The sequence below is a fragment of the Mustelus asterias genome, unplaced genomic scaffold (assembly GCF_964213995.1).
Source record: "Mustelus asterias unplaced genomic scaffold, sMusAst1.hap1.1 HAP1_SCAFFOLD_2612, whole genome shotgun sequence".
Taxonomy (NCBI): domain Eukaryota; kingdom Metazoa; phylum Chordata; class Chondrichthyes; order Carcharhiniformes; family Triakidae; genus Mustelus; species Mustelus asterias.
The window spans coordinates 1-51,000 of NW_027592557.1; the positions used below are offsets into that span (position 1 = coordinate 1).

The 51,000-nt window shown below is 46.0% G+C and overlaps 1 protein-coding gene across 1 annotated transcript; it reads left to right on the plus strand.

The window, feature by feature from the left end:
- Nucleotides 1–2,409: 2,409 nt before the first annotated feature.
- LOC144489859 (NACHT, LRR and PYD domains-containing protein 3-like) lies at nucleotides 2,410–29,502 on the plus strand (the record flags this gene model as incomplete). The annotated part of the gene is made up of 6 exons (XM_078207695.1): nucleotides 2,410–2,581; nucleotides 2,668–2,733; nucleotides 14,021–15,806; nucleotides 21,846–21,932; nucleotides 27,521–27,691; nucleotides 29,332–29,502. Coding segments are annotated over 6 exons (2,453 nt in total), but the record flags the coding sequence as incomplete, so codon positions are not given.
- Nucleotides 29,503–51,000: the final 21,498 nt, after the last annotated feature.

Sequence of the window (51,000 nt, forward strand, 5' to 3'; positions counted from 1 at the left end):
ACTCCTCAACCTCTGTCATTCCAATGAGAGCAAACCGGGGCGGCACGGTAGCACAGTGGTTAGCACTGCTGCTTCACAGCTCCAGGGTCCCGGGTTCGATTCCCGGCTCGGGTCACTGTCTGTGTGGAGTTTGCACATTCTCCTCGTGTCTGCGTGGGTTTCCTCCGGGTGCTCCGGTTTCCTCCCACAGGCCAAAGATGTGCGGGTTAGGTTGATTGGCCAGGTTAAAAATTGCCCCTTAGAGTCCTGGGATGCGTAGGTTAGAGGGATTAGCGGGTAAATATGTGGGGGTAGGGCCTGGGTGGGATTGTGGTCGGTGCAGACTCGATGGGCCGAATGGCCTCCTTCTGCACTGTAGGGTTTCTATGATTCTATGATAACTAATACCCTCCAGACCAGGCAACATCCTGGTAAACCTCTTCTCTACCCTCTCCAAAACATCCACATCCTTCTGGGACTGTGGTGATCAGAATTATACACAATATTCTAAATGAGGCCTAACTAAGGTTCTGTACAGCTGCAGCATGACCTGTCAATTTCTAAACTCAATGCTCTGACTGATGAAGACAAGCATGCCGTATGCCTTCTTGACTACGTTGCCACTTTCAGTGATTGATGGACATGAACGCCCAGATCTCTCTCCCTGTCAATACTCCTAAGGATTCTACCATTTGCTATATAATTCCTACCTGCTGGATCTTCCAAAATGAATTACCTCACATTTGTCTGGAATAAACTCCATCTGCCATTTCTCCACCCAAGTCTCCAAACGGTCTAGATTCATAGAATGAGTTACAGAATCCCTACAATACAGGAGGAGGCTATTCGGCCTATCAAGTCTGTACCGACCACAATGCCACCCAGGCACTATTCCTGTAACCCGATACGTTTACTTTGCTAATCCCCCTGACACTAGGGTCAATTTTAACATGGCCAATCAACCTAACCCGCACATCTTTGGACTGTGGGAGGAAACCGCAACACCTGAAGGAAACCCAGGCAGATATAAGGAGGAAGTGAAAACTGCATCCAGACAGTGACCCAGGCCGTAATCATAGAATCATAGAAACCCTACAGTGCAGAAAGAGGCCATCTGGCCCATCGAGTCTGCACCAACCACAATCCCACCCAGGCCCTACCCCCATATCCCTGCATATTATCCCGCTAATCCCTCTAACCTACACATCTCAGGACACGAAGGGGCAATTTTAGCATGGCCAATCAACCTAACTCGCACATATTTGGACTGTGGGAGGAAACCGGAGCACCCGGAGGGACCCCACACAGAAAGGAGGAGAATGTGCAAACTCCACACAGACAGTGACCCAAGCCAGGAATCGAACCCAGGTCCCTGGCGCTGTGAGGCAGCAGCAATATTCTATATTAAATGAGTTAATGAATTTGAAACTTTCCTTTGTAAACTCCAGTCTGAAATTCTCCATTGCTCTGACTCTGCACAGCCACTTCTTCAACGTGTTTATCTCTCAACTATCTAACTCATCAATCCTCCCTACTGAGCTTTTATGACAGAAATAATTTGACAAATAACATTCTGTTTCTGACACTTGAGTTAATTAATAGAAATGATTAAATGATTAGATTTTTCAGCATTATTATTGCTTCATTCTCCTGACATAAATCAGCAGTCGGTGTTTGGATTAGTCAAATGTTAATTCATCAGCCAATTTTCATCTTAGGTTTTCCATTCTTCTATTTAACTAACGTAACAATCAGAATCATCCTGCCCTTGCCACCTGAGTTCTGACTCGCCACTGTTTTATTTACATACCGAGAGCAGGAGTCGGCTGTTCCGCTCCGCTGTTTAACAACATTGTGGCCGATTTGATAGTGAGCTCAAATCTGCATCTTGCTGATCCCTTATAAACTATCACCCCGCCTTGCTTACCAAGAGTCCATCTACCTCCGTCTTAGAATTGGTCCATGGCCTTTTCAGAAAGAGAGTTCCAAAGACTTATGACCTTTTCCTGGGGGAAAGAATGCCTCATCACCTCAGGATTTCGGAGTAAATCACAGTGACGCAGCAGGAATTGAGAGAATAAAATGGATCATTTTGTCAATCAATAACCAACCAGATGTCATGTTGGACTTGAAGGACAGACAACTAATTATATTAAAATACTGCAGATTCTCAGTGATTCCTCACTCTCCTGGAAATATGTTTTTGATTCTACTTTAGTTTATTCTAATTTCTTTATCGTTAATGGCTGGAATGAGATGTGAAGTGAATTTTCAGTCCATGTTTATTATGGATCAGGACCCGGCCCAGTGACTGATTTCTGAGCTGAAAGCAACTGGGAAATCCCATCACTGAGCAGATCCTTTCCTTCTCATTCTCAGTGTTTATCTTTCACTCTGCGTCTCATTATTCTTCATCACTATTCTTCATAGAAAGTCACTGAGCTCGTGGATAATGGAAACCGGGCGGACAGTTCCAAACTTCTGCTCAATCTGGTGATGGAAAAAGGATCTCGGGCTCGAAGGGTGATGTGGGAATCCTTTGTGAGAATGCGTCATGGAGTCCCAAAGCTGGATAAAATACTGAAAGAAATACAGGAGCTTGGTACGGTAAAATCACACAGCGATTTTAATTTCCCATTTAAATACTGCCGGTGTTACTGATTTGATTTCATGAATTTATTTAAACAGGTTCTGATGCATTCGATGACATGAACATTGCACAAGGTTTATCTGAATTGCCCAGTCACCTGGAAGGTAAGGGATGAAATTGAGAATGTAAACCATTTCACTTCTGAGAATCAGAATGATTAATTACAGCCTTTGTTTAAGAGGTTGTCAAAAACCTGAGAATCAGAAAGTCAAAGGCTGGGGTAACAGGGTTGAACATGATTGGGGTTTTGTCATTGATCCTCAACTATGCAGAGATTCAAATTGCAATTCATAGAATTTTTCTTGCATTCTGTTAATACATTGCCATGGCATCTTTTCACTTAATCAGCTGCTGATTTCTATTATTTCTGATGTCTTATACACTTTACAGAATCTTGCTACACTATGAATCTTATACAAACCTTATGTGTGTGCATGAATGGTCTGGATGGCAAAGAGTAGAGCCTTGAGCCAGAAGTTAAGGCTTATCTGCACTGGGGCGGCACGGTGGCAAAGTGGTTGGCACTGCTGCCTCAGAGTGCCAGTGACCTGGGTTCAATCCCGGCCTCGGGTGAATGTCTGTGTGGAGTTTACACGTTCTCCCCGTGTCTATGTGGAACACCTCTGGGTGCTCCGGTTTTCTCTCTCAATCTGAAGATGCGCAGGTTAGGTGGATTGGCCATAGTAAATGTGTGGGGTTACGGGGATAGGGAGGGAGGGATATGGAGGCCTTGGTAAGATGCTGAATTGAAGAGTTGGTGCAGACTTGAATGGCTGAATGGGCTCCGTCTGCACTGATGGGATTCTATGGATCTATGGAAATCATTCTAAACAAACACAAACCAAAATACTGAGCAGGAAAATCCCAGAAGGTCCATCAAACAAAGATAACAAGGGTTCAAGCATCATGGCGAAAGACATCTTCCACTGGTGCCTCCCAGTCCAAATCCTGCCACTAACAATGACCACACAGTCTTCTTGGAGCAGCAAAAATAGAAATGCCCAGAGTTGATATGGAAAAATGCTGTGTTTAATATTCCCCTCTAATCCCTCAGCTGATTGTTTCCAATCGTGCAGATCACGTTGAACCATTGTTCCTCATATGCACTTCTCTTCCACATGATGCAGTCTCTGTGCCAGACAGGATTCGTCTGGCTCCCTCTTTAGAGTCAACACAGCTACTCGAAACATCTTACAGAGGCTCATAGTTCTCTGGAGATAACGAAACGCTGAACATCCACTCTATTCCTGCATTTACGTAGTTCAAACATGTGTTATCAGGTCTCACACAATTTGATGACTGGAATCATCGATCAGAAGGGATTCTATATCATTCAGATATTGATTAGACCTCTTTCAATTAGAGTTTGTATCTGTACTTCAAAGTAAATAAACCATGTAGCTGAGCTTCGCAAAGTTGTTAACCATTTTTGTAGCTTTCTTCTGTGACTTGTCCACTCTATGTTGAGTGTGAGGTGATTCACTTTGGAAGGAGTAACAGGATTACAGAGTACTGGGCTAATGGTAAGATACTTGGTAGTGTGGATGAGCAGAGAGATATCGGTGTCCATGTGCATAGATCCCTGAAAGTTGGCACCCAGGTTGATAGGGTTGTTAAGAAGGCATACGGTCTGTTAGCTTTTATTGGTAGAGGCATTGAGTTTCGGAGCCATGAGGTCATGTTGTAGCTGCACAAAACACTGGTGCGGTAGCATTTGGAGTATTGTGTACAGTTCTGGTCGCTGCATTGTAGAAAGGATGTGGAAGCATTGGAAAGGATGCAGAGGAGATTTACTAGGATGTTGCCTGGTATGGTGGGAAGGTCTTATGAGGAAAGGCTGAGGGACTTGAGGTTGCTTTCGTTAGAGAGAAGAAGGTTAAGAGGTGACTTAATAGAGGAATACAATATCAGAGGATTAGATACGGTGGATAGCGAGATCCTTTTTCCTTGGATGGTGATAGCTAGCACGAGGGGACATAGCTTTAAATTGAGGGGTGAGAGATATAGGACAGAGGTCAGAGATAGGTTCTTTACTCAGAGTAGTAAGGGCGTGGAATGCCTTGCCTGCAGCAGTAGAAGACTTGCCAACATTAAAGTCATTTAAATGGTCATTGGATAAACATATGGATGATATTGGAATAGTGTCGGTTAGGTGGGCTTTAGATTCATAGGTCGGTGCAACATCGAGGGCCGAAGGACCTGTACAGCGCTGTAATGTTCTACGTTCTATGTTGGGGGGTAACATCAACTGTGCACACTATCCAGGTGTGATGTGAGCAGGAAAGTGTGCAGGCAAAATCATGTCAGAGAAACATAGAAAGTAGGAGCAGGGGTAGACCATTCGGCCCTTCGAACCTGCTTTACCGTTCATTATGATCATGGTTGAACATTCAACTCATTAGCCTGATCCCATCTTCCCTGCAAATTGTTTGATCCCTTTAGCTCCTGGAGGTATAGATAAGTCTTTCTTGAAAACATACAATGTTTCAGCTTCAAGGTTTTTTGTAGTAGTCAACTTCATAGACTCATGACTCTCTGCATTTCAGTCCGAAATAGTCGACCCTGTATCCTCAGACTGTGATCCCTCGTTCTGGAAATCCCCGCCATCGGGTACATACTACCTACCTCTATCCTGTCTAGTCCTATTAGAATTTAGGTTGCTACGAAATCCCTCCCTTATTCTTCCGAACTCCAGTGAATATAATCCTAACTGACTCAATCTTTCCTCATACGTCCTCATACCAGGAATCAACCTGGTATACCTTCTCTGCACCCCGGCGGGGGCGGTGCCAGGTTGGCAGGGGGCAGGGCCGGGTCATTGGGGGTGGGGAACTCCCAGGAATCAGCCTGGTATACCTTCTCTGCACCCCGGCGGGGGTGGTGTCAGGTGGGCGCCAGGTCGGCGGGGGCAGGGCCGGGTCAGCGGGGGTGGAGAACTCCCAGGAGTCAGCCTGGTATACCTTCTCTGCACTCCCTTTACAGCAAGAAAAACCTTCCTCAGATAAGGAGTCCAAAACTGCATGTAATATCCAGGTGTAATCTCACCGAGTCCCTGTAGTTGCAACAAGACATCGCTGCTCCTGTACTCGAATCCTCTTGGTATGAAGCCCAACACACCACTTGCCTTTTTTACTGCCTTCTGCACCAGCATGTTTACCTTCAGTGACTGGTGTGCGATGACAGCCGGGTCTCGTTGCACATCTCCCTTAATCTATAGCCATTCAGATAGTAATCAGCCTTCCAGTTTTTGCTACCAAAGTGGCTAAGTTCACATTTGTCCACATGATACCACATCTACCATGCATTTCCCCACTTAATCAGCTTCTCCATATGACATGGAAGCATCTCTGCATCCTTCACACAGCTCACCCACCCGCCCAGTTTTGTGTAGTCTGCACATTTGGAGATATTAGATTTAGTCCCCTCATCTAAATCATTAATATATATCATGAATAAGTGATGTTGTAGTAATTGGTATCAGCCTTTTAATTGATCACAACTTTATCTTTCAAGTAACTAGACCAAGTCACAGAGTTCTCTTTATCAGCTGTTTTAATCATCTACGTAGTGAAGACTCTGGAAAGTCATGGGTCACAGTCTGTCACTAGCCAGAATACAGAATTCCTAAATACAGAAGCAATTATAGCCTCAAATTCAATTCTAGGTAATTAGCATATTCCAATCACATTTTAGGAGTTACCTCAATCCACTCAGTTATTGATTAAGCTCACATCATTCAGAGATTAAAACCAATCACAGTCCCCTTAAACTACTGGTTTTGGTGCGTATCTGAAAACTTTTATAAGAACTTTTTTTTCATAGCAGCTTGGGTGACATTAACCCTTTCATTGGTCTCCCAGCACCGATCCGTGCAGTATCCCAATAGTCACAGTCTGCTATTTGGAAAAAGACCCAGTTATTGCTACTCTGTTTCCTCCCTGCGAGCTTATTTCCTGTCCATCTCAATACACTGCTCCCAAATCAATGTGTTGAATTTTACAGGCTCATCTCTTACCTGGGGCCGTGTCAAAAGCCTTCTGAAAGTCCAAATAAATCACAACCATTTACTCACCTTCGTCACCTCTGCTAGTTGCTTCCTGGAAAAAATTCAAGTAGATTTGTCGAGCAAGACTTCCACTTCATATATCCATGCTAACTGTCCAATCCTGCCACTGTTTTCAAGTGCTATTAATGAACTATAGCACTTTCCCCACTACCAATAGAATGTTCCAGAAAACTATTCCGTATACACTCCAGGAATTCCTACTCGACGTTATTGTGTTTGATTTCACTTGGCCAGTCTATATGCAGATTAAAATCACACACAATTACTGATGTTCCTTTATCACATGCATCACTAATTTCCTTTTAAATACCATCCCCAACCTCACCACTACAGTTTGTGGGTCTATCTACAATCCCCATTAAAGTATGCATAAGTTCACAAGATATAGGAGCAGAGTTAGGCCATTCTGCCCATCCAGTACGCTCATCCGTTCTATCATGGCTGATATGCTCTTTATCCCCATTTTTCTGCCTCCTTCCCATAATCCTTCACTCCCTTACCAATTAAAAATCTGTCTAACTCCTTAAATGTACTCACTGTCCCAGCATCCACCGCACTTTAAGGCAGCGAATTCCACAGATTCACAACCCTTTGGGAGAAGGAGTTTCTCCTCAACTTTGTTTTCAATTTGCTGCCCCTCATCCTAAGACTATGACCTCTCATCCTAGAATGCCCCACCAGCGGAAGCATCCACTCCATGTCTACTTTATCAATACCTTTTATCATCTTGAACAGCTCCAATTTGATCTCCCCTCATTCTTATAAATTCCAGAGAGTATAGGTCAATCTATTTTAAATCTCTCTTCATACAACAAACCCCTCATTACTGGAATCAATCTCGTGAACCTCCTCTGAACTGCCTCCAATGCCACGACATCTTTCCTCAAATACGGGGACCAAAACTGTGCACAATACTCCAGGTGCGGCCTCACCAATGCCTTGTATAATTGCAACAACTTCCTTACCTTTCTATTCTATTTCATTCACTTTCTTTATTATCTGCTGTACCTGCATGCTAGTTTTCTGTGATGATGTGGAGATGCCGGCGTTGGACTGGGGTAAACACAGTAAGAAGTTTAACAACACCAGGTTAAAGTCCAACAGGTTTATTTGGTAGCAAAAGCCACACAAGCTTTCGAAGCTCTAAGCCCCTTCTTCAGGTGAGTGGGAATTCTGTTCACAAACAGAACTTATAAAGACACAGACTCAATTTACATGAATAATGGTTGGAATGCGAATACTTACAACTAATCCAGTCTTTAAGAAACAAAACAATGGGAGTGGAGAGAGCATCAAGACAGGCTAAAAAGATGTGTATTGTCTCCAGACAAGACAGCCAGTGAAACTCTGCAGGTCCAGGCAACTGTGGGAGTTACAAATAGTGCGACATGAACCCAATATCCCGGTTGAGGCCGTCCTTGTGTGTGCGGAACTTGGCTATCAGTTTCTGCTCAGCGACTCTGCGCTGTCGTGTGTCGCGAAGGCCGCCTTGGAGAACGCTTACCCGAATATCAGAGGCCGAATGCCCGTGACCACTGAAGTGCTCCCCAACAGGAAGAGAACAGTCTTGCCTGGTGATTGTCGAGCGGTGTTCAATCACCAGGCAAGACTGTTCTCTTCCTGTTGGGGAGCACTTCAGCGGTCACGGACATTTGGCCTCTGATATTCGGGTAAGCGTTCTCCAAGGCGGCCTTCGCGACACACGACAGCGCAGAGTCGCTGAGCAGAAACTGATAGCCAAGTTCCGCACACACAAGGACGGCCTCAACCGGGATATTGGGTTCATGTCACACTATTTGTAACTCCCACAGTTGCGTGGACCTGCAGAGTTTCACTGGCTGTCTTGTCTAGAGACAATACACATCTTTTTAGCCTGTCTTGATGCTCTCTCCACTCCCATTGTTTTGTTTCTTAAAGACTGGATTAGTTGTAAGTATTCGCATTCCAACCATTATTCATGTAAATTGAGTCTGTGTCTTTATAAGTTCTGTTTGTGAACAGAATTCCCACTCACCTGAAGAAGGGGCTTAGAGCTTCGAAAGCTTGTGTGGCTTTTGCTACCAAATAAACCTGTTGGACTTTAACCTGGTGTTGTTAAACTTCTTACTGAGTTTTCTGTGACTCAGATCCCTCTGCACCGGAGCACCCCGAAGTGTCTCCCCATTTAAGTACTAAGGCGCCTTCCTATTTTTGAGACCAAAGTGCATGACCTCACACTTTTCCAAGTTAAACTTTTGCAACCTCTGAGCCTTTTCAGCACGACCCAAAAGGATTACACATCATAGCTAATATCCTACCTCATTATTAACCTAATTTCCTCTTTAACCAGCAAACCAGCTCTATCATCTTTTCCTTTTTGACTCTCCTTCCTAGATAGTGAACACCACTGGATGTCCCATCGCTTGTCACCCTGCAGTCATTCCTGACGACATCACACCTGTTTGCATCTAGTTGCACGATTAATTCATCCACTTTATTTCAAATTTTATGTGCGTTAAAGCACATAGTCTTTTTGTCAATTGTCCCGTTCCCACTGTGTGTTCATTGTGGCACTGTTTGATTTTGGCCCTTGATTTATCTGCCTATCACTTTTCTTATTCCCCTTACTGTCTTTTTTTAACTTGTCCATGAAAAATGTTTGACTCTAGAACGTGGGAGGCAACGTATCATCCAGGAATTTTGTCTGTGACCACAGAAGGGCCTATCTATTTCTCTTACAATTGAATCCCTGATAACGATTGCATTCCCATACTTTTTTCTCCTCTATGCAGCAGGGCCAACCCTGGTGCAACAGATTTGTCTGTTGCTGCTTTCCCCTGAGAGGTCATTTCCAAAGCGGTATACCTGATTTGCAGGGGAGTGGCTACAAGAGATTCCTGCACTGCCTGCCTTGTCCTCCTGATCTGCCTGGTCGTCACCCATTCCCTTCCTGCCTGTTGAGACTTACCTTGCGGTGTCACCACCTGTCCATAAGTGTAATCCTCAATACTTGTGGATGCTCCATAGTGTCCCAGCCGACCTCCAGCTCTAAAACATGGGCTTCCAGCAGCTGCAGCTGGAGACACTTGCTGCACATGTGGGCTTCCTACATGGAACACGAGGAGCACACCACAGCTTTGAGATCTCCTGTCATGACCTAGCCCTTTACCTTTTGAAAGATATCTAAAATTAAATAATATCAATTACTCTACATCGCTTCTTCCCGGTTCCTTGTTCCTGCATAATGGCAGGGACAAACGAGAAACCACAAAATAAAGACTTTAACAACCATAAGTGATAAAACCAATAAAAACATACCCGATCATACTTACCCAATCAGCTGCTTCCCCTGGCCCCGCACCATTTTTGAATCCTGATGTCAACACAGCATCTCCAAACTCCAAGCTGGTGTTCAAATTTCTCACTGATGCTGCTGACTGTCTGTCCCAGTGACCCAGTGTCTTCCTCTCGCACTCTCCTCGAGGTGCTGCTGACTCTGTCCCAGTGTCCTACTCTCTCTCTCTTCTTTAGCTGCTGCTGACTGTCCCAGTATTCCAGTGTTCTCCCCTCTCACTATCCTCTCGGTGCTGTTGAACGTCTGTGCCAGTGTCGTCCTCTAACTCTCTCCTCTAGGTTCTGTTGTCTGTCTCAGTATCCCAGTGTTCTCTTCTCACACTCTCTCCCCTAAGGGCTATTGAATGTCTGCCCCGGTGTCCTCTGCTCTCACTCTCCTTTAGCTACTGCTTCGTTATCTAATATCGATTGGTTCTGTGAATGTAACCCAATGTCGTGTTACCTTTAGCTACAGATTCTCAACATTGATCACAGACCTCCAGTGATATGTGTATGCTGGCACTGAGATCTTTTTCTGTCTCTGTGTCTCAATATCTTTCGCGCAAAGAATCCATCTGTTCAATATTGGCTCGACCACTATGTATGAGATACATCTATCTTAATATATTGTTTTGTGAATCTGTGGAATTGGCGACCCTGAGGTGCTGGGGCAGTGAGTAAATTTAAGGAGGAATGAGACATATTTTTAATTGGTAATGGGGAGAAGGCTGGAAAATTGAGATAAGGAGCACTTCAGCCATGATCGAATGGCGAAGCAGACTAGATGGGCCGAATGGCCAATTTCTGCTCCTATATGTTAACTTATGAACAATGTGTGCCCACTGCTATCACAGATCTAAACTTTTCTTTATCTCACTGCCTTCTACCATGTAAACCATTGTATTGTTGGCATCTGCAAACTTACTGTAGACATCACGTTAATGCTGCAAGCCCCTAGTTCATATGTTAAACCTTGTTCAGCTCTTGAATATCAGACTGTGAGGAGTAGAGAGTCCCGGGCTAACATTTTTAATAAAACTATGGATGTGGAAATCTGTAAAAACAATAAAAAAGTGAGATAGACTTGGTTTTGGCAGTACCTGGAGAAAGAACGATAGTTAACATTTTGAGTCCAATGTGACTGAGTTCTGAGGTACCGCCATATGGAATCAAAATGATAATTACTGTCTCCATGGATGCTGATCTTACCCAATATTTTCTGTTCAGATCATTTGTGACATGTCTTCAAGCCAAACTACATCTAGTCCACTAAGTTTTAGTTGCAACATTGAAGACGATTCCTGAAGCAGAGTTTCAAATTTCCACTAATCTCACAACATTCTTTGGTGAGGAAACCTATCAACGGCTTTCTAAAAGTCTAGGGAGACAATGTCCACCGTATTTCCATCATTTATGATTCTACTCACTTCCTCAAACTCCAGCAAGTTGGACCTTTTTCAGTTCTTCTGTGAATTCTAATGGTCTCTTCCCTTTCCCAGTGATCATAAGGAAAACTTTATATTATCCCTTGCAATGTCCACTTGGTAACGGACGTCTGGCTGGTCGACTTGCAGTTCCCTAGCTCTGATTTTCCCCACGTTAGGGCTAAACGTGGAAGTTTATTGTGAATTTCTAATGTTTCATAAAGAATAGCTCTTATTATCCCTTCCAGTATCTTCCCAATAACAGTGGTCAGGCTGAGAGGCCTGTACTTCCCGGGCTCTGATTTGTTCCATTTTGAACTGTAGGGAAAATGGTGAAGAAATGAGGAACATTGGGGGCGATTCTCCCAAAAGGGTTCTATGTGCTGAATTGGCGGGAAACTGGTATAAATGATGATTGTTTTTTCAGTGGGAGTTCACACTCTAATCTTCCACACTCTGTGCAATGCAGAGGTCACAATCGTGAATCTCATTAAAAGTTTGGGGGGTGGGGCCTATTCACACCAGAGGCTGACAGTTCCTGACCTCTGCGCATGCGCAGTGGCCCCGAACTGTCAGCCTGCAGTTTGCTGGTCAGCTCGACCGCTGGCCAGCCACGGGACCCACGTAGTGCTGCCCCTTGGGTCCCCCGCCCCTAACGCCCCCCCCCCCCACTTCCCAAGCCAGCCCCGAACCCCTCCCCCGCGATCTTCTCCGGATCTCTCTCTCTCTCTCTCTCTTCCCCCCCCCCCCCCCCCCCCCCCCAACCAATGGGAGGCAGACACCCTAGTCCCGCCCAGCAGACGCCCCCCCCCCCGCCAAAAGAAAGCAGAAACCCCGCCCACGGAGGCCGCTAGGCCCTCCCCCTTGGCACTGCCCCATGCCTGGTTCTTAGTGCCAAGGTGCCCTGTGGGCATGGGCACTTTACCCATTAGGCAGTGCTGGGAGCACAGTCTGGCCCTGCCACAGTCCCCATACCCAGGGGGTAACAACCTGAAGCCACCCAACCCCCTGAGGGGCCCCAATTGCACCCCTCCCTACACTCCAGCGGAGCCTCCTGTTAGTTCCCTGAAACTGGGGAGCGAATCTGAAGGGCGCCGGAGTGAAATTGCACTGACGGGCGTGGGAGATGCTTGCGGGTCCGGAGGCTTCAGTCCCAGGCCCGCTAATAACTTTAAAATAAGGTTAAAATAGATTAAAATCTCGTACCTGTTGTTCCCACTGGTTTTCAGCGTGGTCCCCACCTTGCTGGATATCCGGCACTCTGAGATGCGTGCGCGTCGGGAATGCATGCTTGAATCCCACAAATCAGCCCACAAGCGATTGTCCCGGCCCGCCGTGCTAAAAATTTAGAGCGTTGGGATGGGAGAATCGCCCCCAATAATCTTTACCATATCACAGAACAGATTGAGAGGTCAGACAGCCTTTGATAAAAATGATGATACTACAAGTGTTCACACAATTGAACATTAACCTGAAGAATGTCTCTGAGGAAAAGGGAATATTTAGGCTTAATACAAAATTACTGGTTAGTTTCCTAATGGTAGTTAAAGAGAGCACATTACTCTACTGAAAGGATAATCCCTTAATTCAGGGGTTTCCTTCAAACCCAATGTAAGAACGAAGATAAATACATTTTCCATTTCCCAAAATTAGGTGAGAGGAAACAAGAAACATAATTAACCATGAATTATAATTATTGTTAAACAGTTCAAATGAGCTGTGAATGTTTCCTATTACACTTAGTAAAGTAGCTCCTTGTTCTTTTTCTTGTTGCCATCATGGCAGAATGGTTATCAAAACACAGTTAATGTATCTACACGTACAACTGCTGAAACATAGTTATTGATTACTGAAATACACTACAACAAAGGGATGGGTATTCTTTGAATTCTCTGTCTGAAGGCAGGTTTGAACCACGGCTGAATGATCTCCGGCACGGGTAAGGCAAGGAGTGAGGTCCCGAATTTGCCCCAGATACAACGGGGATCGGACCCCATGCTGCTGACACAATATGGCCCACAATCTGACCAACTGAGCCAACCGGCTCCCCAGTAACATGGGTGCCAGGCAACAGCCTGATAGAATAGGAGAACTTTCCATGTTCAAAACTGTTGGTATTCCAATGCTCACACAGTATGAAAGGGAACCTGTTGAAGGAGGGATGTAGTCACAGTGAGACTCCTGAACAATTACAATCTCCATCTCCCATTCATATCCAATATCCCATTTACCATTTCTGCAGCACATTGGGAACACTGACTAGTTCGCAGACTAATGGACCCGAAAATCGTCTGTCATGTAACCATGATCCTTGCAGACTCCCAGTGAGGTGTCTGTATTAAGGGCAGGTTGGAAAGCATTAACCATCAGAGAGGAAACATCACCTTCATAAAATGGAAATTTATGGAAATATTAGAGTTAAGTCACGATCTGAAACTTTAATTGAAAATTGGTGCTTGTGAAGCGAGGTTTCCAATAACTTAATTTCAATTCCTGCACAAACCTTGACTGACACTGTAAAGTAAGTCTAACAATTCAGAAAAGATGGTATTTTAATGCAACTAACAATTCTCTCTGTTCTCATTGAAGATCTCCAACAGAAACACAAGGAGACACTCCGGGTACAAGCTGGAACACTGACAGTGAACACTATCCTCATAAAGGAGAAGGTTAAGATTTTCCAGCTGGTTGATCGATACGCTGAGCTAACGGTTATTTCTACTGTTCGAGATCGGGCACTTGTCGAACATGAACTGCTGGCAAGAGGCCAAGACCATGAAGAATGGAGAGAGAAAGATCTCCGGAGAGAACTGGAAAAAATCCGAACTGATCAATTGTTCCAGAGCAGCTTTTCCCAGACGGGCAGTTTGCTGCAAAAAATTAGGAGATTATTCCACCAATCCCATTCAAGATCCAAATCTGGGAGTTCAGCAGCAGTGAGTGGAGTGCCGGGAATTGGAAAAACAACAATGGTACAAAAGATTGTTTATGACTGGGCCACTGGGAAAATATACCCACACTTTCAATTTGTTTTCAGTTTTAAATTCCGGGATTTGAACACTATTAACTGTAGAATAAACCTGAGGAATCTGATATTGGATCAGTATCCTTACTTTGGGGATATTCTGGGAGAGCTCTGGAAGAACCCAGAGGGATTGCTGTTTATATTCGATGGTTTGGATGAATTCAAGGACAGGATTGATTTTGCCGACAATCGGAGAAATACAGAACCTCAGTCCATGTGCACAGATCCTGAAATCCGGTGTGAAGTGTCTGATATTGTGTACAGTTTAATACAGCACAAGCTGCTCCCAGGATGTTCAGTGCTAGTGACCAGCCGCCCCACTGCATTACATTTATTGGAAAAGGCTGACATCAGTGTTTGGGCTGAAATCCTGGGATTTGTTGGTGATGAACGGAAGGAATATTTCAACAAGTTTTTTGAAGATCAGACGGTGGCAGCAGCTGTTTTCAAACACGTGGAGGAGAACGAGATCCTGTACACCATGTGTTACAACCCTTCCTACTGCTGGATCCTCGGTCTGTCACTGGGTCCCTTCTTTACACAAAGAGACAGGAAACGGCAGCAAGTTCCCAAGACCATCACCCAACTATATTCCTACTATATTTACAACATTCTGAAAAACCATGGCCGAGAGATTGAAAACCCTCGTGATGTGTTACTGAAGCTTGGTGAGATGGCCTACACAGGAGTCTCCAAGAAGAAGATTGTGTTTCGAAATGAAGATTTGATTGAGTACAATCTACAACCTTCCCAGTTCCTGTCTGGGTTCCTGATGGAACTTTTGGAGAGAGATGTTTCTGCCCAGAGTGTGGTTTACACATTCCCACACCTCACCATCCAAGAGTTTGCAGCTGCACTCACACAATTCCTGACTCCAGATCCCGGGGAGATCGTGAAACTCCTCAATGAAGCCCACAGCAAGGAAGATGGGCGATTTGAGATATTTCTCCGTTTTGTTGCTGGTCTGTCCTCCCCACAGTCAGCTCGACCCCTGGTGGAGTTTCTGGGTCCATTTCTTCATCAAACAACCTGTCGAGTGATTGACTGGGTGAAGGAGAAGGTTGAAGGGCAGATTGGAGACACAGAGACTGAAACTGGGAAGAGGAAGCTCCTGAACACATTCCACTACCTGTTTGAGTCTCAGAATAAAGCACTGGCTCGGAACACAGTGGGATCTGTGGAAAAACTTTCATTTAGCAGATTGCGACTGACCCCGATTGACTGTGCGGTCCTGTCTCATGTCATTGGACTCTGTGACACAATAAAACACCTCGATCTGGAGCGATGCTACATTCAGTGTGAAGGGTTCCAGCGGCTGGGACTCGGTCTGCACAAATGTCAGGAGTTGAGGTAACTGTTTGGTCTCATAGCGGATATTTTCATTGTCGAGAAGCCATTTCCTTTGTTCTAATAAAACAGAGGCATGTTCATTCGAGGACGTAAAGAGAGAAACAATGTCCAATCGTCACAAAGTGTGGGAGAATGGCACAAAGTAATAATACTCGTTTGGGAGCAGATGCAGATATGATGGGCCGATTGGCCTCCTTCTGAACCTGTAATAAATCTCGATTCTCTGATAAAACTACATCGTTTCGAGAAGGCAGATTTTCGTGGGCAATAAATGTTGGCAAAACCAGCGATGCCCACATTCCTTGAATGAATAAAAACATTATTGGGATGAATTTTAAATAATTATTGCTGTAAAGGCCTCCCTCCAAAATCTGAAAAAGGATCATTCCCTCTCCCAACAGAAACCATCTGATTCTGTACGATGCTATACAGAAATTAGTTTCTCTTGTTCGGTACAGCTTAGTTTGTGTTTTAATTATGATCAGGATTATTTTACTGCGCTCTACCTCTGTTATGTATTACAGTCGGTGTGTGTTATATTGGGACAATGTCCCTTTATCAGTCACGTGATCACTGGTGACATCATCAGTTCGGGTTGCTTTCTGAATGTCTGCGTTGCGCTGCCTCTACTGGCAGCCTCTGTGAAGTCCGTCTTGCTTCCTGGATTAACTGGTTGTAACTGAAACTCAGTGCTTCTATCATTCATTGTGGGCCTCTGAATAGAAGCAACCATTCTTTTAAACCTCCATAACTCTTACAACGTCGTAAACCTTAAATTAAAATGTAGGGACAGTTTAAACTGAAACCAAAAACCCGCAGGCGGGTAGCTTTGTTTAACATGAAGTGAAATTAAAGTTTTGGCCCTTTCTGAGCTCACAAGCACAGAAACACAAATTAAACTTAAACTCATGAATTATTGTCCACTGCCCACAAACATAAATTATTATATAACAGTAAAGCCCAAGATGCTGTGTTCTTTATTAATTGCTACCTACACTTGCCCTGCTAACGGCAATGATCGATGCACATATACATCCAGTCCCTCTGATCCTGCAATCCGTTAACAATTCTACCGATTATTTTATATTGCTTATTCATATGACTCAGATTTCATCTGATGATTTTTGAATATCCATGTCCACCACATCAACAGCAGAACCACCATTGACCCTTTCGGTTGCATCTTCCAATTCACAAAAGTATAAATCCAATCGCAAGCGGCATTTATTTTTACCAACCAATTAATTTAGTTTCCTCCGTGTCGCTATTAGATTTACCATTTCCCTTTTGAACTAAACGTGTACTGGCTCAGAGTAGCTGAATGATCAACTCCCCTCCGACCCTCGGCTAAGTTTAACACTACTGCTCCAGCCTGGAGCCGCAGACTTGACTAAAATGAATTTAGGTTGTGGTTACTGGTTCCTGGCCCCCTCTTCATCCACTCCAACAAACTGAGATAGCTGGGAATTGAACCCGTATCAACTGCTTGGAAAGCAATGATGCTCACTATTATATCACCATCATTGCATTTAGGGACTCGTTGTGTTGGTGCGCACAGTGCTGTGCGAAAGAGTGTCCCAGGACATTTGACCCAGTCACTGTGAAGGGACGGCAATATATTTCCAAGTCAGGATGGTGTGTATTTTTGAAGGAAACTTCCAGATGGTGATGTTTCCATTTATCTGGTCTTTCAAGGGATAGAAATCACAAGTTTGGAAGGTGCTGTGTAACGGGTCATTGGGAGTTGTTGCACTGCATCTTGTCGATGGTACACACTGCTCGCTCTATCTCTGTGGTGGATGGAATGAGTGTTGAAGGTGATGGGTGGAGAACCAGTCAACAAGCAGAGTTATCCTGGATGGTGGTGACCTTCCTGAATCTTGAGCTGCACTCATGCAGACAAGTGGATGGTATTCAATCAAATTCCTGACATGTGTCTTGTAGAAGGTGGAAATGTATTTGGAAGTCAGGAGGTGAGTTACTCTGCGCAGAGTTCCTGGCCTTTAATCTTCTCTAAAAGCCACAGTAATGATATGTCTAGTCTGTTTCTGGCCAGTGGTAGCATCGAAGGTGCTGGTAGTCAGGATTCAGGTGATGATAATCCCATTGAATGTAAAGTGAGATGATTGTATTCATTCTTGGTGGAGATGGTCATCTCCTTTGAATATTGTTCAAGCCTTGCTAAATATGGACAGGTCCTGCATCACTGTCTTGCGGAGTTGAGAATGGTGCTGAACGTTGTGCAGACTTCAGCAAACATCTGCACTTCTGACCTGATGATGGAGGAAGTGTAATTGATGAAGCAGCTGAAGATGGTTGGGCCGAGGACACTGCCCTGAGAAATTCCTGCTGTGATTTCCTGGACATGAGATGACCCTCTCTTCACCCACTCCGACAAACTGAGATAGCTGGGAATTAAACCGTATCAACTACTTGGAAAGCAACTATGCTTACAATTATATCACTGGAATTGCATTTCGGGACTCCTGTGGTGTAGGTGCACCCACAGAGCTGTGAGAGAGAGAGTTCCAGGATTTTGACCCAGTCACTGTGAAGGAACGATGATATATTTCCAAGTCAGGATGGTGTGTATCTTGGAAGGGAACTTCCAGGTGGTGATGTTTCCATTCATCTGCTGCCCTTGTCCTTCCAGGGATAGAAATCACAAGACTGGACAGTGCTGTGTAACGAGCCATGCTGAGTTGTTGCACTGCATCTTGTAGATGGTCCAACAACCGTAACTATCTTCCTTTGTGCTGGTGTTGCTCCAGACTTTCACTGGCTGTCTTGCCTGGAGACAATACACATCTTTTTAGCCTGTCTTGATGCTCTCTCCACTCGCATTGTTTTGTTTCTTAAAGACTTGATTAGTTGTAAGTATTCGCATTCCAACCATTATTCATGTAAATTGAGTCTGTGTCTTTATAAGCTCTGTTTGTGAACAGAATTCCCACTCACCTGAAGAAGGGGCTTGGAAAGTTTGTGTGGCTTTTGCTACCAAATAAATCTGTTGGACTTTAACCTGGTGTTGTTAAACTTCTTACTGTGTTTACCCCAGTCCAACGCCGGCATCTCCACATCGTTGCTCCAACCGGCAGAGAGGTTTTTTTCACTAATTTCCATTGACTTCAGTTTTTCTCTGGCTCCCTTTTTGCTACATGTAGCCATATGCTGCCTTGATGTCAAGGGCAGACAGTCTCCCCTCTCATCCTGAGTTCAGCTCTGTTGTCCGTGTTGGCATCAAGGCTGTAATGAGGTCGGGGGCTGAGTGTCCCTGAGTAAAAACAAGCTTCAAGTCAGATAGCAGGTCATTGCTCATTAAGTGTCACTTGTTAGTCTTGTTAGCCTTCCATTACTGTGCTGATGATCGAGAGTAGACTGATGGGGTGGTAAATGGACAGATTGGATTTGTTCTCTCCTTTTTGTTTACGGTCATATCTGGACAATGTCCCACTATTTTGGGTAAACATCAGTGTTGTAGCTTCACTGGAACAACTTGGCGAGGAACAGAGCAACTTCTGGAGCAGTAATCTTCAGTACAGTTACTGGAATATTGTCAAGATCTGTGGTCTTTGCAGTATCCATTATCTTTAACTATTTCTTGACATCATGTGGAGTGAATGGAATGAGCTGATATCTGTGATGTTGGGGCCCTCTGGATGGTTCAGCCACTGAAGTTAGTTACTAATATTTGAGCCATATCTTGTACTGATGTGCGAGTCTCCTCCGTCATGAGGATGGGATATTTTTGGATCCTCCTCCTTCTGTTCTTTCATTATGCACTCCATTCACAGCTAAATGTGGCAGGACTGCAGAGCTTACATCTGAGCCAAGGAAACCAGAATTTCCTGAATGAGGAAACCTGCTGCTGGAAAATCTCCAGTCAAACTGTCAGTGATATGAAACAGGATTTTCGGATAATCCTTTTCCTATGTGAGGATCTACCAGGAAGAGGGAACTCCCGGTAATTCCCGGAGATAGAACACTAGCCACACACCAGGATGATAGAGAGTGGGATAGCTTGATCTTGGTTTCAGATAAAGCTCGGCACAACATCATGGGCCGAAGGGGTGTTCTGAGCTGTACTGTTCTATGTACCTGCAGAAAATGTAGAGCCTGTTTACTGTGGAATGTAGCGGGAGACACCCCTCCCCTATAAACTAATCAAACAGAAACATTTCAGCTTTCTAATGGGAGAATAATCTTTCCTTTTGTAAAATCTAGGGGATGGACCTTAATGCAACAGTTAGCACAGTTTCACACTTTAACTCACCCTGAGATATTATACAGATGATACAATGTCAATAGTTAAGAGTTTTAACGACACCAGGCTAAAGTGCAACAGGTTTATTTGGTAGCAAATACCATTAGCTTTCGGAGCGCTGCTCCTTCATCAGATGGAGTGGAAATGTGCTCTCAAACAGGGCACAGAGACACAAAATCAAGTTACAGAATACTGATTAGAATGCGAATCCCTACAGCCAACCAGATCTTAAAGATACAGACAGTGTGGGTGGAGGGAGCATTAAGCACAGGTTAAAGAGATGTGTATTGTCTCCAGACAGGACAGCCTGCAAGTCCAGGAGGCAAGCTGTGGGGGTTACTGATGATGTGACATAAATCCAACATCCCGGTTTAGGCCGTCCTCATGTGTGCGGAACTTGGCTATCAGTTTCTGCTCAGCGACTCTGCGCTGTCGTGTGTCGTGAAGGCCGCCTTGGAGAATGCTTACCTGGAGAACAGAGGCTGAATGCCCGTGACTGCTGAAGTGCTCCCCCACAGGAAGAGAACAGTCTTGCCTGGTGATGGTCGAGCAGTGTTCATTCATCCGTTGTCGTAGCGTCTGCATGGTTTCCCCAATGTACCATGCCTCGGGACATTCTTTCCTGCAGCGTATCAGATAGACAATGTTGGCCGAGTTGCAAGAGTAGGTACCGTGTACCTGGTAGATGGTGTTCTCACGTGAAATGATGGCATCCGTGTCGATGATCCGGCACGTCTTGCAGAGGTTGCTGTGGCAGGGTTGTGTGGTGTCGTGGTCACTGTTCTCCTGAAGGCTGGATAGTTTGCTGCGGACAATGGTCTGGTTGAGGTTGCGCGGTTGTTTGAAGGCAAGAAGTGGGGGTGTGGGGATGGCCTTGGCGAGATGTTCGTCTTCATCAATGACATGTTGAAGGCTCTGGAGGAGATGCCATATCTTCTCCGCTCCGGGGAAGTACTGGACGACGAAGGGTACTCTGTCCACCATGTCCCGTGTTTGTCTTCTGAATAAACCTGTTGGACTTTAACCTGGTGTTGTTAAAACTCTTAGTGTGTTCACCCCAGTCCAACGCCGGCATCTCCACATCATAATAGTTAAGAAGCACAGGGAATCCCGAGCGATCCACTCTCACAGCTTTATCATTTAACTCCCAGTAAAATGTACAATTCTCAGAAAATCCTGGATTTATGTAACAGCAGAAATGATTTGAATTTCCAGAAACTTAGCAGGGTCAGTGAGATTCAGGAGGGTAATTCTGATGATCAAGAAATGAGACCAGAATGTGGAACATGTTTAAAAATTACTTGCTTGTTCACAGGATGTGGGTATCACCTCATCTAGGGGCCATTAGCAGTGGGAAATAAATGCTGGTCTAGCCAGCGACAGCCATATCCCATGGACAATTAAACAAAATATACTTTTTGAGAGGTGTAAAAGTGGTTTCCCCCAGTAGGCAAACCAGTGGGAGTTAATTGTTCAATTGTTTCAATGCTGACTATTGCCTTTTCCATTCAACAGAAAGGATTTGATATTATCTGATTTAATATTGTCACATTTATTAGTGCCAAAGCGTAACGTACATAGGAAAGGAAAGAGTCCAGAATTCAGTGTTACAGTCACAGCTAGGGTGTAGAGAAAGATCAACTTGGGTGAGGTATAGTATCGTAACTTGAATCAGGTCACCACTGGTGCTAAGTTTCTGACACAAAAATAGATTGAGCTATTTTTCTGCTGAACATTAATCTAAATTTAATGTGTTTCTCACTTTTTCCATTTAGTCTGGGTCGCAATCAAGTGGGAGATTCAGGAGTGAAACTATTGTCTGCGGCTCTGAGGAATCCAGAATGTAAAATACAGATACTGGAGTAAGTATCAGACTATGTGAGATTGTGTTAATAATCAGTGGATGTCTGACACTGTAAATTATTATCAGTGTCAGTAATAGTGTCATTAATAACCATTCCACATCATTCCTGTTAGTATTCGTGTCAAACACCACGGATTCACTCTGATTCCTGAAATCTTTCTCTCTCTGATCTCCAGTTTGGAGAGTAACAGCCTCAGGTATTCTCACCTCTGCTCTCAGTACAAACCAGTCAGTGACGTGTCTGAACCTGAGTTCCAATAAACTGCGAGATTCAGGAGTGAAAGAATTAACTAATCATTTATAATTATTTTCAAAACCGTTCATGAGAATAAAAAAGATGGACAAATCAATTAAATGTTTATAGAATTATCAAATATGGCTGGTCACATGTTCAGTTTAGTTTAATTTGTCATTCAGATTATAGATGTTTATGTTTGTCGGCTTCTCAGTTTGATTAAATGTAGGAAACTGCTGTGTATTGGTAAGGCAGATTACAAATTACATGGAATTCTGATGAGTTTTATCCTGAGGGATCCACTCTCAAATTTATGTTAAACGGCGATTAAGGAGCATCTTAAAATAGAATGCATAGGTCTGTACCTTTCATTTATAGGAAGCTGACAGTGGCTTTCCCCAGCAACCAGTGCTGTGTTATAACAACTCATTTTCTTTGCATATACTACCAAATGAGACTTGGGTTTACCTAAAAATGAGATGTGAACCTGGTGAAGCTCCAGCACACGGCCACCAGAACACAGAGCGGACCATATGATAGACGGAGCTCAATCACACCAAAACCAATGGATCAATCAGAGATCTGCTCTCTTGCCATATACAGTCATAAAAAATGCTGGACATGCCACAAAATGTTGGACATGCCGGTTACATTAGGCGACACGGTGGCACAGTGGTTAGCACTGCTGCCTCACAACGCCTGGTACCAGGGTTCAATTCCGGCCTTGGGTGACTTTGTGTAGAGTTTGCACATTCTCCCAGTGTCTGTGTGGGTTTCCCCTGGGTACTCCAATTTTCTCCCACACTCCAAAGACCTGCAGGTTCGGTTGATTGGCTATGCTAATTTGTCCCGAGGTGTCTCGGTGTGTAGGTTACGGGGATTAGTGGGCCATATATGTGGAGTTCCAGAGATAGGGCCTGGTTATGATATTCTTTCAAAGAATTGGTGAAGACTCGATGGACCAAAGGGCCTCCTTCTGCACTGTGGGAATTCTATGATTCTATAAACATGCCACAAAAATTCCATCATTACTGATGAGGGAACCCAGAGCATCAGTGCCATCTTCAGCCAGAAGTGCTGAGTAGAATGATTAATCTCGGCCTCCTCTTAATGCAGACATATTTTCCATGAAGCTTAACTCACACAGCCATTCAGTGTAATAAATCTTCACCATCTCCAGCACTGTTGCTGTTTCTGTGAATGTTTTATAATTTCCCTGGAGCCGTCACTACATGAAACAAAGGCATTGGAATTGTATTGACCTCATTCAGTGCTGTATTTCCCATCTCACATTCCCAGTGAACTGTTAAAGACCCAGTAATATGGTGAAGGAGTTTTTTAGTGATGCTCCATCTCTGAATTTCTTGAAAATACATACAGAACAAAGTGACCAGTAACAACAAAGTATAACCCTGTGAAACCCAAGGAAGCAACCCCACCATGGCAACCACTCCCATCCCTGCACTTTCCACTGAGCTGCAGGCAGCATCTTACTCCTCTCCTCTCCTCTGAGAATTTCGATGACCGTGGCCTTTGTGCTCGGATTTCCTGGATCCTGGAAGGATCCGGCCAACTGCGGGTCCTCTGCACAGATGCTGGCGTTGTCTCTGTCATCATAGCTTCATGAGGTGCTTGTGTCACAGTCGGAGCAGAAGAGGACCCACTGCTCACACCAGGGGCATCCTGAGAGGAGCTCCCAAATGCTGCAGGCAGCCGCTCCTCTATCCATTCAGGGCAAACTGGACCCTCCCTGCTCAGCTGGGGAGGTCCTGACAGTGACTCCAGGCACATTTTCCCACCCCTCCCGCAGCCCGTGTTCCACAGAGCTCATGGAGGTGGTGAGAACATACAGGTTCATGTGTATTTCCTGTGGGTGAGAGGCTGGATGTGACTCTCCATGAAGGTCACCAATCTCTCTGTGGAGGATGCTATTTGTGCTCATACCTAAGACATGGTAACACTGCTGGCCTCCTCCATCCTTTGAGTATGGATACACAGAGCCTTTGGAAACTCCACCGGATGTTAAAATACCTTACGCTGCAGCTCCAGTATCTGCTGCATTGTTAAAGACTCCAGTCACATTTCATCTTCCTGAAGCTGACAATGACCTGTCCCCTCGCGAGTGTGAGTGAACTCAGCTATTCCTGCCTCCGTCAGCTGCTCGGATTTGTGTGTGCTGCTCTGTGCTGCCAGATTGTAACCCCTTTGCGAATCGTGTGAGGCAGTATCTGCTCTGGTGGAGGATATGGGGAATAATGTGACAGAGCACCCTCTGTGAACCCCTCCTCCTCTTCTGAGGTAGACACTTGTCTCCCTCTCGAAGCAGCTGTTGATTTGTGAGAGAGTGAAGAATGTTAGAGGGTAATGCACATTCCAACATGTCCTGGAGACTGTTCCTAATGTGGAGATGCCGGCGTTGGACTGGGGTAAACACAATAAGAAGTTTAACAACACCAGGTTAAAGTCCAACAGGTTTATTTGGTAGCAAAAGCCACACAAGCTTTCGAGGCTCTGAGCCCCTTCTTCAGGTGAGTGGGAATTCTGTTCACAAACAGAACTTATAAGACACAGACTCAATTTACATGAATAATGGTTGGAATGCGAATACTTACAACTAATCCAGTCTTTAAGAAACAAAACAATGGGAGTGGAGAGAGCATCAAGACAGGCTAAAAAGATGTGTATTGTCTCCAGACAAGACAGCCAGTGAAACTCTGCAGGTCCACGCAACTGTGGGAGTTACAAATAGTGTGACATAAATTCTGATTCTAGGATCGCATGATAAAGACTCAGGAGGAAAAAAGCAGAAATATTTATGTGAATCCTTCGCGACACACGACAGCGCAGAGTCGCGGAGCAGAAACTGATAGCCAGGTTCCGCACACACAAGGACGGCCTCAACCGGGATATTGGGTTTATGTCACACTATTTCACATAAATATTTCTGCTTTTTTCCTCCTGAGTCTTTATCATGCGATCCTAGAATCAGAATTTATGTCACACTATTTGTAACTCCCACAGTTGCGTGGACCTGCAGAGTTTCACTGGCTGTCTTGTCTGGAGACAATACACATCTTTTTAGCCTGTCTTGATGCTCTCTCCACTCCCATTGTTTTGTTTCTTAAAGACTGGATTAGTTGTAAGTATTCGCATTCCAACCATTATTCATGTAAATTGAGTCTGTGTCTTATAAGTTCTGTTTGTGAACAGAATTCCCACTCACCTGAAGAAGGGGCTCAGAGCCTCGAAAGCTTGTGTGGCTTTTGCTACCAAATAAACCTGTTGGACTTTAACCTGGTGTTGTTAAACTTCTGACTGTTCCTAATCCAGAGCTCCATGTGTCCAATGGAGGACACACAAGCACCCGGTTTTGGACTCAGCAGCAGAGTCTCTCCTGTGCCCATCCATTCACTCACTCACTCTCTCTGGATCCACAGCCCATCTCACCATCAGCGATTGCCCACCCAGCATCCAGGTCTCCCAGCTCCAGCACTGCATCTTCCATTGGCATAAGGATGACACAATCCAGACACTGTCACTCTTAGCTCCTTCTCTGACATTGTGTGCCATCTTCTACAAGCACATAAATTTCCATTGTTACTCACCTATCAAAGACACACACAAGCCTATGGTGCTGCCAGAGTGCCCATCATGGGACCACCGGGATGGTCACTCAGTGTCGGCAGTGCAGCAGTCATCTCTGACTGACCGGAACCCTTCACAGAGAGGCTGACATGTTTCTGAAGATTGATGCTGCTGTCTGGGCATTGCCAGTGTCTGGGTGGAGATGTTCTTTCCACAATTTCTCTTTCATCCTTATTCACATATCAGTCTGTAAGTTTAACGCTCACGTTGTCAGAACATATCAGGTTATTGATCCTTCTGCCTCACTGCAGCCACGTGCTGCCTGCTCTGGCCCTCGGCAGTTTCTATCCAGACTTGTTTCGGTTGATGTGACAGGACTCGTCCTCCAGTCCGGAGGGAACAAAACCTCCCTCCAAACCGATATAGCCTTGAGAATTTCCAGGGTAGTGTCAGGGAATTGAGTTTAATCTGCCATTTCAGCCCTTTGTTCATTAACCTTCAGAGCCTTTAAAAGTGCTGCTGGCTGCCTTTAAATCTGGTGCCAGCATTGCCTGAATGGGGTCTTCCCCTGCAGCGAGTGGTTAAGCTCTGGAATGCACAGGGTTTTGGGGGAATGCCACTTAGTGCTTTTCTCAATCGGAGAGTCAGTGCAGACACTGGGCCGAATGGCCTCCTTCAACAATTCAGTGATTCTGCCTGTGCTGCCTGAGTGCACGGATTTCCCGAACCTGTCAGATATTTATGTGCCCATTTTGGCAATAGTGTGGAGTTGGTTAGTTCAGTTGTCTCGGTGTCTCGAGTGTCATGTAGATGACGCTAATGTTGAGGGTTTGGTCCTCGTACTGGCTGTGGGGTTCATGGAGTCCCACCTCCTCCCATTGCCCCACATTTACTAAGTTGTGTCCCTGAAGCTACATGTAACTAATTGTCTCTCCATTGGAGAGAAATATTAATATTTCATTGAGCGCTATGGCTACTAACACTGTCCACACTGCAACATCACCAACTTCCAGTTGAAATATCGATACATTTCCAACCAATATCTTCACAGAATTCTTACGGAGCGCAATGAGGCCATTTGGCCCATCGTGTCTGCACCAGCTCACCAAATTAGCATTAGGAATTTGTGTCATTCCCCAGCGTTTTTCTCGTATCCTGGCCCATTGTTTATATTCAAATAATCATCTAATTCCTTTTTGACTGCTTCAATGCAGCCGACCTCCACCACACTTCCCGGCTGTGAATTCCAGTCCCGAACCACTGGCCGTGTGAAAAAGGTTTCTCTCTCATCATCTTCAACCCCACCACACACTCCATTCCTGAGCCACTGACCATCCCATGTCCCTCCCTGTGACTCAGGGTAAGGACATGGGAATCCTGTGCTCTTCCCTTTCACCATCATCCTTTTTGACATTTAATCACTCCGACACTTCCATTTTGTTCTTTCCTTGTCACCCGCCCATCCCCAGCTCCCTGTCACTTAAAACAATTGAATTCACCGCTATTTCCAATTTCTAATTTTAGCTAATTGAACTGAAACTAAATCTGTTCCTATCTTCACAAATATTGCCTGACCTGATGAGAATTTCCTACATATTTATTCATATTTCAGATTTACAGCATCAACAGAATTTTTCCTTCTGTATGAAGTGAAGTTGTGTTTCTTGATTGTCCCGCGCTTTACATTATTATTGTTAATGATCTTATTCTTAAAAACACTGTGGATTTACCCTGATTCCTGTTATTTTTCTCTCTCTGATCTCCAGTCTGAATGTTAATGATCTCTCAGATGCTTGTGCCGAGGACCTGGCCTCTGCTCTCAGTACAAACCGCTCACTGATAGATCTGAATCTGGGTGACAATAAACTGGGAGATTCAGGGGTGAAACTGCTGTCTGTGGCTCTGAGGAATCCGGACTGTAAAATACAGAAACTGCAGTAAGTAGCAGACTGTGTGAGATTGTGTTTATAATAACTGAATATTCAACAATATAATTTCACCACTGGTATTTGTATAAAAAACACTGCCCATTACTATTGGCGTCAGTTATGAATAAGGAAAACTGCTTTTCCTCTGACTCCTGTTGCTTCTCTCTTATGGGTGGCACGGTAGCACAGTGGTTAGCACTGCTGCTTCACAGCTCCAGGGTCCCGGGTTCGATTCCCGGCTCGGGTCACTGTCTGTGTGGAGTTTGCACATTCTCCTCGTGTCTGCGTGGGTTTCCTCCGGGTGCTCCGGTTTCCTCCCACAGTCCAAAGATGTGCGGGTTAGGTTGATTGGCCAGGTTAAAAATTGTCCCTTAGAGTCCTGGGATGCGTAGGTTAGAGGGATTAGCGGGTAAAATATGTGGGGGTAGGGCCTGGGTGGAATTGTGGTCGGTGCAGACTCGATGGGCCGAATGGCCTCCTTCTGCAGTGTAGGGTTTCTATGTTTCTCTCTGATCCCTGAGCAATGGGATGTCAGTCCCACAAATCCTTATGTTGAGGGTGTGGGGGAATAATGTTATGGTTCACCCTCTGAGGTTCTCTCCTCCTCCTCAGATGTGCACAGCTCTGCCCGGACACAACATCCATTGATTAGTGAAAGGGGGGAGAGTGAATAGATAACAGTAAATGGAGGACAGGACATGGTGGTGGAGTCTTGCTGTTAGTAACAGATGTCAGTACAGCAGCGAGAGGTGAACTTAGTTCCAATGATCAAGATGCAGAATCAGTTTGGGTAGAGATAAGAATTAACAAAGTTAAAAGATCACTTGTGGGAATCTTTTATAGGCCCCGAACAGTATTCAGAATCTTCGACACAGTACACAGGAATATTAATGGGGTCTTGTAAAAACATTCTGCAATAATCACGGGTGATTTTAACATTCATGTACAAAGAAGAACAAAGACCCATGCAGCACAGTAACAGGCCCTTCGGCCCACCAAGCCTGCAGCAACTCTTCATTCTTATTCAGACACAGTACTTATTGCTCATACGCGGTTTCTATTCCTCTGTTCATCTCCCGTTCATGTTTCTATCAAGATAAACCTTGAACATTGGGAACGTGCCTGCTTCCGTCAACTTCACTGGCTGTGCATTCGAGGCACCAACCACTCTCTATGTGAAAACTTTCCCCGCACGTATCCTCTAAACATTTCCCCTCTTGCCTTCAAACTGTCCCGTCTTGTAGTTGACCTTTCCACCCTGGGGAAAAGACTCCAACTATCAACCATATATCTGCCTCTATCAGTCCGGCACTTCCATTTTGTTCTTTCCTTGTCACCCATCCATCCCCAGCTCCCTGTCACTTAAAACAATTTAATTCACTGCTACTTCCAATTTCTAAGTTTCGCTAATTGAACTGCAACTAAATCTGTTTTTATCTTCACAGATATTGCCTGACCTGATGGGAGTCTCCAACATATTTTATTCATATTTCAGATTTACAATATCAATAGAATTTTGCCTTCTGTATCAACTGAAGTTGTGTTTCTTGAATGTCCCGCGCTGTACATTATTATTGTTAATGATCTTATTCTTAAAAACACTGTGGATTTACCCTGATTCCTGTTATTTTTCTCTCTCTGATCTCCAGTCTCTATCGTAACACGCTCACTGATTCTTGTGCCAAGGACCTGGCCTCTGCTCTCAGTACAAACCGCTCACTGATAGATCTGAATCTGGGTGACAATAAACTGGGAGATTCAGGAGTGAAACTGCTGTCTGTGGCTCTGAGGAATCCGGACTGTAAAATACAGGAACTGAAGTAAGTAGCAGACTGTGTGAGATTGTGTTTATAATAACTGAATATTCAATAATATAATTTCACCACTGGTATTTGTATAAAAAACACTGCCCATTACTATTGGCGTCAGTTATATATAAGGAAAACTGCTTTTCCTCTGACTCCTGTTGTTTCTCTCTCTGATCCCTGAGCAATGGGATATCAGTCCCACAAATCCTTATGTTGAGGGACTGGGGGAATCATGTTATGGTTCACCCTCTGAGGTCCTCTCCTCCTCCTCAGATGCGCACAGCTCTCCCCGGACACAACATCCATTGATTTGTGAAAAGGGGGAGAGTGAGTGGATGACAGTAAATGGAGGACAGGACATGGTGGTGGTCGGTGCAACATCGTGGGCCGAAGGGCCTGTTCTGCGCTGTAATGTTCTATGTTCTATGTTCTATGAGTCTCACTGTTAGTAACAGATGTCAGTACAGTAGCGAGAGGTGAACTTGATTCAAATGATCAAGATGCAGAATCAGTTTGGGTAGAGATAAGAATTAACAAAGTTAAAAGATCACTTGTGGGAATCATTTATAGGCCCCGAACAATATTCAGAATCTCCGACACAGTACACAGGAATATTAATGGGGTCTTGTAAAAACATACTGCAATAATCACGGGTGATTTTAACATTCATGTACAAAGAAGAACAAAGAGCCATGCAGCACAGTAACAGGCCCTTCGGCCCACCAAGCCTGCGGCGACGACTCATTCTTATTCAGACCCAGTACTTATTGCTCATACGCAGTTTCTATTCCTCTGTTCATCTCGCGTTCATGTTTCTATCAAAATAAACCTTGAATATTGGGAACGTGCCTGCTTCCGTCAACTTCACTGGCTGTGCATTCGAGGCACTCACCACTCTCTGTGTGAAAACTTTCCCCGCACGTATCCTCTAAACTTTTCCCCTCTTGCCTTGAAACTGTCCTGTCTTACACTTGATCTTTCCACCCTGGGGAAAAGACTCCAACTATCAACCATATATCTGCCTCTATCAGGTCACCCCTCAGCCTCCATCTTTCTAGTGAAAACAATCCGAGTTTATTCAACTTCTCTTCATACCTTAACCAGACCAGGCAACATCCTTGTAAACCTTCTTTGTACCTTCTCCAAAGCAGCCACATCCTTCTGGTTGTCTGATGATCAGCACGGCACGCAATATTCCATGTTGGGCCTAACTAAAGTTTAATACAGCTGTAACATAACTTGCCAACTTTTATACTTGATGCCCTGGCCAATGAAGCAAGCATGCTGCATGCCTTGTGGACCAAGTTATCCACCTGTGTTACCACTTTCAGGGATCAGTGGACAAGTACGCACAGATCCATCTGTATGTCAATGCTCCTGTTATTTTTTTCAGACAGGGAAGGCTGGGGGACGACCATGTGGACTTGTATCAAATTATAGAAATAAACCTTTCCTCTTGGTTTTAGGAGTCAATAACCAGGGGCATCGATTTAAGGCATTGGGGAGGAGTTTCAGAGGAGAATTGAAGATGGCACAGTGGTTAGCATTGCTGCCTCACAACGTCAGGGACCTTTGTTTAATTCTGGCCTCGGGTGACTGCCTGTGTGGAGCTTGCATGTTCCCCCCATGTGCGCGTGTTTCCGTCAGGTACTCTGGTTTCCTCCCACAGTCCAAAGATGTGTAGGTTAGGTGGATCGACCATGCTAAATGATCATTTCGTGTCTCAAGATATGTAGTTTGTGGATTTGCCATGGTAAATGTCCAGTGATAAGCAGTTGTGTGGGCCTGGCTTTTTCGGAGAGTCAGTGCAGAGTCGATGAGGCGATTGGGCACCTTCTGCACAGTGGGGATTCTATGGTTCTGTGGAGAAGTTTTTTCACCCAGAGGGTGGTGGGAATCTGGATCTCACTGTCTGAAAGGGTGGTGGAGTCAGGAACACTCGCAACATTTAAGAAGCATTCAGACAAGCACTTGAAATGCCGCAGCAGACAAGGCTATGGAGCAAGTGCTGGAAATGGATTAGAATAGATTGCTGCTTGATGGGTGACACAGACACGATGGGCCGAAGGGCCTCTTTCTGTGCTGAAAAACACTATAAAGGCCCAGGGGTTGGAAGTTATGAACCAGAACCTGAATTTTCACTGATTCCTGTGATTTCTCTCTCTCTGATCCCAATGCAGTGGAATGTCAATCACATTGATTTTTGTGCCCTGGGTGTAGGGGAATAATGTGATGGTGACTCTATGAGGACCCGTTCACATGCTGACAGGGGGACACACGTCACCCAGTCACACAACCCTTGATTTGTGAGGAAGAGTAAAGAGTGAATGGAGGCAATTGTTAAGATGCAGACCAGAAACTCCAAGGTGTTTTGTGAAGTTAGCCTGGGCCCTCGGTTTTACATTTGATTTTGGCATTGATGAGCATGAGGTGTTTCACTCCAGGTATGAATCAAGTGACACACTAGGATGCTTTTATCAAACACAGTTTATTTAAGAATGCAGTTAGAATATAACAACAAGAATTAGCATAACCTTTCCCAATTGCAAGACTTAAACATGACACAGTGTAACTCTTAACAGCTAGCTATCTCTGTTGTTCCAATATAATGCAATACCCACAGACATACAGCCTTTTCCAACATTAGTTAGCACAAAAAACAAGTATGCTCATGTGTTGCCGATTTCCAGCTTTTAAACACTTGCGGAGAGCCAACAGACAATTGTTTTCAGAGAAGAATGTCGCCTCCGAACAGCCCAACCGCAGAGAGGTAACCCCGTCCCTGACAGCTTCCAACACAGCAACACTTAAACAGAAAAAACTCCAACTTCAGAGAGGGAAACAGCACTGCTGTTTGTCTTAACTTCAAGCAGCTTCTGAAAGCAGAATTGAAACTAGAATGCTCTGTGAAAAATAGCTGTCCCTCAGTCACATGACATAACCTGTCAATCACCCGCAATCAAGCTCTACTCTGCCATCCCAGGGAAAACACTGAAACAACAGAACACTGCATTAGTTCAGAGTAAAATCAACATGATGTCAATTATACTGCTTCAGTAACAATAAAGGAAACCGGCTACAGATAGCACGGTGCCGACAACATAACCTGCAGAGAAACATGATTAAAATAGAAACTAGAAGCAGGAGTCGGCCATTCGGCCCTTCGAGCCTGATCCACCATTCATTTTGTTCATGGCTGATCATCAAATTCAATATCCTTCAATATTCAGTATATTTCTTCAAGACATAGTTTGTAACAAAATGTACATTCCAACATGTCCTTTAGCCGGTTCCATGTGACCGGTGATGGGTACACAAGCTCTATGTGTTGCAGGTGCCGGAGGGTCTCCTGTGCCCATCCATTCGACCGCTCGCTCTCCGCTCCACAACCAGTATCACAATCAGTGATTTCCCACCCTGCCTGTTGATCTCCCAGCTCCAGTGCTGCTGCTACTCGGTGTAAGGATGGCAAGATCTGGACGCTGCCACCATTTGTAGTTCATTTCCTGACGTTTCGTGCTCTCTTCTACAGGCACATGAAGTTCCATTGTTACTCTCCCATCAAAGACACAAGCCTATGCTGGTTAGGTGATAGAAAATAGGAAGACTTTTCTATCGCCTAGATGGGCAAGAATATCAGAAGAATGGAACACCAACAACCTTCAGATTCCCTCCCAAGCCAGACACCAACCTGACTTGGAATATATTGCTTTTCCATCACTGATGTGGGATCATAATCCTGAATGTCCCTTCCTAAAGGCATTGTACCAGAGGGTCTTCAGAATTTAACAAGATGGTTCACCATCCCCTTCTGAAGGACAGTTGTGGATGGGAACAAGTGTTGGCATTGCCAGTGACACCATCATCCCATGAATTAAGAAAGACCAGTGCTCCCCACTGAAGGGATGGGTAATTGTGCCCAAACATAGTTACAGATGAGAGACACACAGCTGCTACAGGGCAATTGGAGTGACCATTGAGCAGGCCATAAGGTTTCTAAAGATAGATCTGATGGAGCCCTTCAATATACCCAGCAAGGGTCTCAAATGTCCAGGTGTTGTGCTGTGTTCCATACAACCTGGATCTAGAATGGAGAAGCTTTGAGGAAAGTGTGATGCAATACAATGTTGACCAGATGCTTCATGATGAGGAACCCCATGGACCACAGGCCAGGGACATGGGATATGTGTCAGGGAGGATAGAGATTCAGTGATACAGACATGTTTTGCATGAGTCTCCCACACAGCCATTCAGTGTAATAAATCTTCACCATCTCCAGCACTGTTGCTGTTTCTGTGAATGTTTTATAATTTCCCTGGAGCCGTCACTACATGAAACAAAGGCATTGGAATTGTATTGACCTCATTCAGTGCTGCATTTCCCATCTCACATTCCCAGTGAACTGTTAAAGACCCAGTAATATGGTGAAGGATTTTTTTAGTGATGCTCCATCTCTGAATTTATTGAAAATACATACATAACAAAGTGACCAGTAACAACAAAGTATAACCCTGTGAAGCCCAAGGAAGCAACCCCACCATGACAACCACCCCCATCCCCGCATTTTCCGCCGAGCTGCAGGCAGGATCTTTACCTCTCCTGTGAGAATTTTGATGACCATGGCTTTTGTCCTCGGATTTCCTGAGTCCTGGAAGGATCCGGCCAACTGCGGGTCGTCTGCACAGATGCTGGAGTTGTCTCTGTCATCATAGCTTCGTGAGGTGCTTGTGCCACAGTCGGAGCAGAAGAGGACCCACTGCTCACACCAGGGGCATCCTGAGATGAGCTCCCAAATGTTGCAGGCAGCCGCTCCTCTATCCATTCAGGGCAAACTGGACCCTCCCTGCTCAGCTGGGACGTCTTGACAGTTACTCCAGGCACATTTTCCCACCCCTCCTGCAGCCCGTGTTCCACAGAGCTCATGGAGTTGGTGAGAACATGCAGGTTCATGTGTATTTCCTGTGGGTGATAGGCTGGATGTGACTCTCCATGAAGGTCACCAATCTCTCTGTGGATGATGCTATTTGTGCTCATACCTGAGACATGGTAACACTGCTGGCCTGGACTGACTCCTCCATCCTTTGTGTATGGATACACACAGCCTTTGGAAACTCCACCAGATGTTAAAATACCTTGCGCTGCAGCTCCAGTATCTGCTGTACAGTCACATTTCATCTTCCTGAAGCTGCCAATGACCTGTTCTCTCGAGTGTGAGTGAACTCAGCTATTCCTTCCTCCATCAGCTGTTCGGGTTTGTGTGTGCTCTCCTGTGCTGCCAGATTGTGACCCCTTTGCTACTCGTGTGAGACAGTATCTGCTCTGGTGGAGGTCATGGGGAATAATATGACAGTCCATCCTCTGACGTACCCTCCTCATCTTCAGAGCTGCACGCCTGTCTCCCGCTCACCGCAGCTGTTGCTTTGTATGAGAGAGTGAAGAATGTTAGAGGGTAATGCACATTTCAGCATGTCCTACAGACTGTTCCTAATAAAGAACAATACAGCACAGGAACAGGCCCTTCGGCCCTCCAAGCCCGTGCCGCTCCCTGGTCCAAACTAGACCATTCTTTTGTATCCCTCCATTCCCACTCCATTCATGTGGCTATCTAGATAAGTCTTAAATGTTCCCAGTGTGCCCGCCTCCACCACCTTGCCCGGCAGCGCATTCCAGGCCCCCACCACCCTCTGTGTAAAATACATCCTTCTGATATCCGTGTTAAACCTCCCGGCCCCCACCCCTCCCCCGAACCTATGACCCCTCGTGAACGTCACCACCGACCTGGGAAAAAGCTTCCCCCGTTCACCCTATCTATGCCTTTCATAATTTTATACACCTCTATTAGGTCACCCCTCATCCTCCGTCTTTCCAGTGAGAACAGCCCCAGTTTACCCAATCTCTCCTCATAACTAAGCCCTTCCATACCAGGCAACATCCTGGTAAACCTCCTCTGCACTCTCTCTAAAGCCTCCACGTCCTTCTGGTAGGGTGGCGACCAGAACTGGACGCAATATTCCAAATGCGGCCGAACCAACGTTCTATACATCTGCAACATCAGACCCCAACTTTTATACTCAATGCCCCGTTCTATAAAGGCAAGCATGCCATATGCCTTCTTCACTACCTTCTCCACCTGAGACGTCACCTTCAAGGATCTGTGGACTTGCACACCCAAGTCCCTGTGCGTATCTACACCCTTTATGGTTCTGCCATTTATCGTATAGCTCCCCCCTACGTTCGTTCTACCAAAATGCATCACTTCGCATTTATCTGGATTGAACTCCATCTTCCATTTCTTTGCCCAAATTTCCAGCCTATCTATATCCTTCTGTAGCCTCTGACAATGTTCCTCACAATCTGCAAGTCCAGCCATTTTTGTGTCGTCTGCAAACTTACTGATCATCCCAGTTACACCTTCTTCCAGATCGTTTATATAAATCACAAACAGCAGAGGTCCCAATACAGAGCCCTGCGGAACAGCACTAGTAAGAAGTTTAACAACACCAGGTTAAAGTCCAACAGGTTTATTTGGGAGCAAAAGCCACACAAGCTTTCGAAGCTCTAAGCCCCTTCTTCAGGTGAGTGGGAATTCTGTTCACAAACAGAGCTTATAAAGACACAGACTCAATTTACATGAATAATGGTTGGAATGCGAATACCTACAACTAATCAAGTCTTTAAGAAACAAAACAATGGGAGTGGAGAGAGCATCAAGACAGGCTAAAAAGATGTGTATTGTCTCCAGACAAGACAGCCAGTGAAACTCTGCAGGTCCACGCTACCAGTCCAACGCCGGCATCTCCACATCAACACCACTAGTCACAGGCATCCAGCCAGAAAAAGACCCTTCCACTACCACCCTCTGTCTTCTGTGACCAAAGTAAGAAGTTTAACAACACCAGGTTAACGTCCAACAGGTTTATTTGGTAGCAAAAGCCACACAAGCTTTCGAGGCTCTGAGCCCCTTCTTCAGGTGAGTGGGAATTCTGTTCACAAACAGAACTTATAAGACACAGACTCAATTTACATGAATAATGGTTGGAATGCGAATACTTACAACTAATCCAGTCTTTAAGAAACAAAACAATGGGAGTACATTGGGGAAACTATGCAGACGCTGCGACAACGGATGAATGAACACCGCTCGACAATCACCAGGCAAGACTGTTCTCTTCCTGTTGGGGAGCACTTCAGCGGTCACGGGCATTCGGCCTCTGATATTCGGGTAAGCGTTCTCCTAGGCGGCCTTCGCGACACACGACAGCGCAGAGTCGCGGAGCAGAAACTGATAGCCAGGTTCCGCACACACAAGGACGGCCTCAACCGGGATATTGGGTTTATGTCACACTATTTCACATAAATATTTCTGCTTTTTTCCTCCTGAGTCTTTATCATGCGATCCTAGAATCAGAATTTATGTCACACTATTTGTAACTCCCACAGTTGCGTGGACCTGCAGAGTTTCACTGGCTGTCTTGTCTGGAGACAATACACATCTTTTTAGCCTGTCTTGATGCTCTCTCCACTCCCATTGTTTTGTTTCTTAAAGACTGGATTAGTTGTAAGTATTCGCATTCCAACCATTATTCATGTAAATTGAGTCTGTGTCTTATAAGTTCTGTTTGTGAACAGAATTCCCACTCACCTGAAGAAGGGGCTCAGAGCCTCGAAAGCTTGTGTGGCTTTTGCTACCAAATAAACCTGTTGGACTTTAACCTGGTGTTGTTAAACTTCTTACTGTGTTTACCCCAGTCCAACGCCGGCATCTCCACATTCTGTGACCAAGCCAGTTCTCCACCCATCTAACCACCTCCCCCTTTATCCCATGAGATCCAACCTTTTGCACCAACCTACCATGAGTGACTTTGTCAAACGCTTTACTAAAGTCCATATAGACGACATCCACGGCCCTTCCCTCGTCAACCATTCTAGTCACTTCTTCAAAAAATTCCACCAGTTTAGAGAGGCATGACCTCCCTCTCACAAAACCATGCTGACTGTCGTTAATGAGTTTATTTCTTTCTAAATGCGCATACATCCTATCTCTAAGAATCCTCTCCAACAACTTCCCGACCACTGACGTCAAGCTCACCGGCCTATAATTTCCCGGGTTATCCTTCCTACCCTTCTTAAATAACGGGACCACATTAGCTATCCTCCATTCCTCTGGGACCTCACCTGTGTCCAGTGACGAGACAAAGATTTGCGTCAGAGGCCCAGCGATTTCATCTCTCGTCTCCCCGAGCAGCCTTGGATAGATTCCATCAGGCCCTGGGGATTTGTCAGTCTTTATATTCCCTAAAAAACCTAACACTTCCTCCCTTGTAATGGAGATTTTCTCTAACGAGTCAACACTCCCCTCCGAGCCACTCCCAGTCAACACATCCCTCTCCTTTGTGAATACCGACGCAAAGTATTCATTTAGGATCTCCCCTACTTCTTTGGGCTCGAAGCCTAATTCCCCACTTTTGTCCCTGAGATGTCTGATTTTTTTCCCTGACAACCCTTTTGCTCCTAACCTATGAATAAAATGCCTTGGGATTCTCCTTAATCCTGTCTGCCAAGGACATTTCGTGACCCCTTTTTGCCCTTCTAATTCCTCGTTTGAGTTCATTCCTACTTTCTTTGTATTCCTCCAGAGCTCCCTCCGTTTTGAGCTGCCTGGACCTAACGTACGCCACTCTTTTCTTTATGACCAATCGCTCATTTTCCCTGGTTATCCACGGTTCTCGAATCCTACCCTTCCTATCCTTCTTTACCTGCACATGCCTATCCTGCAGCCCTAAGAACTGTTCCTTAAAAGACTCCCACATCCAGATGTGTATTTACCCTCAAACAGCCTCTCCCAATCAACAGCTGCCAAATTCTGCCTAATCCCACTAAAGTTAGCCTTCCCCCAATCCAACACCTTACCCTTGGGACACCACTCATCCTTTTCCATCACTATCCGAAAGCTAACAGAATTGTGGTCACTATTTGCCACATGTTCCCCTACGAAAACTTTGAAGACCTGACCGGGCTCATTCCCCAGTACCAGGTCCAGTATAGTCCCCTCTCTAGTCGGGCTATCTACATATTGTTCCAAAGAACCTTCCTGTACGCATTTTACAAATGCCTCCCCATTCAGACTCCCAGCCCTACGCGATTTCCAGTCTATACCAGGGAAATTGAAGTCTCCCACCACAACAACCCTATTTTTCCTGCACCTATCCATTATCTCCTGACATATCCGTTCTTCCACTTCCCTTGGGCTGTTGGGGGGCCTGTAGTATACCCCCAACATAGTCACTGTGCCCTTCCTGTTTCTGAGCTCCACCCGCAGTGACTCGTTACACGACCCCTCTGAATTGTCCTCCCTCTGCACCGCTGTAATATGCTCTCTAACTAATACTGCTACTCCCCCACCTCTTGGCTCCTCCTCTGTCTTGCCTAAAACACTTGTACCCCGGAATATTCAGCTGCCAGTCCTGTCCCTCTTTCAACCAAGTCTCTGTCACCGCAAGCACATCCAAATTCCTCGTAAGCGTTAAGGCCCTAAGTTCGTCTGTCTTACCTGCTACGCTCCTTGCATTGAAGTAGATGCACTCCAGACCTCCAGGCCCAGTGGAGATGCCGGCGTTGGACTGGGGTAAACGCAGTAAGAAGTTTAACAACACTACGTTAAAGTCCTAGTTTAAAGTTTCCCCAATGTACCAATGTCCCGAGGCATGGTACATTGGGGAAACCATGCAGACACTACAACAACGGATGAATGAACAGCGCTCGACAATCACCAGGCAAGACTATTCTCTTCCTGTTGGGGAGCACTTCAGCGGTCACGGGTATTTGGCCTCTGATATTTGCGCAAGTGTTCTCCAAGGCGGCCTTCACAAGACACAAGAGCGCAGAGTCGCTGAGCAGAAACTGAGAGAACAGAACCTTGTGCATGAATCGCAAAAGCTCAGTTTGCAGGTGCAGCAGGTGATCAAGAAGGCAAATGGAATGTTGGCCTTTATCGCGAAGGGGATGGAGTATAAAAGCAGGGCGGTTTTGCTGCAATTGTACAGGGTACTGGTGAGGCCGCAACTGGAGTACTGTGTGCAATTTTGGTCCCCTTATTTGCGGAAGGATGTATTGGCCTTGGAGGGAGTACAGAGAAGGTTCACCAGGTTGATACCGGAGACGAGGGGTGTAGCTTATGAGGAGAATTGAGTAGATTGGGCCTGTACTCGTTGGAGTTTAGAAGGCTGAGGGGAGATCTTATAGAGACATATAAGATGAAGAAGGGGCTGGACGGGGTCGGGGCAGAGAGATTCATTCCACTTAGAAAGGAAACAAGAACTAGAGGACACAGCCTCAAAATAAGGGGGAGTCAGTTTAGGACAGAGTTGAGGAGGAACCTCTTCTCTCGGAGGGTAGTGAATCTCTGGAATTCTCTGCCCATTGAAGCAGTGGAGTCTACCTCGTTAAATATGTTTAAGTCACAGGGAGATAGATTTCTGATCAATAAGGGAATTAAGGGTTATGGAGAGCGGGTGGGTAAGTGGAACTAAACCACGATCAGATCAGCCATGATCTTATTGAATGGTGGGGCAGGCTCGAGGGGCAAGATGGCCTACTCCTCCTATTTCTTATGTTCTTATAGCCAAGTTCCGCACACATGAGGACTGCCTCAACCGGGATCTTGGGTTCATGTCACACTATTTGTAACTCCCACAGCTTGTCTGGACTTGCAGAATCTCACTGGCTGTCCTGTCTGGAGACAATACACATCTCTTTAACCTGTGCTTAATGCTTCCTCCATTCACATTGTGTGTACCTTTAAGACTTGATTATCTGTAGAGACTGCATTCCAATCATTATTCTGTAAATTGAGTTTGTGTCTCTGTATGCCCTGTTTGTGAGCATTTGTGCACTCCACCTGACGAAGGGGCAGCGCTCCGAAAGCTAGTGGCATTTGCGACCAAATAAACCTGTTGGACTTTAACCTGGTGCTGTTAAACTTCTGACTGTTCCTAACCCAGAGCTCCATGTGACCAATGATGAACACACAAGCTCCAAGTTATGGACTCAGCAGCAGAGTCTCTTCTGTGCCCATCCATTCACTCACTCACTCTCTCTGGATCCACAACCCATCTCACCATCAGCGATTGCCCACCCAGCCTCCAGGTCTCCCAGCTCCAGCACTGCATCTTCCATTGGCATAAGGATGACACAATCCAGACACTGTCACTCTTGGCTCCTTCTCTGAAGCTGTGTGCCCTCTTCTACAAGCACATAAATTTCCATTGATAGTCACCTATCAAAGACACACACAAGCCTATGATGCTGCCAGACTGCCCATCATGGGACCACCAGGATGGTCACTCAGTGTCGGCAGTGCAGCAATCATCTCTGACTGACCGGAACCCTTCACAGGGAGGCTGACATGTTCCTGAAGATTGATGCTGCTGTTTGGACATTGCCAGTATCTGGGTGGAGATGTTCTTTCCACAATTTCTCTTTCATCCTTATTCACATATCAGTCTGTAAGTTTAACACACTCCTTGTCAGAACATATCAGGTTATTGATCCTTTTGCCTCATGGCAGCCACGTGCTGCCTGCTCTGGCCCTCGGCAGTTTCTATCCAGACTTGCTTGGGTTGATGTTACAGGACTCCTCCTCCACTCCTGAGGGAACAGAACCTCCCTCCAAACCGATATATCCTTGAGAATTTCCAGGGTAATGTCAGCGAATTGGGTTTAATCTGCCTTCTGCCATTTCAGCCCTTTGTTCATTAACCAGGGCTCCCTCACTGCTCCCTACAGAGCCTTTGAAAGTGCTGCTGGCTGCCTTTTAATCTGGTGCCAGCTTTGCCTGAATGGGGTCTTCCCCTGCAGCCAGTGGTTAAGCTCTGGAATGCACAGTGTTTTGGGGGGAAGGTGGGGGAATGACACTTAGTGAGTTGCTCATTCGAAGAGTCAGTGCAGACACAATGGGCCGAATGACCTCCTCCTGCTCTGTAACAATTCTGTGATTCTGCCTGAGTGCACGGATTCCCCTCACCTGTCAGATATTAATGTGCCTGTTTGGTTATATGTGGAGTTGGTTAGTTCATTTGGTTTAGAGTGTGATGTAGAATGATGCTAAATTTGAGGGTTTGGTCCTCTTACCGGCTGTGGGGTTCATGGAATCCCATCTCCTCCCATTTATTAAGTTGTATCCCTGAAGCTACATGTAACAAATTGTCTCTCTCTATTGGAGAGAAATACAAAGAAAATTACAACACAGGAACAGGCCCTTCGGCCCTCCAAGACTGCACCGACCATGCTGCCCGACTTAACTAATACCCCCTACCCTTCCAGGGACCATATCCCTCTATTCCCATCCTATTCATGTACTTGTCAAGACGCCCCTGAAACGTCACCACCATATCCGCTTCCACTACCTCCCCTGGCAACGTGTTCCAGGCGCCCACTACTCTGTGTAAAAAATCTGCCTCGTACATCTCCTTTAAATCTTGCCCCTTGCACCTTAAACCTATGCCCTCTAATTGACTCTTCCACCCTGTGAAAAAGCTTCCGACTATCCACTCTGTCCATGCCTCTCATAATCTTGTAGACCTCTATCAGGTCTCCCCTCAACCTCCGTCGCTCCAGTGAGAACAAACCAAGTTTCTCCAACCTCTCCTCATAGCTAATGCCCTCCATACCAGGCAACATCCTGGTAAATCTTTTCTGTACCCTCTCCAAAGCCTCCACATCCTTCTGGTAGAGTGGCAACCAGAATTGAACACTATATTCTCAGTGCAGCCGAACGAAGGTTCTATAAAGCTGCAACATGACTTGCCAATTTTAAAACGCAATGCGCCAGCCGATGAAGGTGTTAGCGCGAGTGAACAGATACCACACCACTCGCACCCAGAGCCAAGATTGATAGCAGCACAGTTTATTATAGTGTTTTACGTCGACGGAGGTACAATCAGGACACAGACAAGACAGTCCCGAAAAGTACTCTGCTTGCCTGCCAAAACGGAGTACAGTTATAGTAACGATCTGTTTTGATATGTAAATGGTTTGTGAGTGGTTTCCTGATATAATCATCCTGTTTCAATAGGTTTGTGGGTGTGGAGTTTGATGTGTAAATGGTTTTCTTTTATAGTTATCCCGTTAATGGGTTTTCTGGTCTAGAGTTTTAATATGTAAAGTTTGGTTTAAGAGTGTGATAATTGCTTTATGTCTCTGAATTCCTTTGGACAATGGGTGTTTGATGGGATGTCAGGAAGTTTTCCAGGTCTCATGGTATTTTCTGAATAGCATATTGATGCGAGTTCCTGAGTCTTTGTCAACCTGGTTTCTGTGTTTAAAAGATGTCTGCTTGCCTTACTCACACCTTTCTGGCTGAATGCTGTCCTGTTTTGCTTCATTTATCGAGTTATAGTTTAAGAAATATTCTAATCCTAATACCCACAAAATTTATGCCCGCCTACAGTCCCCCCTGTCGGTCAAAAGTGAATTTTTGTTGTTTATTTCCTTTTCACTTTTCTAACCGATCTTTCTCCCCTTTATTATATTTTGTGTCCGGTGCTTCCTGCCTCCGTACGCTGCAGTCGTACAGTTTAGGGAAGTCCCGGAGTTTGTCAAATCATGTGTAGGCGGGAGTAATCATCCCGCTTGGTTACCTGCCCCATCATACCAATTGTTCTAACTAAGTTCTTATGTGCTTTCATTCTCTTCCGCTGGCGGTAGGTGTAACATGTAGCCAATCCCCAGGAAAGGGCTAAGATGAGTTGGATGACCACCAGTGTGTGCGATGTAATTCGGACCCAGGGGTGGATGTTTACATTTAGACCCCAGTCCCACACCTTCTGTACCCATGTTTGACTTCGTAACGCCGTCTCGGTATCTTGTTCCAAGGTTTTGATGTGTGACTGTAACCGGTGGTATAATCGGACGGAGTGTCCTACTTTAAGTCGGAGCTCCCTTAGGACTTCGGTCAGGTGTGGGATGGGGGCTTGCTCGGGTTCTTGGTAGTCTCTTAGGTTGTCTTTTAGGGGGTCTGTGGCATTAAAGGCTATGGTCTGCCTATTTCGGATATTGGTGATGTGAGCTTGACCTATAGTGACTGGCTTGCGAGGGGTAAAACAGAAGTTAGGGTCGGGGATTGGGCATGTTAATCCGTTATATGTGAATGATGTACGTGTGGTAGCTACACAGTATCTGCCCCGCCCCCCGTATCCTGCCCGGGCGAAATGTGGGTCTACGGGTATAATCTCTAAGGTGCAGTCCTGTGTTCGGTTAAACCCACATTCTGCTGCCTCTCCTTGTCTCAGTGGGTGAGGACAGATGGTGACCTCTCCCCTCTGCTTGCACCCTGCGAGAGAAACACTGGACATTATGCCATGTTTGGAGATGGCCATGTTTTCGGTTATGTGGTAGCGGAGGGAAGCATTGCCCCTAACAACACCAATATTTTCAATTCGGAAGATGGGGAATGGTCCAGCGTCCTGTGTGACCGTTGGAATTAGCAGAACCATTCCTATCCCGGTGCCCTCACTAACCTCGCAGTCGGGGATTACTGGATATACTCGTGTCATCCCCTTCAGGGTCCGGTCATCCAGCACCCCCTTCTGATCTGCGAGTTGCGCTAGTTGGGCGCTGTCGATCCAATCGGGCACTTCCCCCCTGTGTACCTGGTCCAAATTGTGTCGTATTTGTGCCACCATCCACTGACCATATGCATGGCATAACTGTCCCTGTTGTACCCGGGCAGTGTCTTCCCTTTCCCTGTCTATGAGGCGATTGATAGTTCGGGCATGTGCTTCTAACACTGCAATCCCATCTAGTTGGATATGGGCGCCCGCTTCCCCTAAGAATGCTTGTTCCACCTGCTGGTCTAATGACCGCTGTAATATGTTTTTCATTACCCCTTTCAGCTGTTCAATTTTACTGTTGAGGCCCTGGATGTCAATGGAGTTGATCATTGTGTCTCCTGTATTCAGCCCTGTGAGCATATCATTGATAATACCCCGTTTGCTTCGGTATGTGTTGGTGTTTATGTTTCCCCTGTAGTGTGTGGCCCCCATTGCGTCAATGGCCCGTTTTATGGTCTCTCTCTCTAACATCTGATACAAGTTCTGTACCCGTTCTGAGCAATGCCTGGGTACCTGGATTCCTGAAATGTCGATCAGGACAGGTACCACCTCATGTTTTACGTTGTCGTACACAATTTCCCCCTCGTTCCACAATACCAGTCCTCCCTCCGGTCCCCTGCTTTGCAAGGGACAGGGTAAGATTTCGGGCCTTGTGGTCGTGGGGGCCCGCGTTGGAAGCGGTGCAAAACATACATACAATGAGACTGCGGGAGCCTCAACAAGTCCGTAATAGCCGCAAATGTCCATGTTTGAATTCAAAGTGTCCTGTGGTCGGGCCTCTTGTGGGTTGTCGGGGAGGGCGCAGAGAGTCCCAAAAACGCACTGGTCTCTGTTCTGGAGGTCCCGCTGTTGAATGCATGTTCGGAGTCCTTCTAAAGTGCAAGTGAAGCAGATCTCGTTGATACCCGGGTAAACTTGTAGCCATGCGTTAAGATAAGTTCTACTGTTCATAGGGTCCGGTCCAGCTGGCACACAGAGTGCCTCGGATGTGTTGAAGGCTACCCCGTGGAATCGCGGGTAGATGGGGTGTTCTTCGGGTGCCACACTCGTCAGGAAGGTCGCCGCGAGGATCATCCTCCAAGTGGTCCACATGGTTCTGGAGAGGGGTTGGGGGAGGATATATAAAACCTGGTGGCCGCCAGTCGTTAGGTTCATATTAGGTGATGAACTTGTCTTACTTATCTTATTCTTATTTCTATCTACATATATACATTCATGCCTCGGTTGGCATATAGTTCCTTTAGTGTTGGAAAATAAAGGTTGTTATTTCGATTTCCGCTGTAAGGACAAAGATGGTTAAGGGCCAATACGTGGAGTGGACGGAGCATCCTCTGTCCTTTCAGTCAGTCTGCTCTGTCCTCTTTCCCCGTGGTGATAGGATTTTAATTGCGACCAATGTTTCCATCGGCCTTTTCCTTTCACATCGACACACGCACATGTATCGCTGGTAAGGATAACCTCGTGGGGTCCCATCCATTTCGGTGCAAACCCGGGTCGGTCTGGGGCAATCCGAATCAAAACCCTATCCCCTACTCGAGGGAGGGTGGGGGTATGACTGACATTTTCCTTTTTAGCCTGGTCTCTAATGGCTTGCTGGTCCCTGGCTGTGTGGTGCAGGTCTCGGAGTTGTGAATCTAAGTGTTGCACATATCGTTTGAGCTTGTCCCGGAGGGGTGTCATTTCTTCCCCTCCCACGGCGATGTTTTCGGGGAGTCGCATTGCTCTCCCGGTCATTAGTTCGAACGGGGTGAGCCCTATGGTTCGACCTGGGGTGGCCCGTAAGCGCATCAGGATACAGGGAAGGACCCACCCCTGACCTGTTTCTGCGATAGTTTTTGCTATCGTGTTCTTGAGGGTGTGATTCATTCTCTCTACCATTCCAGCACTCTGGGGGTGGTATGGTATATGGAACCGCTGTCGGATCCCTAAGGTTTTACATGCGTGTTTCATTACCTTGCCTGTGAAGTGTGTCCCCCCGCTGCGGTAATGAATCCGCGCCTATTCCATGCTATCATATAGTCGTGAACCACCCCGAACGCATATTGACTGTCCGTGTATATGTTTACCCTTTTGTCCCTTCCTGCGCTAAGGGCCTTTGTTAATGCTATAAGCTCGGCCACTTGAGCAGAGGTCTCCCCCCTTTTACCAATCGCTGGATAGGTTCTGCTATGGATGCAAACTGATCGATGAAATTCCGACAGTAATTAAAGAGTCCCATTACCCTACGCACCCCCCTAACTGTGTTCGGACGGGTCATGTTGGCAATTGCTGTTTTTCGGTCCGTGGGAAGGGTTTTCTTTCTCTGACTTATGTAATGCCCCAGATATCGGACCTCTGGTTTTGCGAGTTGTGCTTTGGTTGGGTTAACCTTAAATCCTGCTGTTTGTAAGCCCCGCAGGATTACTGACAGGGCTCCCAAATGCCCCGTCGGGTTAGTGGAGGCGATCAAGATGTCATCCACATATTGGAGAAAAGCGCTCTCATAGGGGGATAAGTTACAATTTTCGAGGGCTTTGCTCATAACCCGGTGGAATATGTCGGGGCTATTGTGGAATCCCTGGGGGAGACGGGTCCAGGTGTACTGTCTACCTCCACAGGTGAAGGCAAACTTCTCCTGGGAGTCTGGGTGGAGTGGAATTGACCAGAATCCGTTTGCTATGTCTAGCACGGAGAAGATACAATATTCAGGTCGCAGTCCGTTAAATATAGTGGCCGGGCTCGCAACGATAGGGTGTTCCTTTGGGGTGACCTTATTCAGGGCGGTATAGTCGATGGTTAGTCGGTAGTTCCCGTCTGGCTTACGGACGGGCCACATCGGGGAATTTGTGTGGGACACGGTGGGTCTCAGGATGCCCCGTTTAACCAAAGCCTGGACGATTGTTTCGGTTGCCTGTAACGCCTCGGGTTTTATGGGATATTGTTTATGAGGGGCATGGGCTGGTCCTTGTATTTGTAAAGGAAGGATTGTGACGAGACCGCAGTCTTGCTTGCCTGTAGCCCAGACCCGGGGTAGTGCTTGACATAAGAGTCCCACTAGTCCCTCCTTCTTCCAGTCTCGGGCCGTCGGAGCCGGAGCCCCCATGCCTATGGCTGCTACGTTCTTATTAGGGACCCAGTATCCTTGGATCCCGCTCTTGTGTTCTTTCCTTGCCGTCCACAGCAGGCGCTTATTGAAAGCGTCCACCACTGCTCCTAACTCTCCCAGGAGGTCTATTCCCAAAATTGTCCCTTCTTCATTTGGGCCCACCCAGAAGTGTACGGGGAGTATGATCCCCTCTACCTCAAGTAACACTGCTTCGCTCTGATATGCTATAGTCCTATCCCCCCCTATTCCTACTACTACTATGGAACGGTGGGTGGTGGGTAGTGCCATGTTGGTGAGGGATATCGAAGCCCCCGTATCTATTAATATTTTGCATCGCCGGCCCCCTAACGATGCATTCACCCAGATACGGGGGTCCGTTCCCGGGGCGGGGGCCGATGCCACTCATGCAAATTTTTGTGCCGCCAAGGTTTGTATAATGTCCAACAGCTGCTGGTGGCTGAGGTGCGCTGGGTCCGAAACCACCTCATTCTCCCTTATATCTGGGGCGCTTGCCGGGGTTTTCTCCAGTCTCTTCGGGGGCGCTCTCTCTCTCCTTGGGATCCTTCTGTCTTTGCAGGTAGATTCGGTGTGTCCGATTCTGCCGCACTTATTACCTGTATTAGGAGGGTGCGGGATCATAGCTCGGCATTCCCTTTTGAAATGGCCTAATTCCCCGCACCTGTAGCAATTTCCTCCTTCAGTTCCTACCGCTGATATCCCTACTCTGGCGCCCTGTGTTTTCCTTTGCTGGTTGTCTACAGTGACAGCCCAGTTTTCTAATTCATTGAAGGTGTTAAAGTTTACCAATCCTGTCTTTAGGATAGCTTGGTGTGCTGGGCTCAGCCCATCCCTATATAACCGGAGGAATGCCGGGTTCTGTCTATCTGCATCTGGCATTCCTCCGTGGGCTACAAAGGCATCGAATTTTCGTCGCCCGTATTCCTGAGCCCCTTCCTCCTTTTTCTGCGTTACTCCTACTATTACACTCCAACTCACGGGGACCTCCCCCATGGTCAGGATGATATCGTTTTTAAAGCCTGTCAGAGCCTGTTCCTGCTCCCGGCGGCTCCCGTCTAGGTCTGCACACCAAGTCCCATTCTGGTATTCTGCCCGGAGCCGAGCCCAGTGATTCTCGGGCATCTTGGCTCTTACTAACCCTGCTATATCTCGGTTGTGTAAGTTGTGGCACAGTTGCATCCCTTTCATCTTTTGCCAAAAAATTACGTTACTGTGCCTGGGCTGCAGGGTTGGGAGCTTTTCTAGTAATTTCATAGTGTCCCCTGGCGAGAGTGACACATAAGTCATTTTAATTTGGGCCTGCCTTCCTCGCCCGTCTCTCCCTTGTCCCCCTGGGATACATTCGATCTTAAGAGGTGCTGCTTTGGCGTTTGGGGGATCGGTGGTTACCGGGGGACTCCCCCCTGTTTTAATCATGCTTTTAATTAGGTTCTTGTTTTTATCTGCTAGATAGCGGGTGAGGGACCCTTCCGGCCCCCATTCAAAAATGGTCTCAATGCTATCCATGTCGAATCTCTTATCTAAGATCAGTGGTGTACTAATCCTGGTTTGGTGCTTCCCACAGATACTTGTGTAGGTATCCCTGGGGTTCCTGGTTTGGTGTTTCCACTGTCAGTACCTTTAAACCTTCAGCAGTAACACGCAGAGCCCGTCCTGCATGTAACGGGGAGATCACCGCTCACAGAGACAGGGGGGGCTCTGACCACGACTACAGGGGCCGGGGGCCACTCTTTCCTGACCAAATCCTTCCGCTAAATCAATCCACAGAGGCTCGCCGTTTCCCTATCTCCCCGGGAAGCACCCTGACCTGGGTGCGGACAAGCGTGGGATTGACCGCAGGTAGGAGTTCCCCCGGCGTGTAGCCGTTCTTTCGCGCTACCAGAGGTCTCCTGCTTGTAGTGCCCGAAGCACTCACAGAGGCTCCAGACTTAGTAGCGCCCGGACATGTAGCAGACTCCTCGCGGATCTGTTTCCAGTGGCCCAGACTTTCGCGCCTGCAGAGGTCCTACCCGACTTGCAGCGCCCGGACTTAAACCGAACTTCGTGAGTCCGCGTTCATTGGCCCTAACCCTGGACGTCCTCCCGGCCACTTAACCCTTGTCTTCCTTAGGTACCTTTTGGGTCAGCTAATGTCTGGTCGGGTCCGCTGTCAGGGATACGCGGAATGCAACAGTACACAATCAATTACAATTCGCGACCCCGCTCACCCGCCCAAAGAAGAACCTACCCCGCTGTGCAGCTCTCGATCGGGCTCTGTTCACAAGTTCAGATCGCGGCAGCCGTGGAACACCGCTGGCACTGGGAATTCCCGCGGACTTTAAATGAGTAAAGATACTCACCCAGTGTTTGAGAGGCGATGTTCCAGCGGCGGTCACGATCCCGGACGAGCCCCCAATTGTTAGCGCGAGTGAACAGATACCACACCACTCGCACCCAGAGCCAAGATTGATAGCAGCACAGTTTATTATAGTGTTTTACGTCGACGGAGGTACAATCAGGACACAGACAAGACAGTCCCGAAAAGTACTCTGCTTGCCTGCCAAAACGGAGTACAGTTATAGTAACGATCTGTTTTGATATGTAAATGGTTTGTGAGTGGTTTCCTGATATAATCATCCTGTTTCAATAGGTTTGTGGGTGTGGAGTTTGATGTGTAAATGGTTTTCTTTTATAGTTATCCCGTTAATGGGTTTTCTGGTCTAGAGTTTTAATATGTAAAGTTTGGTTTAAGAGTGTGATAATTGCTTTATGTCTCTGAATTCCTTTGGACAATGGGTGTTTGATGGGATGTCAGGAAGTTTTCCAGGTCTCATGGTATTTTCTGAATAGCATATTGATGCGAGTTCCTGAGTCTTTGTCAACCTGGTTTCTGTGTTTAAAAGATGTCTGCTTGCCTTACTCACACCTTTCTGGCTGAATGCTGTCCTGTTTTGCTTCATTTATCGAGTTATAGTTTAAGAAATATTCTAATCCTAATACCCACAAAATTTATGCCCGCCTACAAAGGCAAGCATGCCGTATGCTTTCTTGACTACCTTCTCCACCTGCATTGCCACTTTCAGTGATCTGTGGACCTGTTCACCCAGATCCCTTTGCCTATCAGTATTAACATTTTATTGAGGACTATGGCTACTGACACTGTCCACACTGCAACATCACCAACTTCCAGTTGAAATATCGATACATTTCCAACCATTATTTTTGCAGAATTCTTACGGAGCACAATGGGGCCATTTGGCCCATCGTGTCTGCACCAGCTCACCAAATTAGCATTAGGAATTTGTGTCATTCTCCAGCGTTTTTCTCGTATCCTGGCCCATTGTTTATATTCAAATAATCATCTAATTCCTTTTTGACTGCTTCAATGCAGCCGACCTCCACCACACTTCCCGGCTGTGAATTCCAGACCCGAACCACTGGCAGTGTGAAAAAGGTTTCTCTCTCATCATCTTCAACCCCACCACACACTCCATTCCTGAGCCACTGACCATCCCATGTCCCTCCCTGTGACTCAGGGTAAGGACATGGGAATCCTGTGGTCTTCCCTTTCACCATCATCCTTTTTGTCATTTAATGACTCCGGCCCTTCCATTTTGTTCTTTCCTTGTCACTCGCCCATCCCCAGCTCCCGTCACTTAAAACAATTTAATTCACTGCTATTTCCAATTTCTAAGTTTCGCTAATTGAACTGAAACTAAATCGGTTTCTCTCTTCACAGATATTGCCTGACCTGATGAGAGTCTCCAGCATATTTTATTCATATTTCAGATTTAGAGCATGAATAGAATTTTGCTTTCT